This window comes from Arachis hypogaea, chromosome 16, assembly GCF_003086295.3.
Source record: "Arachis hypogaea cultivar Tifrunner chromosome 16, arahy.Tifrunner.gnm2.J5K5, whole genome shotgun sequence".
Lineage (NCBI taxonomy): Eukaryota > Viridiplantae > Streptophyta > Magnoliopsida > Fabales > Fabaceae > Arachis > Arachis hypogaea.
In genome coordinates, this window is record NC_092051.1 from 16,011,180 (window position 1) to 16,072,127 (window position 60,948).

Consider the following 60,948-nt stretch of genomic DNA (forward strand, 5'->3'; position numbering starts at 1 on the left):
ATTCAAAAGCATAACAAAATAAGAGCTTAACTAGTCTAAGCAATTTTCATCAGGCAGATAACTTAAGTTCTCAAAAAGCTTTTTTTTTTATTTTAATACAAAATACAAAATTTCTTCATACATATAATGCATTGTACAGCTTTGGCAAGTCTTGCCATGATTTGCATATCTTTTTAATCCGAATCTATAATTTTACCACGACCTCTTCTCATGTACCTTCTAGGTTATACATATAACAAATAAGCAAGTAAAAAAAAGTTTTTGGGGGGTGGGGGTTTAGAATTATCGTGCCCTGCATCATTGGTTGGAGCTTATAATCAAGCTTTCGAACTTTGTACTTCTATATTCAATTGTATATTTGCATGTATTCATTCATTACTGCAAATACCAATAGGCACCCAACAGTTATGTTTCCTCGTACCAGGAGGCCTCGACGAGGAATGATGGTGCTCGAGGATAACTGAATTTGCCTCGTACTAAAAATGCACCCAAAAATACACCCCCTTCAGCACCAAATATGAAATTAGCCACCCCATTAAAAATGAGATTTAAATTGGTTCAAGCATCACTGTCTTCTTTATCCAAAGTAGCTGATAGATAGCTCAAGATGAAGCCGTCTATATCTCCCTCAAGGACAGAGTCAGGGTCTGAAACCTCATAATTAGTTCTAAGATCTTTCACCATTCGATAAGGCTGCATCGTAAATTAATTAAAATAAAAAAGGTTATGCAATTGCTCATATCATCAAAACCTGACGGAAAAAAAAGAAGGGGAAGTATAGAATTTCAAACCATACATGGAGCACATAACTGCGTATCTGACTGCCCCAAGTTATGTCCGTGAGAGATTGTGTATGTTGTGAATTCAACTGAGCCTGGCGTGCCATCTCCAGTTGGTCTAATCTCGACTTGAGCACAGCCATCGCAGAAGCCTTATTCTGATGTTGGGATCTATTTCCAAATCACAAGCAAACACAAAATTAATGAATGCAGCACAATCTATGAATGACCTCCCCAAACCAACACAAAATGCCCAAATTTATTTCTTACCTTTCATTCTGACAAGTTGCAGTAATTCCTGTAGGAATATGAATTATTCTTATTGCACTTTCAGTTGTATTAGCATGCTGGCCACCGGGACCGCCAGAACGAAACCGTTCAATTCGAAGATCAGATTCATTAATTTGTACATGACTAGATCCATCACCAAGGATTGGAATCACAGCTACTGCAGCAAATGAAGTATGCCGGCGCTTATTACTGTCAAAAGGTGATATTCTCACAAGTCTGTGGACTCCTACTTCTGCTTTTGCATATCCAAATGCAAACTCACCATCTACTTTAATTGTAGCTCGCTGAAAATGAAAAAAAAGTAATCTGAATTCATAAACTAGCAATTCTTCCCTTCAAAGAAAAGTCTAGTCTCTGGAAAAGTCCATGAGTACTGCAGACCTAAAATATGTTAAACTAAATCCTCATGAAAATCTTGCTTGAAACTTAAATGCTCATTATACAAGTACTTGAAAATCAGAAACCATAGCTACACAAAACACGTTGGTCCTGAATCCAAGATTCCAAGCACACAAGAAATCTGTAGAAATGTAAAATAACTTAAAAAAGGACTCAGGAAGGATGGTGAGAAGGAGAACCTTGATTCCTGCAATCTCACCAGGCATTTCATCTATTACAGTTACATTATATCCACGTCGGTGGGCCCATGATTTATACATCTGCATAACCATTGCAGCCCAGTCCATGCTCTCAGTACCCCCGGCCCCAGCCTGAACCTACATTAAATAATAAAACAAGCAGTTTCAATAGTTAAGCACAGCTTAATTTTACTGTTCTACTGATGTTGGACAAGGGAAAGGATACACGTTGCAGCAGATTCTTGTGCAGCATGCTAACACCAAGAGCCATAGTGACAACTGGGAACTTAAAAAGAATGCTTTTAAAGATTTGAAAAATATAAAATAATCAACAATACTAGCAATTTATGTTAATCCATTGTAACAACCTCGATGAAGCAAGAACAAGAATCCTGCTCCCCAGCTAGCAGTGCCTCTAGCTCTTTTTCCTTTGCATTTTTTCTCATGTCACGCAAAGCTTTCAATGATTCCTGAAAAGGAAAAGAATTGTGAATGAAAATAAATTGACATCTAATATAAGAAAGGATTTAATTGACACTTCAAACATCAGAGAGTTTAGACTATCAATGCTTGTTTCAACTACAAATTTTATCTTAAAACATAAAGCTCACTGATCTATTTGAATTGTCTAGATAGATGCTCTTGCTCCTAACAACAAATAAACCCACCATGTCCAAATCAACTTGATTAATCAGTTGTATCGTTCTAAACTTGTTGACATACATTGTAAGCCTTATGAAACAGTGATACTCATAAAACCAATAACAAAAGAGTAACATGCCTAGGTGATGAGGAAGTGAGTGCCGCACGCACCGATTCCAATTCTGAGTCATTCTCATCACGAGCAAGCTTAATCATGTCAATATGCTCGAGTAACTCTTGCTCAAGCGCATTCACCTCTTTCACCTTTCCCATTAGGGTTCCATGCTCTCTGCTAATGTTACCAGCGTGCACAGGGTCATCCCAAAGATCTGCCTTATTCAGCTGCACAGATAACATATCCAACCTTACCTTCAATTTCTTCCACTGTCACAACACACCACACCACGGAATTATTAATCAGCAAGCAAGTAATTCTTGAAACAGAAGGACGTTGACGTAGGTACCTGTAAGCGGCGTTTGATGAGATGAATAGATTGCGCAACCGCAGAGGCATGGCTCTTCCAATCGCTTTCGTTATCGTCTAGAATGTTCCAATTGTTCGCGAGAATTCCCTCCACCGTGAGGCCATCGGAGGTTGAGCGTTGGGCGGCGGTGGCGGCGGCTTCAGAAGCGAAGAACCGACGGCATGTGGACTGGTGGTGTTGGCGATGCGAATAACCATAACCGTAGCAGTGATTTTCAGTTGAAAGGGAAGTTGAGCGAAAGCAAACGGTTTGAAAGAGGTTATCTGAGAAGTGGCGGCGATGGTTAATGGTTTGGGAAGAATCAAAGGAGTTAGGGAGAAACAAGTTAAAATTGTTGGAGCTCAATAAACGAGTCCTCAGTGATCTTCGTAGAAAAATGGACATGCTCAACGCTATTCTTATTCTATTCTCCTTCCTTTGAACTTCAACAACCAATGTACTCGATCCTATTCAAGAACACTGCTCCAACTTCAACTCACCAAAGAAGAATATGCTGCTGCTTCGAGTTTTTTTTTTTTGTTATGTCTTGGTAAATGGGCTTGACCCTGATTATAAATATGGGCTTTTCAAGCCCAATTTGAAGAAAAAGAAATAATTCGGGTCCACGTAGGATTTTAGCCAGCTTAATTTAATAATCTCTAATCTCTAATTCGCCGTTCTCGCAGGATGAGCTTTAAAAAGCATAGCAATGTGACACTCTAGGATGTTCTAAACATAGCGTCTTGACTAAAAATCCCACCATTTCTCCCCTTTCTAATTGCCTTTTGCAATGTAGGATTATCTTTATATCCAAGCAAATTTTGTTGAAGGCTTTACATCAATTGAAGTGGTGATTATCTAACTCATTAGTTTGCCGGTGGACTTCCTTTTGTAACTTGCAGAATGTTCAAAAAATCAAATTCAGGGAAATTTTTTTTATGAAGTTAGTTTAGGCCCTAACGGGTCAAAACAATACATGTTAGTATTCAAATTGAAGTCTATAAAATTGAACGAGAGTAAAGTACCATTTCTATCCATGGAAGTTGAAAACGCCGACAAATCTACCCACGAAAGAAATAAACTACTAAATGTAACGATCATTCGTGACTTCCGTGGGATGAAACTAACCAAGCCTTATTCCGGCGTTGACTCCGTTAGTAACGCTACCTACGTGGCACTTCACGGTGTGACATGGTTTGGGGGGCTTCACACGTAGATTGCTGAGCTGTGTGACCGTTATAATGTGTCCTAAACCCCAAAATTTCCCAAATTCAAACCTTCTTCCATCCCAAACACGAACCATAACCCTAGATTCAGAAAAATCTTGAAAATTATACCAATGTCGAGGCAAAGACTCTGTACTCCACCTTCGAATGGCAGTGGGAGTGTGTCTGGAAGCTCAATTTCAAAGCGGGTGCATGATAGGAAGTTCAATGGCAAATGTTTCTGTGGGTTGGGGGTGACGCTGTGATGAATCCTGGGAGGTGGTTCGTCCGTTGTCCCAATTGGAAGGTAACTCGTTGCACACCCTGTTCTGTGTGAGTTGAATGTGGTTCTGATTTTAGTTTTTTTGTCATGGAAAGAACTCGGACTGCAACTTTTTTGCATGGGTAGACAAAATCGAAGGGCAGTGGGAGGGTTTGAGGAGAGCACTGACAGAAAGAAAGATACAGGAAAACGTAAATGAGGCTGAGGCTGAAATGATGATGCTCATGAGGTTAGGGAGGTTTGAAGCTGAAGTTAGTAAACTTAGGGTTTGGCTTGTGATTATGTCAATGGTGGTGGTATGTAATGTTGTGTGCACTGTGTATCTGATTCTCGGGAGGTTTTGAGCCTAAGTAGTTGTTACTCTTAGATAAGGACAACAATATCCATGCTCGATTCTGAATCTGTCATTTGTAGACATCTGTAATCCAGAAAATGTCAAATAGAGTCTTATAAGATATGTAACTTGCAGAAATTATGTTTTACTAATTGCAATTCTTGTTTACTTTCTGCTCCAAAATAACATGAAATACAGGCAAAATAACCTCATAAGCACACAGTAATTGAGTTACTGAATTGTTCAAGTTATAGGTATGAGTTATCAACTACGAGTATGCACCCATACCGAAAATCAAAACATAAGCAATTGAAGGTATAGTATGTAACATATCCAACAATTGTAAGATAAACTGCCATGGAGAGTACAAAAAACACATAATATAAAGACTCTTGCTTCATGGATTTAGAGTGGAGTTGCTGCTTCCGCTTGACCCTTCTTTCAAGTGTGCAGTTATTGACCCTTTTTTGTTGGTGGACGGAAGGCAGGCTGCGGCCACCTACTTGAGCTTGATCCTCTCACTGCGGGAGTTGGCATGAATTCCATGAATCTGGAAGTAGTGCCCTGGGAGGCAGCTTGCATGGTTTGAGGTGTCACAGTGGGGGGGCACATCAGAGGCCGGGGGTGATGGACTAGTAGTAGTTGGTGTTGTTGGCCTGACAATAGCTGGAGCAGATTGTGGTTGCTGAGTAGTTGGTGGTGGTCTTCGCAGATTCTTCTTCTTCTTTGGTGGTTTTTTTGCAGTTGGTGACCTAGTTGAAGAAGACCTGACTGTATTAGGAACGGGTTGAGAAACTGGGGTGGTCTCCTACAATAGTAGACACATATGAATGATTAGCTTAGACAGAACTTGTAAAATGAAGTTCTAAAATACATCACTAGACTTACAGGTGGTGGCTGAGATACTGCTGCTTCAACAGCTTCCAGAGTTTCCTCCCAGAACATCTCCTCTAGTCTTGCCGCCTCCTCTTCATCATCCTCAGCAGTTGGGTGTTGACTTGAACTTTGTCCCCCAGCACTCCCAGCCATTGCCTCCTTCTTCTTGGAACAACTACGACTGTTGTGTCCAGTCTGCAAAATGTATACCATGAAATAAACATGGAGATTTAAAGCACAATGAATGTAAGCATATGAATTATGGTTTACCTTTAGGCAGTACCTGCATGTGATGGGGCCATACTTTCTGGGGGCCCTATGAGGATCTGGGGTGGGTTCTTTTGGGGCATCATTCTTCTTGTCTCTTTTCAACTTTGGTCTCCCAATCTGCTTCTTGTATACTGGGGGTAATATAGGAGGCAGATCACAATGCTGCCAGTATTCTTAACTAGGAACAGGCTGGATCACGAACTGGTATGTGCTATTATATGCCCCCATAGAGAGCCAGTTGTGTGCATGTTCTTCTGGCCTCCTGTTCTGGTATGCAAGGGCAGCACATGCATGCCTGCACGGCAAGCCAGTCAGTTGCCAAAACCTGCAGGAACAAGTCCTCTTTCTTATATCCACCATAACCTTATGTGGGAGGCATTGTACTTCATACACATTTCCAGGGTCATCTCCAGTGGGAAACGGCCGCCACTTGTTGCTCTCCCTTTTCTCCTTTTCCAGCCTACTCTGCTGCACAGGAGTGATTACTCCAGTATATTCCACCAACGCCTTCTTGTTTCTTGCAATGATGTTCATCATATAACACCTCACCTCTTCCAGCATAGTTATTATAGGCTTCCCTCTCATTTTCTTGATCCTAGAGTTGAATGATTCGCAGTTGTTGTTCGTGTAATGGTCAGGCTTTGGGTATTCGCTAAACCCACTCCTACTCCATTGACTTGGAGGGATCCTGTTTAGATACTCTCAAACATGGGGATTAACCCGTCTGATCCTATCCAGTACAGAATTGAACTCTTGAGAGGTTGTGGCCTTGGCACATCTCCACATTGCCATTTTCAATTCAGTATCCCCCCCACTGTTTTCTAAAGTTCTGCCATATGTGCATAGCACAAAATCTATGATGTGCTCCTGGATTCACCTCACGCATAGCAGGGATGAGGCCCTGGTTGAGAAAAGTAAAGCAACTATATGATTATACCATATTAAAAAAATAACTATGAAGGCAGTAGGTATGCACACCACATTGTAAAAAACTAGAAATGAAAACATACACAGAGAATAAGAATTCAGTAATTACCTTTTACATGTCTGATATGAAGTTGATTCCATTGATTGCAGCATCACCTAAGTCTTCTTGGAGGAGTTCGAGAAACCACTTTCCAGCTATCCTTGCATTCGCACTCCACAACAGCATACGATATAAGGTATATGTGGTTATTGGCATCGTGGCCGATTGCGGTCAACAACTGGCCAGGGTAGTATCCCTTTAGAAAAGTTTCATCTAACCCTATAAAAGGCCTGCAACCAACCGAAAAATCATTTTTACACCCTTCCAAGCATATATATATCCTTTTGAATTTATGCCCAGTCCCTTCAACATAATCAGTACTAATCCTCACAGTGGAGCCAGGGTTGGTCCTCATAATTTCATTAGCATAGTCCCTAAGAACTGCATACTGAGCTATTTCTGACCCTTCTATTAGTTCTTTCGCCTTCACCATAGCCCTGTATATCTTCCTCTCGTTCACAATCACGTCATACTCCTTCTTGAAAAAATCTTGTGCCTGCCTTTGAGTCATCTCTGGATGATCACGGATCTTGTCCTCAAGCTCCTCTACAACCCATTTACCATCTGCTGATTTATTCTTATTAACTTTGCTGTAGGTATGTTCATTCACAAACGTCTTCACCTGAAAGCTTAATGGATACGACCGTTTTGCACAGTATATCTGCCACGGACAACTCTCGTCATAACATATGGTCTTGCACCTAGTTGAATCCACTATTGGAAAGAATATGTTTCGCCCTATGTTGATGTTGAACTTCTTAACTGCCTTCTTGAAATGGTCCAGATTTTCAAACTCCATGCCAAGCTCCAACCTTATTTTCCTTACTGGAGCATCTGGATTCGCTTGAGGAAATGCTGCCTGCTGACTGTCTTCATCATCACTTGCAACAGAATCTAGCTCTTCCGACTCGTAACAATGCATCCCTGCAATTGCCTCCGACATATCTTCACCCTTCACAGGTATAAAAATGAAGGATGCTTGTTTGGATCCTGGTTAGGTATGAAGGTTTGCCCTGAAGATGGAGGCCTGACTGTTGATCGTCTCTTCCTCTTCTTTTGACTACCACCACTAACATCTGGATTTATATCTGGTTCGGGCTGTGAACTGCTGGGTTGACTACCACTACCGGGTGTTTCCATTTCATTTTGTATGCTCTGCTCCTGAGACTCTGGTTCTTGGCAAGGCTGTGGGATGTACTGTGTGAAAACCTCAATAGATTCTGCAGGCCCTTTATCAACAGTGGGAGCCACGAACTCTGCAGAAATTGGAATTTGGTGTCCAGTTTCTTCAATTGCAGCTGACACATTTGGTTGTTCAGGGTGTGGAGGAGTATTTTCAAGCGGTTGATATGGAGGTAAATTGGGTTCGGTGAGTGTATTTGGGAGCTGAATGATCCTTGGTGCCTCTTCGAATGTTACCTTTGGTGAATGGGTGGGTATATTTGGTTGATCGTTGCTTATATCTGGTTGTTGTGTGTTTCTTGTGGTAGGGTGGACGTCTTTGTCTAGTACATCATCCTCTGTTTGAGCATCCACTCCACGCGTACCTCCTACAGTCTCACTCGATTTCACCAGTCTCTTTCCCTTCTTCTTTAGGGTTGGGGATCTCCTAACACACAATTTGGTTCTGTGCTTGACTGGGGTCCTATTAACAGTTAATATCTCAACCTCTGGTTCAGGTTCGTTTTTTTCTTCTACGAATTCAGGAAGGTTAACTGGATGCTCAGTGAACACCTCAACTCTCCTCCCATTAGCAATGGCTGCTTCGTACATAGTCACCACATCCATGTCTAGTCTAAGCAACTTCAACCCACCATCCAACTCCTTCCCAGGTTCAAGCCAGTAAAGCTCGCTCATATCAGTGTACCCTATATCATTTACTAAGTCATTCATGAAGAACCTATTTAGGGTATCCACATTCACCCGTTCAATCTCTGTTTTCTCACCCCCAATATATGCCAGTTTGCCATCATCACCCTTTTCAAATTTTTCTCTGTGACTAATGACTAACGTAATGTGGATAGTTGCCATCTGCAAACACACATATACAGAAAACAATTCAGAATTCGCAACCACATCATATCCACTACAAAGACACCCTAAGAAAAAGCTCATATCCACAACCATGCACCGAAAATCCAGAAAACCATGAGGTAGAGAGATCAAAGGTTACTACTTACCTATGGATGGCACCACGCAACTCCAACAGCTGACACGATCAACACCGACAAGTACCCTCTCGTCAACACGGAGATTATCGTCGGCACCAGAGGTTTTCTGTGAGTGGAGAAAATGAACAGTTTCTTCTTAGTGTACCTTTCATAACTGTTCAATTCTAATTTTTCTTTTTTTAAAAAATTAAAATTTTGAAATCCAATTATATTTTTAGATAATTGTAATTACAATTTCCACCTGTGAAGCCCCCCAAGCCATGTCACGCTGTGAAGTGTCACGTAGGTTGCGTTACTAACGGAGTCAACACCGGAATAAGGCTTAGTTAGTTTCGTCCCACGGAAGTCACGAATGATGGTTACATTTGGTAGTTTCTTTCTTTTGTGGGTAAATTTGTCAGCGTTTTCAACTTCCATGGGTAGAAATGGTACTTTACTCATTGAACGAAATACAAGAAACGAAGAAAACTTACTTATTCATAAAGAAATCACCTGAATTATTAACAGCTACTTTCATAAATAAAATCAGCCACGCGGACATAATACCAATTGTTATTCTCCTCAGTGTGGGAAGCCATGCCCCCAAATATTTTATAAAAAAGATTAGTTACTACGTACATTGTTTAAGGAGTAAATTCACTAAATTGGTTTTTTTACTATTCACTAAATTGGTTTAGATGATTACGTCTTGCACTAAAAATTTAGTTGTTTAAGGTTTATGTACTGTTGTTTCTAATTTTACCGTAATTTTTAATACATGTTCAAAATTCGTCGTCATCTTTTCCGATCCTCACTTCGCGCTGCTGCACATCCTGTCGGCCATACCGATGTCGCCGCAGCCTTCTGCCGACACTGCCTCTACCTCCGCCGGTCAGCTCGACGCGTCTCGCCCTCCGGCGCTTAGCCCAACGTTGCTGCCGCTTTTTCACGCCATTCTCCCTGGCCGCGTTGTTGCATGTTGCGCAACTCTCTCGTGGAGTTGCTGCTGCATCGTGTCAGTTTGTTGTTCTGAGATGCCGTAATTTCCAGTAAAAGTTGTTAGAGAGTGAACTATCGATAGAGCCATTAATCCGTTCATCCCGTTGTCCAGATAATCTTTCTTATTCGTTTCTCATTCTTCTAACTCTTCCATAAATTTCATGTTTTCATTTAGCTGGTGATTGAAAAAATATGGTAACATACATGTACATGACATGACATACAGAAAGTTGGGAAATAAGACAACATTTGAAGGCATAAAGAATGCGGGTCACTTGGTTCACATGGAGACACTCTGTGCATTCAATACCTCTCAACCATTTAATATTAATTCAATTTCCAGTTTAGAATGGTCATTTTAGTAGGAGTACTACTATACATATAAGTCTTTTTGTCATACAAGTTAACCCTAACCCAACAAAATTCACTTACATAACGCGCGCGTGAAAATCATGTTGTTCCTCTTTGTATCCTGCGTTCCTCCTCCTCTTCTTTCTTCTTCTTCTCCTTCTTCTTTGCGTTTCTCCTCCTTTTTCTTTGTGTGTTTCATCTTACTATTGTTGTTGCTGCATTTTTTTCCTCCTCTTCTTTCTATTGATTTTGCAACATTATATCTTTTTTTTCTTCTTTGTTTGATTTTTTGTTCTCTCAAGAAGAATTATGAGAATATGAAATAAGAAGATGAAGAAAAAGAAGCAGCAAAAGATGAAGAGGAGGAAGATGAAGAGTTTTAAATTATACAGAATTATTAGCACACACACTAAAAATTTTTAAACAATACACTCAAATATCTTCGTGTTACACCAAAATATCTTTGTGTTACATCCAAATTTGCTGCAAATATAGAAAAATATCTCCTCTAATGCTGCATTTTTTTCTTCTTCTTCTTTTTTCTTATTTCTTTCTTTCTTTCTTTTAGTTGAATGAATGTAAGTTATCATTTTTTAAGTAATTTTACAACATTATGTGTTTCTTCTTCTTCTTTGTTTGATTTTTGTATTTTTATTCTTGTTAAAAAAGTAAAACAAGAAGAACTTGAGAAGGTAAAACAAAAAGGAAAATATGAATAAGAAAAAAAGAAGAAGATGGTGATGATGATGAAAAAAGAAGAAGCAGCAACAGAAGATGAGGAGGAGGAAGAGGAAGAGTTTTGAATTATGCAGAACTTATCACCACACATACACCAAAAATTCTTAAACAATATACTCAAATATCTTCGTGTTACACCCAAATTTGCTGCAAATACAGAAAAATATTTTCTTTAATGCTGCATTTTTTCTTCTTCTTTTTTTTATTTCTTTCTTTTTTTAGTTGAATGAATGTAAGTTCATCCCCTTCTAAGTAATTTTATACCATTATGTATTTTTTCTTCTTCTTTGTTTGATTTTTTTAATTTTTATTTTTGTTCAGAAAGTAAAACAAGAAGAAATTTGAGAAGATAAAACAAGCAAAAAAGATGAATAAGAAAAACAAAGAAGATGATAATGATGATGATGAAAAAGAAGAAGAAGAAGAAGTAGTAGAAGATGAAGAGAGGGAGAAGAAGAGTTTTGAATTATGCAAAATTTATCAGCACACATACACCGAAAATTTTTAAACAATACACTCAAATATCTTCGTGCTACACCTAAATTTGCTGTAAATACAGAAAAATATTTTCTTTAATGTAGAACTTTTACATTACATTCAATTCAAACCATCAACGATGAACAATAATTTTCACAAACCAAAATATTATTCGCCTGCAAAATCATAAACTACTAACGACATTAACTAGAATCGAAGCACACCTCAACCACTTGATTGGATTCAAAACAATAATCAATTCCGTTCTAATTTAATTGACAATGTGAACTTAAATTATTTATTATCTTCAACAACAAGATAACTGATGATGGAGGAGAAGGAGGAAAAGGAAAGAGGAGAAAAAATTTCAATGAAAAAAGAATAAGGAAGATGAGGAAGAGGTGGTGGTGTTGGTGACGACGATAACGAAAGAAAAAAATAACGAAAAAGAACGTGTAGCAAGAAAAAGAAGAAGGACGTGCAGTAACGGCACGAAGAAAAAATATGTGCGCGTGAATATAAATGATTTGTATAGACTTGTATCAAAAAATGACTTGTATGTGGAGAATAATACTTTTAGCAGGTATGCGAATAGTTATTTTAATTGTTATGTAGATGATTATTTTGATGAATTGGATTTAATTATATATAATTAAAATATGTTGGATGTTCAGTTTATTAAGTATGCGGATAATTATTATATCCTTAAGTGGATGGTTATTTTCACTATGGGTGAGCGACGCTGATGGCGATATGTATCAAAACAAGCAGCAACGGTAAAGTAGGATGATTATCGATGAAGGTGGGGTGACAGCCAATTGAAAAAGAAGAGGGTATTGAAATAAAATGCTTTGATAGATTAGGATTTAAGATTGTCATTTTTTAGAATAACTGAGTGAATTTTTTTATTTGGATTATTTGTAGAGTATTTTTTTTTTTATGTATTTGACCTAAGTCTGCAACCTATTATTCACATTGTTTTTTAGAATACTGAGTGAATTTTTTTATTTGGATTATTTGTAGAGTATTTTTTTTTATATATGTATTTGACCTAAGTCTGCAACCTATTATTCACATTGTTTAAACGGAATTGAATTCAAATATAACATCTTGAATGGAACAAACCACCACCACCACCACCACCACCACCCCCCTCCCCTCCAAATTTGATTTTCAAGGTCCGCTTCTGATTCACCGTATAATCAGTTTAAGATAAGCAACACAAATCCAAGGGTAGTAAGCAAATCTAAACATAGTGTTTTTAACCTTCAATACTCTGTCTCTTCACGTGAAAACAAGAAAATAACTAGCCATTTTTAAGTGAATTTACGTGAGTTTATCCCATAGAAAAAAGAGAACCTATGTATTTGTCCTGGAAATACCAATGATTAATCCCCGAGGCATCACAACATGAGATTCCCCGAAGAAGCAGGTACGGTCAAGGAGCAACAAGTACACATACCTAAGAAATACATAAGCGACAAAATCGATGTATATATAACAGAAATGATGAAAATAACGACCACTTATTCCGATTGATATGTTTCGTCTCCAGCATCAGCAATTGATTTTGGCTTCTTGACTATGAGAACTGGGCACTTAACGTTCTGTGCGCAGTGACTGCTCACACTTCCAAGAAAAGTCCTATAATTCAGCTCCAAACCCAAAACACAACTCACTATTACACAAATTACAATATATATTTAAAAAAAAAATTAACTAACTTGTATCCTAAGATATATTTTAAAAATATAAAAGAATTAATTTTTACAATAATTTTATAAAATATTTTTTTATGATGTGTTTTAACTTATATCTTTAAGACACAAGTTAGCAAAATAAATAAAAAGCATATTTTATCATGTGTATGTTACTGTGTTTAATTTAAAAAATATTGTTAAAATTAAATTTTTTTATTATTAAATTTTTTTAAAAAATATTATTAAAATATAAAAAAATATATATAATTTTAATTTTAACAACACTTACATAATCAAATAAGAATCCTGCTAGGGAGCCATGGATCAAACTTTTGATTTTTCGGATCTAGAGTTCTAATACCATGTCATAATACCACTCATCCCAGAAGCTTACGTTAATAGAAAAAGATAATGCCAATGAGTAATAGCTCAAATGGCATAATCTCCCCCTGCTCAATTAAGAGGTTGCGGGTTCGAATCTCCTATCTTTGAAAAAAAATTTTAGAAAAAAATAACACTAATGGTTATATCTTTAATCCTCCATAAACCTCCATTTCAATAGCTTCCCATACTTTCCCATCAAATAATTATAGACATACTAAAATCTATTTTTTTAAAATAATTATTTAAATCAATTCTTGACATTTTTAAAATTGGAAACTTCAAAATACATAAAACAGTTTCAAACTTTTATTTTTGTACTTTTCCAATTTAATCCAAAGAATAAAGTACAAAAATATCTTTGAAAAAAAAAAAACGTGTGATAGAAGGGGAGTGAGTACCTCTTGATAAGACCATAACCGTGGCTTCCCATAACAAGAACATGAGCACCCAACTTTTCAGCCATCTCACAAATCACGTCCCTTGGATCGCCATCCTCTACTCTCGTCTCCACCTTAACCTATTATTCACCCTTCCAACATTAATTATTAATTATTTATACTTACATACATAGATAAGCTTCACCTTCACATGGAAAGAAAGTGACGTGTAACAAAACACTGATTAATTAATTAAACAAACAGTGAACAAAGTAATATATGACAAATGTACGGACACCATTATTATCAGGAGAACAAATCCAACAAAATACGACAATTATTGAAGGGAACGAGACATACGTGTTGGAGATCTTTACACAATTTCTTGGCTTTCGCTAACACGCAATCTGCCACTTCTTGGCTATATCTTTCCATGGCTGCCGTTATTTCCGGCGAATACAGATTTGCTGATGAAAAGTGAAAACCAATCCCAAAACAACATAGTAATTTCGATTAGCAAGTTTAGTTTTAATTATTGAAGGTAGTAAAGAAAAACAAATAAGATACCTGGATGAGTTTCAGGATCATCTAGTGCGGCTGCGGTTTCAAAGGGCATATAACCGCCACGTGGTGGGTTTACATAGAGAAGGATAAGGGTATTTTTGGAATTTTGGAAGACGAGGTTGTTGAGGCACCATGAGAGGGCATACATGCTCTCATCGCCTTCGTCCACTGCTACCAGAACCCTCCGTTCGTTCTCTGCCTCTTCTGCCATTACTGCTTCGTGCTTGATTTAGGAAAGCAAAAACTTGAAAGATTGGGAGTGACACCGTTACTTTCACTTCTCTTGTGTTTTGACTAATTATGTTGAAGCTACTGCTATCAGCTGACTCTAGTGAAATTATTATTTTCTAATTAAGTGTATATACGCTTTTTTATTATTGGACGATGAACCATGGAGAGGTGTGTGTTATCCAAACTCCAAAGTGTACGCACTAGAATGAATTTGACCAAAATATATGAGAGATTCAGTAGAATCTGTTGGCGGTTTGGCTTCCTGGTTTTCATATTTGACGGTATTACCAATTTACCATGTCCAATAGGACAATATATTTAGGGTAAATCACATAAAAAAATAAGGAAAAGTATAGGTAACCAACAAAATTTTTGAATAATGTGTAAACAATGTGAATTAATAGAGTTAAAAAAGTAAATTTAATTAGTAGCATTAAATTAGGATGTAGTATATTTTCATTTGATTGGTGGTTGTTCATATTGTTCAAAATTTTCATTGTTCCCCTGCCATTCTCCAAAAAACAATTGTGTTGTCTGGATGTGAATAGAAATGTCATGACACCAATTTGAGCTTAATTTTTTTACACTGATTAAATATATATGTAATATGTTGTTATTAGAAGATAGGGTATTTTTTTTATATGGTGTTATTTTTTTTAATTGATATTAATTAAATCGGATGATCTAATTTATTTGAACAGGACATATAAATCATAAATTGAAGGGTTTGATTTGTAATTTTTATTTTTTTTTATTTCTAAAAATGAATAGCAGAAGGTTCGATTTTAATGTAATTTTTTTATTTTAAAAAAATACAGATTGAACGGTCCGATTTCAATGTTAAATTTTTTTAATTTTTAAAAACATAATTCAAATGGTCCAATTTGTGATCGTTTGTATAAAACATTAAACAATATAAAAAAATTAGAGATACCGATTTATGTAATCCACACCAGGGTAAATCACTACTCTTCTCACATCATTTTGTGATGCATACCCCTCTCTAACACAGGAAAAACAATAAGCGCCAATTTGATTATATATTTGTTTTTTTCATGTCGATATTTACAATTTTTATTATATCAATTTTGTTCCAACCGTTACTTGAAACGGTGATTTAGACCTGAACGTGAGGTCCAGATCTCTTAATATGGCAGCATCCGACTTCTTTGGTGTCGAGGTATCGCCTGCCCAAGTTCCTCGTAAAGAGGTACCTACAAGAGACTCCGATGCTTAAGTTAACAAGGGTTTTAGGCAGGTTTTTAGTAGATTAGAATGTGAGTTATACTTGGAAGTGCCAATCTATTTATAGTAGAATTGATAACCACCTTTGTTAGAGTAGTTCCATCTTTTCTGATGGATAAGCATTCCCTTTATCTTGCGAGTTTGTTGATATCTACCTTCTAGGTGAGGTAGAGATAGTAGGAGAGATTTCAGGAGGCAGTTACCTGCTCCGGGCAGGTAAGGCTTTAGCCCCCTTTTTCATCGGTGCCCGACCTCTTTAAAGAGGTCGGGGTTACTTGTGAGGGCCACCTTTATTAGTGGGCCTTTTGTCTTATTGGGTCTGACTTTTATTTGCTTGACCCAGGGTATAAACAGTGCCCCTACTTGAGTTCGGGTCCTTTGTGGGTCGGACTCAAGCATTTTATGGTCTCTGTTGTGGACGTCGGGTTTTAGCACTTCGGTCTACCAGACGTGTTTGAAATTTTGAACGTTGATGGTGCTTTAATCATGGACGAACATTGCACGGCAGTTGCTCTTTGGGATCCACACACGTTCAAAGAGGAGTAAAGGAACCGTTTTTGGTTCATTGTCTCTTATAAAGGGGACTTTTTTGGCTCTTCTTCACTTTTTTGTTGTTTTTGAAAAGACTACTTTACTCTCTTATTTATAAAAGAACTCCTCTGTGCCTATTTCGATCGCTTCTGTTGCCTCAAGATTTCTCTATCTTGGTTTTTGATGATTTCTTTGCTTTCACCGGTGTGAAGGGGATCGTTTGTGTTTTGTCGGTTTTAGACGTGCCCTCCCCCTTTTTCACAATCTTTTCAAGGTTGGTTTTGTTTTTCCCTTTTCCTTAAACTCTTATTTCTGTTTGCCTGTGTTTGCTTTTCTTCTTTTATTTGAGTTTTTACCTCTTCTGTCATTGCATTCTTTTTCTTTTCTGTTGAAAAAAGTTTTTCTTTTTTGTACTATTTGTGTAAAAATATCTCTGAAAAGATTTAGAAAGACTCTCTTTTCTGAAAGGATTTTCTTTTGTATATAACTGTGGCTGTTACTCTGTTGATTGTGTGTTGTGTTGCCCCAAATGGTGTTGCTTCAATGCGACGGGGTTGAATAGGAGAGACGCCATTTGACTGCTTTGTAAAAAATTCTTTGAAGGAAGTGGCTCCTTTTATTTCAATGTTTTACCCGACCTGTTTTGGACAAGTTCCAACCCCTTTTGGTAATGGGTTGCTTTACTTTTGCGTTTGTAGGTATAGCATTTATGTCACGCCATGTTATCTTGAATATGTCGACTAAAGTCCCTCCTGCTCTTCGGATTTGGGTAGATAGTAATGTCTTTAGCTGTGTGCCAGTGACCGGTAAAGAGTACTGTGATGAGTTCCGTAGGCACTATAGTATATGTGAAAATAGGGAGGATGAGAGAGGTTATATTTTAGAATCGTCTGACCTAGAAGAGAGAGTGTGTTTTTCCTCTTTAGAGGAATATGAGCAGCCTTTTTTTTATGCCTATGATTGTTTCTTTACTAGGTTAGGTGTCCAACATCCCTTTACAGTTTTTGAAATGGAAGTGTTGTGGTCTTCTAACCTTGTCCCTTCTCAATTACACCCGAACTCCTAGGCTTTTATGAAAATGTACCAGCTCCTATGTCGAGAGTTGGATGTCCGACCTACTTTAAACGTCTTTTTCTATCTCTTTGTTACAACAAAGCCTTATAGTTCCACAAAGAAGTCGGGGTGGATATCCTTCCGAGTTGTACAAGGTTGGAAAGTTTTTTCTATCTTCGACGATTCTTTCCATGATTTCAAATATCACTTTTTTAGGGTCCGGTGTGCTGTGGGTGTCCGACCTCTCTTCTTGCCCGAGAACCAATAACCTCCTTTTCCCCTATACTGGCAAGATACCCTTAATATCGTTAAATGTGATCTAGGCGAGTTAGATGACCTAGATATGGGTGTTGTAGATTTTGTGTTGGGCACATGGGGCGAAGTTTCCCATTTGGATACAAAAATATATTTGGAAGTGATGAGCGGATAATTTATACGCTTTTTGGCATTGTTTTTAGTATGTTTTTAGTATATTTTAATTAGTTTTTATTATATTTTTATTAGTTTTTATTAAAAGATCACATTTCTGGACTTTACTATGAGTTTGTGTATTTTTCTGTGATTTCAGGTATTTTCTAGCTGAAATTGAGGGACCTGAGCAAAAATCTGATTCAGAGGCTGAAAAAGGACTGCAGATGCTGTTGGATTCTGACCTCTCTGCACTCGAAGTGGATTTTCTGGAGCTACAGAGGCCCAATTGGTGTGCTCTCAATTGTGTTGAAAAGTAGACATCCTGGGCTTTCCAGCAATATATAATAGTCCATACTTTGTCCAAGATTTGATGGCCCAAACCAGCGTTCCAAGTCAGCTTAAGAATTCTGGCCTCAAAACGCCAGAACTGGCACAAAAGCTGGAGTTAAACGCCCAAACTGGCACAAAAGATGGCGTTTAACTCCAAGAAAAGTCTCTACACATGGAAGCTTCAATGCTCAGCCCAAGCACACACCAAGTGGGCCCGGAAGAAGATTTCTACATTAATTACTTATTTCTGTAAACCCTAGGCTACTAGTTCTCTATAAATAGGACCTTTTGCTATTGTATTTTCATCTTTGGACATTTAGTCCCTAGACCTTGGAGGCTGGCCATTCGGCCATGCTTACACCATTATCACTTTTGTATTTTCAACGGTGGAGTTTCTACACACCATAGATTAAGGTGTGGAGCTCTGCTGTTCTTCATGAATTAATACAAGTACTATTGTTTTTCTATTCAACTCAAGTCTATTTCTTCTCCAAGATATTCATTCGCACCCAAGAACATGATGAATGTGATGATTATGTGACACTCATCACCATTCTCACCTATGAACGCGTGACTGACAACCACTTCCGTTCTATATGCAAACAAGCTTGAATGTGTATCTCTTGGGTTTCTAATCTAAGATTAGAACCTTCGTGGTATAGGCTAGAATTATTGGCGGCCATTCCTGAGATCCAGAATGTCTAAACCTTGTCTGTGGTATTCTGAGTAGGATCTAGGAAGGGATGACTGTGACGAGCTTCAAACTCGCGAGTGTTGGGCGTGTGACAGACGCAAAAAGATCAATGGATCCTATTCCAACATGATCGAGAACCGACAGATGATTAGCCGTGCGGTGACAGCGTGTGTTGAACATTTTCACTGAGAGGACGGGAAGTAGCCATTGACAACGGTGATGCCCAACATAAAGCTTGCCATGGAAAGGAGTATGAATGATTGGAAGAAGGAAATAGGAAAGCAGAGGTTCAAGAGGAACAAAGCATCTTCATACGCTTATCTGAATTCCTACCAATGAATTACATAAGTATCTCTATCTTTATCTTATTTTATGTTTTATTCATCTTTTAATTATCAATCCTCCATAACCATTTGAATCCGCCTGACTGAGATTTACAAGATGACCATAGCTTGCTTCAAGCCGACAGTCTCCGTGGGATCGACCCTTACTCACATAAGGTATTACTTGGACGACCCAGTGCACTTGCTGGTTAGTTGTGCGGAATTGTGACAAAGTGTAATTCACATTTGAGAGCTCCAAGTCTTTGGCGCCATTGTTGATGATCACAATTTCGTGCACCAAGTTTTTGGAGCCGTTGCCGGGGATTGTTCGAGTTTGGACAACTGACGGTTTATCTTGATGCTTAGATTAGGTAATTTTATTTTATTTTTATTTTCGAAAAATTCAAAAAAAAATTTCCTATTTTGTTCTTCAGAGTTTTTAAGAATGAATTCTAGAGTTTCATGATGATTTGTTGAAGTCTGGCTGGCGTGAAGCCATGTCTAATCTTATTGGACCGAGGTTTCAACCTATCATCACAAGAGCTTGTTGATTTCTATCAATTTTGCTGTTGTTAGCAATGATATGCTAAAGCTTGGCTGGCCATTGGCCATGTCTAGTATTTTGGACCGGAGCTTTCATTGAAAGCTTGGCTGGCTAGTAAGCCATGTCTAATTCCTGGACCGGAGTCTTAGACTAGCATTGCAATGATTCCTGGAACTCTTATTAAAAATTTTGAACCCCTTTATTTTCTTTTCCACTCAATTTTCGAAAAATCACAAAAAAATTTATAAAATCATAAAAATAAAAAATATTTTATGTTTCTTGTTTGAGTCTAGTATCTAATTTTAAGTTTGGTGTAAATTGCATACCTATAATTTTCAAAAATTACATGCATTATGTTCTTCATTAATCTTCAAGTTGTTCTTGATGATTTCATTGCTCTGATCTTTAAATTCTCTTGTTTTGTGTGTTTTGTTGTTTCTCATATGCATTCTCAATTTGTTAGTGTCTCTTATATAAAAATTTTTTTTTTGGTGTCCTGCATGCATTGTTTGTTTGATTTGAGTTTCCTAAGATTAGTTGTATTTTGATTGTTTCTCATCATTGAAAAAATTCAAAAACAAAATTTTTTTCAAAACTATGTCTTTTCAAGTCAATAATATAGAGAATTGAAGATTCAGAACACTCAGCAGAGGAATTAAACAGAAAAAGCTGGGCGTTCAAAACGCCCAATGAAAAAGGAAGACTGGCGTTTAAACGCCAGCTAGGGTACCTGGCTGGGCATTTAACGCCCAAAAAGGTAGCATTTTGGGCGTTTAACGCCAGAAGGACACAAGAGGGAAGATTTTGTTTTTAATTCAAATCTTTCTCAAATTTTCATAATTTTTCAAAATCAAATCTTTTTCAAATCATATCTTTTCAATCATATCTCTTCAAAATCAATTTCTTTTCATTTTTTATTATTTTCGAAAATCCTTGCTACTATTAATGATTTACTTCAAAATTTTCAAGTTGTTACTTGCCTATTAAGAAAGGATCAAATTTTAATTTTTAAGAATCATATCTTTTAATTTGTTGTTAGTCAAGTAATCAACTTTAATTTTAAAACTTTCTTTTTTTTAAAATTGATTTTCAATCATATCTTCTTAATCATATCTTTTCAATCACATCTTTTTCAAAATTAACTCTCAATCATATCTTTTTGATTTCTAATTTCAAAATCTTTTTCAAAAATCACTTAATTTCTTTCCCGATCTTAATTTTCGAAAATCCTTTACCAAATTTTCAAAATTTCTTTTAATTATTTCAAAATCTTTTACTTTAATTTCGAAAATTCTTCCCCTCTTCTCACAACCTTCTATTTAAGGGACTAACACTCCTCCTCAAGGTGCAATTCGAACTCTATCCCTCTTGATAAGTTCGAATTCTCTTCTATCTACCTCCTCCTTCTATTCTTCTTTTCCTCTGACACCTCAAGGAATCTCTATACTGTGACATAGAGGATTCCCTACTTTCTTGTTCTCTTCTCTTTCATATGAGCAGGAGCAAAGATAAAGGCATACTTGTTCAAGCTGATCTTGAACCTGAAAGGACCTTGAAGAGAAAGCTAAGAGAAGCTAAAGCACAATTCTCTCTAGAGGGCCTAACAGAGCTTTTCAAGGAAGAAGAAGCCATGGCAGCCGAAAACAACAATGCCAACAATGCAAGGAAGGTGCTTGGTGACTTTACTGCACCTACTCCCGACTTCTATGGGAGAAGCATCTCAATCCCTGCCATTGGAGCAAAAAACTTTGAGCTTAAGCCTCAATTAGTTTCTCTAATGCAACAGAATTGCAAGTTTCATGGACTTCTATTGGAAGATCCTCATCAGTTCTTAGCTGAATTCTTGTAAATCTGTGACATTGTCAAGACCAATGGAGTTGATCCCGAGGTCTACAAGCTTATGCTTTTTCCTTTTGCTGTAAGAGACAGAGCTAGGACATGGTTGGACTCACAACCTAAAGAAATCCTGAACTCTTGGGAAAAGCTAGTCAATGCCTTCTTGGCAAAGTTCTTTCCACCTCAAAAATTGAGTAAGCTTAGAGTGGAAGTCCAAACCTTCAGACAGAAGGAAGGTGAATCCCTCTATGAAGCTTGGGAAAGATACAAGCAATTGATCAGAAGGTGCCCTTCTGACATGCTTTCAGAATGGAGTATCATAGGTATATTCTATGATGGTCTGTCTGAACTATCCAAGATGTCATAGGATAGCTCTGCTGGAGGATCTCTTCATATGAAGAAGACGCCTGCAGAAGCTCAGGAACTCATTGAAATGGTTGCAAATAACCAATTCATGTACACCTCTGAAAGGAATCCTGTGAATAATGGTACAAATCAGAAGAAAGGAGTTCTTGAGATTGATACTTTGAACGCCATACTGGCTCAGAATAAAATATTGACTCAGAAAGTCAATATGATTTCTCAAAGTCTGTCTGGAATGCAAGCTGTACCAGGCAGTACTAAAGAAGCTTCCTCTGAAGAAGAAGCTTATGACCCTGAGAACCCTGCAATGGAAGAGGTGAATTACATTTGAGAATCCTATGGAAACACCTATAATCCTTCATGGAGAAATCATCCAAATCTCTCATGGAAGGATCAACAGAGACCTCAACAAGGTTTCAACAACAGTAATGGTGGAAGAAATAGGTTTAGCAATAGCAAACCTTTTCCATCATCTTCTCAGCAACAGACAGAGAATTCTAAGCAGAGCCCCTCTGACTTAGCAACCATAGTCTCTGATCTAATCAAAACCACTCAAAGTTTCATGACTGAAACAAGGTCCTCCATTAAAAATTTGGAGGCACAAGTGGGTCAGCTGAGTAAGAAAATTACTGAACTCCCTCCTAGCACTCTCCCAAGAAATACATAAGAGAATCCAAAAAGAGAGTGCAAGGCCATAACCACAACCCACATGGCCGAACCTGGAGAGGAGGAAGAGGCAGTGATCTCCACTGAGAAAGACCTCAATGCACGTCCACTGGCCTCCATGGAGTGCCCTGATGAGGAACCATGGGAATCTAAGGCTCACACAGAGACCATAGAGATTCCATTGAATTTACTTCTGTCATTCATGAGCTCTGATGAGTATTCTTCCTCTGAAGAGGATGAAGATGTTACTGAAGAGCAAGTTGCTAAGTATCTTGGAGCAATCATGAAGCTAAATGCCAATTTATTTGGTAATGAAACTTGGGAGGATGAACCCCCCTTACTCATCAAAGAACTGGATGACTTGACTAGGTAGAGGTTACCTCTGAAGAGACAAGATCCTGGAAAGTTCTCAATACCTTGTGCCATAGGCACCATGACCTTTGAGAAGGCTCTGTGTTACCTAGGGTCAAGTATAAACCTTATGCCTCTCTCTGTAATGGAGAATCTAGGGATCATTGAGGTACAAGCTGCTAGAATCTCACTAGAGATGGCAGACAATTCAAAAAAACAAGCTTATGGACTTGTAGAGGATGTCTTGGTAAAGGTTGAAGGCCACTACATCCCTGCTGACTTCATAATCCTAGAGACTGGGAAGTGTATGGATGAATCCATCATCCTTGGCAGACCCTTCCTAGCCACAGCAAAAGTTGTGATTGATGTTGACAGAGGAGAATTGATCATTCAAGTGAATAAAGACTCCCTTGTGTTTAAAGCTCAAGGATATCCCTCTGTAACCATGAAGAGGAAGCATGAAGAGCTTCTCTCAAGACAGAGTCAAACAGAGCCCCCACAGTCAAATTTTAAGTTTGGTGTTGGGAGGCCACAACCAAACTTTAAGTTTGGTGTTGAACCCCCACATTCAAACTCTAAGTTTGGTGTTGGGAGGTTCCAACATCGCTCTGAACATCTGTGAGGCTCCATGAGAGCCCACTGTCAAGCTATTGACATTAAAGAAGCGCTTGTTGGGAGGCAACCCAATCTTTAATTATCTATGTTAAATTTATATTTTCTTTTGTTATTTTATGTTTTCTGTAGGTTGATGATCATGTGAAGTCACAAAAACAATTGAAAAGTAAAAACAGAAGGAAAAATAGAATGAAAAATAGAACACCCTGGAGGAGAAACTTACTGGCGTTTAACGCCAGAAATGGGCACCAGACTGGCGTTTAATGCCAGGAATGGGCAAGAAACTGGTGTTAAATGCCAGAAATGGGCAGCAGCCTGGCGTTTAACGCCAGAATTGACAGAAAGGGGCATTTTTGCACGCCACTTGGTGCAGGGATGAGATATCCTTGACACCTCAGGATCTGTGGACCCACAGGATCTCCACCTACCCCACCTCTCTCTCTTCTTCACCCATTCACCAATCACCTCAATACCTCTTCCCCCAAAACCCCTCACCTATCAAATCCCACCATTCTCTTCACCACTCACACCCATCCTTCATAAAATCCCATCTACCTTACCATTCAAATTCAAACCACTTTCCCACCCAAACCCACCCATAATAGCCGAACCATACCCCCTCTCCACTCCTATATAAACCCATTTTCACTCCTTCATTTTCACACAACCTAAACACTACTTCTCCCCCTTGGCCGAAATACAATGCCCCCTCCATCTCCTCTATTTCTTCTTCTTCTACTCTCTTCTTCCTTCTTTTGCTCGAGGACGAGCAAACCTTCTAAGTTTGGTGTGGTAAAAGCTAAAGCTTTTTGTTTTTCCATAACCATTTATGTCACCAAAGGCTGGAGAAACCTCTAGAAAGAGGAAAGGGAAGGCAAAAGCTTCCACCTCCGAGTCATGGGAGATGGAGAGATTCCTCTCAAGGGTGAATCAAGACCACTTCTATGAAGTTGTGGCCAAGAAGAAGGTGATCCCTGAGGTCCCTTTTAAGATAAAAAAGAATGAGTATCCGGAGATCTGAAGAAGAGGTTGGGAAGTTCTTACCAACCCCATTCAACAAGTCGGAATCTTAATGGTTCAAGAGTTCTATGCCAATGCATGGATCACTAAGAACCATGATCAAAGTGTGAACCCGGACCCCAAGAATTGGCTTACAATGGTTCGGGAGAAATACTTAGATTTTAGTCCGGAGAATGTAAGGTTGGCATTCAACTTGCCCATGATGCAAGGAGATGCACACCTATATACTAGAAGGGTCAACTTTGATCAAAGGTTGGACCAAGTTCTCATGGACATCTGTGAAGAGGGCGCCCAATGGAAGAGAGATTCAAGAGGGAAACCGGTTCAACTAAGAAGGCATGACCTCAAGCCCGTAGCTAGGGGATGGTTGGAGTTTATCCAACGCTCAATCATTCCCACTAGCAACCGGTCTGAAGTTACTATAGACCGAGCCATCATGATTCATAGCATCATGATTAGAGAGGAAGTAGAAGTTCATGAGGTTATATCCCAAAAACTCTACAAGGTGGCGGACAAGTCCTCTACTGTGGCAAGGTTAGCCTTCCCTCACCTCATTTGTCACCTCTGCAATTCAGTTGAAATTGACATAGAGGGAGACATTCTCATTGATGAGGACAAGCCCATCACTAAGAAAAGGATGAAGCAAATGAGAGAACCTCACCAAGAGCATGAGGAATTTTCTCATCATGAAATCCCTGAGATGCCTCAAGGGATGCAATTTCCTCCACAAAACTATTGGGAGCAAATCAACACCTCCCTAGGAGAATTAAGTTCCAACATGGGACAACTAAGGGTGGAGCACCAAGAGCATTCCATCCTCCTCCATGAAATTAGAGAAGACCAAAGAACCATGAGAGAGGAGCAACAAAGGCAAGGAAGAGACATAGAGGAGCTCAAGCACTCCATAAGATCTTCAAGAGGAAGAACAAGTCGCCATCACTAAGGTGGACCCGTTCTTTAATTTTCTTGTTCTTTATTTCTCTGTTTTTGAAAATTATGCTTTATGTTTATCTATGTTTGTGTCTTTATTACATGATCATTAGTGTCTTAGTGTCTATGCCTTGAAGCAATGAAAATGAATCCATCACCTTTCTTAAATGAAAAATGTTTTTAATTGAAAAAGAAAAAGAAGTGCATGAATTTCGAATTTTAAAACAGTTTAATTATTTTGATGTGGTGGCAATACTTTTGTCTTTCTGAATGAATGCTTGAACAGTGCATATTTTTTATATTGTTTATTCATGAATGTTAAAATTGTTGGCTCTTGAAAGAATGATGGAAAAGGAGAAATGTTATTTGATAATCTGAAAAATAAAAAAATTGATTCTTGAAGCAAGAAAAAGCAGTGAAAAGCTTGTAGAAAAAAGGATATATGCGAAAAAAAAAGAGAGAAAAAAAAAGAAAGAAAAAAAAGCAAGCAGAAAAAGACAATACCCCTTTAAACCAAAAGGCAAGGGTGATAAAAAGGATCCAAAGCTTTGAGCATTGGTGGATAGGAGGGCCCACATGAATAAAATCCTGGCCTAAGCGGCTAAACCAAGCTGTCCCTAACCATGTGCTTGTGGCGTGAAAGTGTCAAGTAAAAACTTGAGACTGAGCAGTTAAAGTCGTGGTCCAAAGCAAAAAGAGTGTGCTTAAGAGCTCTGGACACCTCTAATTGGGGACTCTAGCAAAACTGAGTCACAATCTGAAAAGGTTCACCCAGTCATGTGTCTGTGGCATTTATGTATCCAGTAGTAATACTGGAAAACAAAATGCTTAGGGTCACGGCCAAGACTCATAAAGTAGCTGTGTTCAAGAATCAACATACTTAACTAGGAGAATCAATAACACTATCTGGATTCTGAGTTCCTATAGATGCTAATCATTCTGAACTTCAAGTGATAAAGTGAGATGCCAAAACTGTTCAGAAGCAAAAAGCTAAAAGCCCCGCTCATCTAATTAATACTGATCTTCATAGATGTTTTTGGAATTCATTGTATATTCTATTCTTTTTATCCTATATGATTTTCAGTTTCTTGGGGACGAGCAACAATTTAAGTTTGGTGTTGTGATGAGCGGATAATTTATACGTTTTTTGGCATTTATTTTTAATATGTTTTTAGTATATTTTAATTAGTTTTTATTATATTTTTATTAGTTTTTATTTAAAGATCACATTTCTGGACTTTACTATGAGTTTGTGTTTTTTTCTATGATTTCAGGTATTTTCTGGCTGAAGTTGAGGAACCTGAGCAAAAATCTGATTCAGAGGCTGAAAAAGGACTGCAGATGTTGTTGGATTCTGACCTCTCTGCACTCGAAGTGGATTTTCTGGAGCTACAGAAGCTCAATTGGCGTGCTCTCAATTGATTTGGAAAGTAGACATCTTGGGCTTTCCAGCAATATATAATAGTCCATACTTTGCTCAAGATTTGATGGCCCAAACCAGCGTTCCAAGTCAGCTTAAGAATTCTGGCGTCAAAACGTTAGAACTGGCACAAAAGCTGGCGTTTAACTCCAAGAAAAGACTCTACACATGGAAGCTTCAATGCTCAGCCCAAACACACACCAAGTGGGCCCAGAAGAAGATTTCTGCATTAATTACTTATTTCTGTAAACCCTAGGCTACTAGTTCTCTATAAATAGGACCTTTTGCTATTGTATTTTCATCTTTGGACGTTTAGTCCCTAGACCTTGGAGGCTGGCCATTCGGCCATGCTTACACCATTATCACTTTTGTATTTTCAACGGTGGAGTTTCTACACACCATAGATTAAGGTGTGGAGCTCTGCTGTTCTTCATGAATTAATACAAGTACTATTGTTTTTCTATTCAACTCAAGTCTATTTCTTCTCCAAGATATTCATTCGCACCCAAGAACATGATGAATGTGATGATTATGTGACACTCATCACCATTCTCACCTATGAATGCGTGACTGACAACCACTTCCGTTCTATATGCAAACAAGCTTGAATGTGTATCTCTTGGGTTTCTAATCTAAGATTAGAACCTTCGTGGTATAGGCTAGAATTATTGGCGGCCATTCCTGAGATCCGGAACGTCTAAACCTTGTCTATGGTATTTTGAGTAGGATCTGGGAAGGGATGACTGTGACGAGCTTCAAACTCGCGAGTGTTGGGCGTGTGACAGACGCAAAAGGATCAATGGATCCTATTCCAACATGATCGAGAACCGACAGATGATTAGCCGTGCGGTGACAGCGTGCGTTGAACATTTTTACTGAGAGGACGGGAAGTAGCCATTGACAACGGTGATGCCCAACATAAAGCTTGCCATGGAAAGGAGTATGCATGATTGGAAGAAGGCAATAGGAAAGTAGAGGTTCAAGAGGAACAAAGCATCTTCATACGCTTATCTGAAATTCCTACCAATGAATTACATAAGTATCTCTATCTTTATCTTATTTTATGTTTTATTCATCTTTTAATTATCAATCCTCCATAACCATTTGAATCCGCCTGACTGAGATTTACAAGATGACTATAGCTTGCTTCAAGCCGACAGTCTCTATGGGATCGACCCTTACTCACGTAAGGTATTACTTGGACGACCCAGTGCACTTGCTGGTTAGTTGTGCGAAATTGTGACAAAGTGTGATTCACGTTTGAGAGCTCCAAGTCTTTGGCGCCATTGTTGATGATCACAATTTCGTGCACCAGGAAGATTCCAACCTTCTGAAGTTCGATCTTGGTAGTTCTCTCTTCCTTTACTTGTTGAATTCTATTATTTGTAAGCGTTGTTTCTGAGTATGTTTATTTTGTTTTGCAGAAAGTATGGCTCCGAAATCAGCTATAAAATTTCTTCGAAACACCAAAAAGACAATTGTTGCCAAGAATCTCCAGCAACAAAAAGAGGTCGGGGCCGAATCTTCTGTCTGATCTTCTCCTAGGAAGTCGGGATCGGGTCAATCTGAGTAGAAGGTCGTCATTCCCACTCCCCTCTCCAAGGTTATCCCTTTTGAGCCTTCTCCGTCTTCCACTGAACCTCCCTTCAAGAAGCAGAAGGTGGATGACGATAAGAGAATTTACTCGAAGAGCTTCGAAGCCTTGACTTGGGGGGAGAAGAATATCCTTCCTTACCACCACCTAAGCACGCATGACGTGGCTTTTCAAAACCACCTCCAACGCTTGGCCCGTAGAGGGCTTCATAAGGTTGGAGTATGTGCTACTCTAGCCAGGGAGTTGAGGAACTCTCCCATTCAAACAATGGCCAGTGCTTTAGTGTCGGCTCGTGCTGATGTAAAAAGGATGAATGAGCTGAAGAAGGACTTGGAGCAGGAACGAGAGGCCTTGAGGTCTGACCTTGAGAGAGCTCGGAAAAGAGCCACCAAGTCGGAGGCTGCTGCTGCTTTGGCCGAAGAGAAGGCCAAAAAATTTTAGGAGAGCTATACTCGTGTATTTGGGGAGAGATTGACACTGGAGGAGGAGTTAGGGAAACTAAAAGAGCAGTTTGCTAAGTCCCAGGAGTTGGCCGCTTTGGGGATGAACGAGATGTTTGATAACTTGGAAGCTCAGGTTAAGGTCTTGGCTCCCGACCTTGACCTTTCCCTCTCTAGTCTTGACAACATAGTAGATGGAAAGATAGTTTCAGAACCCGAGGACGATGATGAGGAGGAGCCTTTAGTAGATCCAAAGACCTCGGGGCCTCAGGTCGGGCAGACCTCCATTTCGGGTACTAAACCTGAAGCTGCTACTGTGGAGACCTCTCCCTCGGCCTCATTTGTCGTGTCGACCAAGCATGTTTTTGTGCTCTCTCCTTCTCTGAGAAAAGATGATGTTACTGGCAAGAACCTTACTCCTCTTTAGGCTTTTTATATTCTATTTCATCTAACTCATATGGCCTGACTTGTGGGCTTATAACACTTTTAATTTTTTTTGTAATAGTTTATAGTTTTTTTAACATTTTACCTTCTCTCTAGTTGTTTGTTCACAACTTTTATGAAGTAATGTTCAAAACTTTATTAAAGTTGTAAAGTACCCTTTGGACTCTTGTAGTAAAGTTCAGTTTGTTTTGACCCATGAGTCTTAACAAATTCAAAAGTTTATTAATTTTCTTACATAGGTTCGACTTCGAGTAATCGGCCGTTGCTAAGTTATTTTTACGACTCCATTTTTTATCCGACTTGTTTGAGCTCGCTTTGTACGAGTTGTTTGTATAACTTCTTATATTAACTTGTAACTCGTCGCTTCATCTATAGTTGTAAAAACCGGACCGAACTGACCGATTCAACTGGAAAATCGATAAATCAGATCCTATACCGATCCGGTCCGATAGTTAGACCGTATAAAGAAGGAAACCGGTATGAACCGATTAGACCTGAAATGAACCGTTGAAAACTGGTCAAACTCGATCAAGACCAGTCTGACCGAACCGATTGAAAATGCAAATTTGTTCAAAATGTTAGAAAGAGGGTTCGAACCCCTGTCCTCAGAGAACTAAAATATTATTAAAGCCGCTAGGCTGTTACATTTTTTATTCATTTATATGCAAATTATAATATATATATATATATATATATATATATATATATATATATTTATCAAATAATTTACTTTTATTTAATTTATTTTAATTTTAGTTATAAATTCGATCTTTTTAATTATATTTTTATTTAACAATAATTATAAACTCACTATTCTTTCTTTTCATAATTATATAATATATATTAATATTATTTTTTTAATAAATACTTGTAGTATATAATAATATAATAGATATAAATTAATTAATAAATTATTAAAATTTAAAAATAATAGTTATTTTAATACAAAAACAAAATAAAAATATTTATGATAGAATAAAAATAACAAAATACTTATTATTCCTGTTCCATATTATTTTAAAATAGTTTAATATTCTTAAAATGTTAGTGAAAATATGTATTTTAAATTTTTAGTTATTTTTTATTTATATAGAACCGGGTTAAACGGTTCAACCAGTGACTCACCGGTTGAACCAGTAACCCAGTGACCCAGTAACCTTACTGGTTCGATAACTGGTTCGGTTCTGACAATTATGGCTTCATCTTGCTGACAACTTTAGGTCGGGCAATGATTTTCGCGGTTTATCGAGCTTAAATTAATGCGTTTGAGACAGGAAACTTCTGAAGAAAGAAATAGACTAGAAATTTTTATTAATGTTTAAGAAATTTCTTTACAAAGCTATTTACTGAAGGCTTGAGTGCCCCTAGCCCTTGTGCTGGTGCCTCATTAAAGAACTCTCATTATTGGGAAAAAGAGTACACCCAGGTACAAGGCTTTTAGCTATAGTATTTTTTTTTAGGTTACAAGCGTGTTAGGACCTTGGTAGCTCCCGCTCTTGGAGGTCGGACACCTTATAGGAACCATTCCCTAGGAACAGTATTATCTTGTAAGGTCATTTCCAATTTGTAGCTAGTTTTCCTTCTCCTGACTTTTGTATTCCGATGTTGTTTCGGATTAGGACGAGGTCATTGGTGGTGAAGTTTCTCTTTATCACCTTTTGATTGTATTTCGGAGCCATCCTTTGCTTTAGAGCTTTCTCCTTGATCCGAGCTCTTTCTGGACTTCATAGAAGAGGTCAAGCTCTTCCTTTTGAGTCTGGGTGTTAGCTCTTTCATTGTAGAATAAGACTGTAGGTGATTCTTCAGCTACTTCTATGGGGATCATTGCTTCCATTCCGTACGCAAGTCGGAAGGGAGATTCTCCCGTTGTGGAATGTGGAGTGATCTGATATGCCCACAAGACTTGGAAAAGCTCGTCTGTCCAAGCTCCTTTTGCATCTTGCAATCGGCGTTTTAACCCGGCCAATATGACTTTATTGGCAGCTTCAGCCTGTCCATTGGTCTGGGGGTGCTCCACAGATGTGAACTAATGTTTTATTTTTAGGTCGGCCACCAAGTTCCTAAAGGTTGAGTCGGTGAATTGAGTTCCATTGTCCGTGGTGATGGAGTGTGGAACTCCAAACCTTGTGACAATGTTCTTATACAGAAATTTCCGACTTCTTTGAGCGGTAATAGTTGTTAGGGGCTCTGCCTCGATCCATTTAGTGAAATAGTCAATCCCTACTATAAGGTATTTGACTTGGCCTAGCACTTGTGGAAAGGTACTTAAAAAGGATAAGCAAATCCGACAAATACAACAACAACATACTTAAGTGGTGTCAACTATAGAGAAAAATAAAAATAACTTAACTTGCAAGTTGGATGGTTTAACAAACTTGACTAAAACGTTGTTGCAACAAGTCAATCCTGGTATGAGTGTAGAACAAGTACAAGTAATGATAAAAGCTGCCCAACAATCTCTGTCTAATGACAATAGTGCACCAAATGATGCGCGGCAAAGCATTCCTCTTTTATTTAGATCAAGTTATATGTCAAAAAATTTGGAAGTAAATACTGTACAAATTAGCAATTAAATTAATAGTGGCTAACTGTTATTGATATTAATTTTACTGTTAATTTATTGGCCTTAAACTAATCTACTATAGAATCTAGTTTGTTAAAAAAAGATTGCTTGTTCTTTTTGTACTTAGTATGTACTAGACTACTATAGTAGTTAACTATGGAAGCTAATTTTGATGTTGGCATGTCTTTTTTAAATAAAAAACTCATTAAGGATGGCAAAGCTGCATTAATTCTTAGGGATTTGGATCCTCTAAATTTTGAATTTCACTTTAAAGAGTAAAGTTTGATCTCTTACTATTTATTTCATAGGTGGGACTAAGAGAAAATATGAGAGAAAAACTATTTAAGGGTGAAAGATCAAATTTTACTCTCTAAAGTAAAATTCAAAATTTAGAAGATGCAAATTCAATTCTTAGAGCATTGGTGCCAGATTTCAAATAGAGTAAGACAGAACATCATTAGTTGACTTATTAAATTTTTTTTCCTTTCATTATCATTGAAATTTTTTTATAGGTACCTTTTTTATTTTGATTGACTTGTTAATATAGTTCTTTCTAATGTTGATTGACTTATTAAACATGTGTCACATATCCATTATTTAACTGTATTGCATCACTGAAAGTTTTTTTTTCGTTCTAAAATATTTATTTCTTTTGCTAGTAGGAGAACATGATGTGAAAAAAATATTATTTTTCATAAAAATATGAAATGAGATTAATTTCATATATATTTTAGTTATCTAAATGTAATATTTTTATGTATTATGTACTTTTTTTAAAGAGATTTTATTCGGTATTACATGTAATAATGGATAAATTACACCCTATTTTGATTTGTGTTGTTTGGACTAACAACATATCTAGCTTATAATGTAAATTTTATAATTTAGATTTCTTAAATTTTTTTCTTTTTAGACTTATTTTGTGATTATCATAATTTTGGAATGTGATTATGCTTTTTAAAAAAAAAAACTCAAAAAATAGAGTAAGCTATGGTCACGGTTTTATAATAGGGTGATCATATATAGATAATTTATGGTCACGCTAAAACCGTGACTATAGATAAGATATAGATAATTTATGGTCACGCTAAAACCGTGACTATAGATAAGACTATGGTCACAGTTTTTTTAAAAGGTGATCATAGAATAAGCTATGGTCACGGTTTTAAAATATAATGACCATAGATAAGTTATAGTTACGCTAAAAATCGTGACCATAGATAAATATATGATAATGATTTTTCAAAAGGGTGACCATAAAGTGAGTTATAATCACGATTTTATGTATATAATATATGTTATTTAATTTATTTTTAATGTGTATTTTATATTTTAATATATATATTTTATATAAATAATTAATTTTTAATATACACATAATATGATTAAATGGTTATTGACCTATATAATTCTATTAAACTTTTCAAAATATTAAATTATAACTATTTATTTATTATATTAACTTATATAATTTATTTTGATATATATATATATATATATATATATACCCACCCGAAATTAATTTTCATATTTTTTTGGTACACCAAAGGAGGGCTAATGCCCCAAAAGAGAAAAAACAAGGGATTACAACTCAGAAATTTAACAGGACTACTTATGGGCTAATATTTGGAAAGTGATTTTTTTTTTTTTACAGTATTTTTTAATTTTTGACAGGTTAAGGTTAAGGATTAATTTGTTGCGAATTTAAACTCTATTGAAAGGTCTGTCATTACTGATTAATAAATTGTTACATGTATAAGACGAAATTCAAATCTCCTATATTTGTTTAAATAAAGAATAAGAATGATCTGACTACTTAACCTACCCAAATTGATTTATAAAGTGACTTTTCCACCATAAGTTGTTAGTCACAAGCCATGAACGTTATTTTTGAGTTGGTCTTTTTGTAGCAAATCAATTCTATAAGTAGAGTTATTTTTGTCATTTCTACACTCACTACAAGACCAATAGCTATTTGGCAAACTTTTGGTACATCGTATTCTAGTTTTCTCAGCGAAATATGTAATAATTTTCCATATATATATTTGGACAACCCTCATTTGCGGCGGGTAAGACAGACATATCTTTTATGCTGGTTGGCAACATGGAATGTTGAAATAAATTGATTAAGGAATGAAATAATTAACATCCCCAAAAGATGTCAAGAAGGGTGTTTGGTCTAGTGGTATGATTCTCGCTTCGGGTGCGAGAGGTCCCGAGTTCGATTCTCGGAACACCCCAGTTTGTTATATAAATTTTCAATTTCAATTAAGAGAGAAACGTAATCTTAATTGATTCATACAGTTTATAGTTTTATAACTCATGCAAAAAACTCTTCCACTAATACCATGTATACACTCTCTTACTTGAATGGTAGATTTGAAATAATGAGTGCCAAGATGAGCATTGATTTTGTATCTAGCGACAACAACATCAATCTATTAATAATAAGAATAATAATCACTCATCAAAGCGATGGTGTTAATTATTGTTAAATGATGAATGTAACGCGACAATAATTTTACAATAACGAAAAGGAAGACTAAATCCGGAGAGTCTATCAGCTTTTGGATCCTGGAGTGCACAGCACATTCATGATGGCCCTCGTAGCGATAATAATGGGTCTCTTATTGTTTCAGTCGTCTTTTGCGGAAGAAGACGACGCCTTTGTGCTCACACAGGACACCTTCGAAAACGAGGTTGGCCATGATCGCGGCGTTCTCATCAAGTTCTACGCTCCCTGGTACGCTCTTCTACGTTACGTTCTTCCCTTAATTAATATTAAATCAAGATTCGCTTTATCATTCTTCACTCGACAATTATTTTTCCAATGCATGTTGTTAGGTGTGGCCACTGTAAAAAGCTTGTACCGGAGTATGAAAAGCTCGCAGCAACTTTCAAGAAAACCAAGTCCGTTTTGATCGCCAAAGTTAGTAGTTTCAAATATACTATGTACACTAGTTCATTTTATACTTTAATACGTATTTTATATAATTAATTTTGGCAGTTGATTTTAGTATACACCTAACATGGTTACGTTATTGACATGTGTGTCCGCGCACAGGTAGATTGTGATGCAGATAAAAGCATTTGCTCTAAATATGGGGTTTCTGTTTACCCTACAATTAAGTGGTTTCCTCAGGGTTCTTTAGAACCTATGTTGTAAGCTCGCACTTGAACCGTACCCTTTCCTTAATTCACTTCTAGATTATCAGTCACATAATTGCTTGAATGTGGTGTAACTAGATATGAAGGTGCAAAAACCGCAGAAGCCCTTGTTGGATTTGTGAACATGAAAGGAGGTATTATTAATCTAAATTTTCTTCTGCATTTGCATTGTCACTGTCATGAAACAAATATGTGTTGTTAATATAGGTACCAATGTAAAGATAGCAACAACTCCATCTGATGTGGTGCCTCTCACCTTATTTAACTTTGATAAGATTGTCTTGGATAAAACAAAACATGTTCTTGTTGAGTTCTATGCACCCTGGTAAGTACAGATTTTTACCATCTTAAATTCTTCATTTTGAATTTTTCTGATTAAAAAAAACATTTCTTGCAGGTGCAAACATTGCAAGGCCTTTGCCCCTGTAAGGATGTTATTATCTGTCCTAATTATAGCTTATAGTCAAGCTTAATGACTTAATCCTTATGTTGTTTCTATAGACTTATGAAAAGGTTGCTACAGCATTTAAACCAGAAGAAGATGTAGTTATAGCTAGTATTGATGGTGACATGTACAAGGATGTAACTACAAAGTAAGTTCATACCATGTGTGTTATATTGAATGTTAAATTATATATAATTTTAATTAAGATCCACACATGTGTATTAATTGAATGCTAAATTCTGCCAGTACAGATATGAAATTACTAGTTATCCCAAACTGAAATTGTTCAGAAAGAGCAATAAAGCTGGTGAAGTTTATGAAGGTGCTCGTAATTTGGATGATATTGTATCTTACATCAATGAGAAATGTGGCACAAATCGCGATGGACAAGGAAGACTTACTTCTAAAGTTGGTACCTCTTTTGATACCATCTTTTTTTTCAATCTGTACTTCATTCTCGTGTTTTTAATCTCTAAGAGGCTTAATTAATTGTTCTTGGAACAGGCTGGTATAGTAGCATCCCTGGATAAGTTGGTGAAGAAATTTGTGAATGCAGGTGACAATGACAAAAAGGCCATCTATTCACAACTTGAAGAGGAAGTTGAGGATCTTGAAGGATCTGATGCAAGGTTTGAACAATTTCGTGGTTATATTATTATTGTATATATAGTCCTAAGTATTTGGTTACAACTCTGTCTTTTATGGTTTGTTTGATTCAATTTCTCGTAACTGTTATGTTTTTCTCTCTAAAAGATTTTGATATGTAGTTTTGATTTAATTTTTCCCAGATATGGCAAATTGTACTTAAAACTTGCTAAGAACTGTATGGAAAAGGGTAAAGAGTATGCAAAGAACGAGGTTCAACGTCTTGAGAGAATGCTTGAAAAGGTAATTTTGTTAAGTTTGGATCTTAAAGAACTATTATTAAACAAGTGCAGTTAAATTCATATGAAGTTAGATGATAATTTAGTCAAATCTATTAAATTATTTAATGATTCTCAGTTATCAACTTTAAATGAAGTTAACTACAACTGAGTTTCTACCACTATTAAAAGACCATAAATATGGATGCAAGACAACATGTTAATTGGTTTTTCTATGTTTTGGTGCAGTCAATAAACCCAACCAAGACAGATGAATTCACTCTCAAGAAGAACATCTTATCTTTATTTGCTTAATCCTTAACATGGTGAAATAAAGGGTAATTAATGGCATTCAGATGCTGCATGTAATTCCTTAGTTCCAACGTGTCATTGCCTTGGTTTTCTTTATGTCACCTAAATATGTACTAGTCTATTAGGCTTATTTTTGCAATGTTAGCCTATAAAAATTAAAACAAAAGATACTTCAATCAGGTAGTATAATTGTTCATTTGCTCTGTATTTTAATAGTTCCAAACATGTGTGTATTTATAAATACTGATCTCAGTCCAAAGAAGAGTGAAAACCTTTATACCCTTTAATTTATCATGTAATGTATTAATTATTACTACATCAAACTTTTTTTTATTATGAGATACGGACTAGGAATAACAATGAAAATCCATAAACATCGGTATTCGAATTCATAGAGATACTCCAAGATAGGAATAAGAATAAGAATGACTGAATGAGGGAAAAAATTATCTTGTGGAGAATTTTAAAATGGGGATGGGAACTTTATCCCCCAACCTGTGGGGACTTCTCTGTCGAAAAAATCATATATATTAAACTAAAGTAATAAAAAAAGATAAAATATTATTTTGTTTTCTAAAATTAAGACCAAATTCTAATTTGATTTTTAATATTTTAAACGCTCTATTTCAATCTAAAAAAACATAAATAATTGACATATTTAAAAGCTAATATAACGTTCGATTTCAGGTATAATTGACCCATCAATTATTACTAATGTAAAATTTTTTTGGTTAATTATTCAAGTCGAATTTAATGGTAGAACAATATTAAATCTCTTTTAAAATTTTTTTGAGTTAAAATATCACATTTAAAATATTAAGAATCAAATTAAAATTAAAATTAAAGACTAAAATAATAGTTTACCCTAAAAATTTTATTACACTATAAAAATACTACGATAAAAATACTAATGTTTGAAGATTGGAAAACACTTCAAATATGAATTATTTAAAATCTATAATTTTTTTCTTTTAAAAATTATATTGTATGTTTTATTTAAGATTTAAATATTTGATATTAATTATTTTTATTAATGATATAATTATAAAATATTAAATATATTTTATCTTAAATTATAGTAGAATTAACATTTTTTATTAAAATAAATAATCTCCACAAGAATCCCATAGGACTATATTTTTCTGCAAAGAATGAGGATGGGCAGAAATATTATCCTGTCATGGAAAATAAGAATGGGGTGAAATTTCAAGATGTGGGATGAAGGTAGAAGATCGGTCCCTGTTCCTCTATATTGTCATTCCTAATTTCACCACTTTTAAATTGTAGTCATAAACAACAATCAAAAGGTCAATAATTGCTGAAAACTTAAGCTCCAATATCATTACTAAATATTTCAAAAAATTGCATTAAAAAACTAACTATTTTTTTTCTAAAATTAGGAGTGAGATTCGAATTCGAGATTTTTAAGTGAGTATGAAAAGATTATGTTATTTGAATTATAACTCGTTAACTTAAAAAGCTAACTATTTTTTTTTTTTACCAAAGATAGGAGACTCGAACCTGCAACCTCTTAATTGAGTATGGGGAGACTATGCCATTTGAGCTATTACTTAAAAGAAAAAAAACACTCTTTTTAAATATAATATTAAGCGTCTCATGCTATTCCATACTCTATATTAGACATTATAAAATACTTATCTAACTTTAACATATTATATTAAAAATATAGAAATATAAAAGATAAATGATCTACAATACTTTTTTCTTTTAAAAAATTGTATTGTATATTTTATTTAAGATTTAAGTATTTAATATTTGTTATTTTTATTAATAATATAATAAAAAATATTCAATATATTTTATCTTAATTATAGTAAAATTAATATATTTTATTGAAATAAATAATTTCTACAAGAATTTCGTAAGACTATTTTTTTAGTGAATTCTCAAATAAAAATTTTATAATTCTCTTTTTGTGAGAATATATATTTTTAGCCATTAAATAATGAATTTGCAGAATTTGATTTTAAAATTTTATAAAAATAAAGTGTAACAAAATAAATAAGTCATATTTTAAATAAATATATTTATAAAATATATTTTTTATATCTTCTTTAAAATAGGTGTCATATTTTTTATGCGAAAAACGAAGATGAGAGAACTATTTTTCTGCCATGAAAAATGAGGATGAAATGAAATTTCAAGATGTGGAGTGGGGAGTAAAGAGACCATTCCCACTCTATATTGTCATTTCTAACTTCACTCTTTTTAAATTTGTAGTCGTAAACAGCAACCGAAAGGTCAGTGAATAATGCCGATAACTTAAGCTTTGATACGGTTGCTAAATACTTAAGAAACATAACATTAAAAGCTAACTATTAAATGAAAGAATCACCTCTTCTTAAATATATATAATATTAAGCATACATGCTATTCCATCTAGAACACTCAACTCTATAAGATTGTGTTTGAAAGAAAAATTGAAACTTAAAATAGAGATGGTGAGATAGAAATTAAAAAATAAAAATTAAATTAAATTTTTATATTGTGTTTAGTGTAAAATATATACAATTGATTATATTTTAATATCATATTTAATTTAAGATAAATATAAATATTAAAAAGTATATTTAAAATTTAAAAAGTTAAATAAAAATATTTTAAAAAAATTATTATTCAAATTTCAATTTTTATCTTTAAAAAATTTCATTATTGCTTATGTTTCTACTTTTTGAATTATCCAATAAATTAAATTTTATATTTTGAAATTGAAATTTTAGTTTCAATCTCTAATTACTAAACACAATACTTAGTTTCAATTCTCAATACTTGGATTGTTATATATGATTTATAAAGTTGGCCTGGAGAGTTGGAATAAGAAAATTGCTTGGTTAACGTTAACAATAATGTTGTGACTATTATGATTTCAATTAGTTAGCTCTTAATTACGCCTCTAATATGGTTCTTGTTTTTTCTTCATTTCTACAACCTCAACCTTAAAATAAGCAAGGTTTAAAAACCTCAAGTTCTATCCATTTCTTTTTTTTTTTTCAGAAATTATTGTTATCTTAACTTTAAATAATGAAAGGAATTGAATAACACAATCAACTAGAAATGCATTTGGCATTTCAACATCAACAAATTAACATGTTGCAATCTATTTCACGTTGATAAATTTCTGGTTTAATAAAAGAGTCCTTGAAAGCAGGAACTAATAATAAGAGGATCAAATTACACAAAATGGAGGAACTAATTAATTAATTAAAAAGAAAAATCAAACCCCCATAAAAACATTACCAAAAAAGAAGGTTGCTACAAAAATACAAACATTTATGCAAGCAGTTACGATCATTATTTATAACACAATACACAAGATATTACAATGAATTCCAATTTTCCAACTCATATATGCATACGTGTTGTGTATGAATCTAATTAATTAATAATCTTTTACCATCTTGATCCATTTGATCTTGAGCCAACGAAAACCTTTCTTGATACTATGCTTGAACTTTCCTTCAGTTGCATAAAGCTTGTATTTGGCGACCCTGCGTTTTCTCTTCCTCTCAGCATCATTCCACCACCACGTGCTCTTTGTCTCCTTCGCCGCCGCCGCCTTCGTCCTCGTCGAATAAGACGGCTCTTGATATAAATCCCATGATGATGTTGGTTGCCTAACGGTTGATGATAACCACATTTTGTTGTCATTATTTACACCGCGCGCATTGTTCATATTATTGTGTTCATATTGATAGCGTCCATAAGACTCCTCCATACGAGTTTAATTGTCCTCTCTTTCTTTCTCTCTTCTTATTTTTAGTGGAAGAATTTATTAAGCGCGAAATGAGAAGAGAGAAAGAAAGAGAGGAAACTCGAGAGAAGAATTATGAATTTTTATTTTATATATGTTTGAAGGGAAGAAAGACGACTTCTAAATCTGGAACATGAGGCGGGGAAGGCAGAGACAGCTTATCATGTTTTGTTTAACAAAGCCTCCAGTTAATGTTGCCTCTTAATTTAACTTTCTCTAATTATAGACCATACATTACCTTAAAATATGATTAAATTATATCTTAAGGGAAATTATTATTATTATGAAATACAACAAAAATGTCAAGTATACTCAGTTTAATCATTAAATTTTCAAAATTTTTAGCAACTTAATTAATGATGTGGATGTTAGTGTAACAAGTAACTAAACGTGCTGTTTTGATTTGTTTCCTCATCTCCGTACAACTTGCTGAATAATAATGTATGACAATTTTGTCAGTATCCAACTAGGGGTAGGTGAAGCCAACTAGAAAAAAAATCTACTAATTAAGGAAATTTAAAATCATTTTAAAAAAATTTAAAATTTAACAAGACAAACACATCTAAAAATATTGAAAAAATAACTTCTGAAAATTAAAAAAAATATATCTAAAACTATTTAAAAAATCATCTAAATTTTATAAAAAAGAATCATTTAAAAACATAAGAAAAAGAAACATCTAAAATTATTAAAAAAATACATTTAAAATTAAAAAAAAAAACATCCAAAATTAGTTAAAAAGAACCATCAGCAACGAACATGCGCAGCACAAATACTAGTGGGCACTTTTTTAAAATTTAAAATTTAAAAAATCGGCTCAAATTTACTACACTCATAGTCGGTTATCTATACTTCTTCAACGTATAAATGTGTCCAAATTTAGGTTAAACTAACGTAACATAAATAACAAGTAGCACCCAACAAATTAAACATCAATGAACAAAAAACTAAAGCAATATTAAATTCCTTTTAACTATAAAAAAAGATAGTAAATTATTCTTCCGGGTGAATAGCCTATGCCTACTAAAAGTGTCAAAGAAGGAAATGCTTAAGATGTCAAAATTGTTAGTAATACTAATACCATAAGTAAAAACTACACTAATAAAGAACTGCGTATAACAGTTTTGTTGAGGAAACAAGACTACTAGACGATTTGGACTATGAACATTTTTAACATTTTATTTATAATCCTAGACCACGTGTCCATGCATGTTATAATATATTGGGAAGTTACGCTGAAATCTTCTAGCAAAGTATTTTCCAGGAAATTAGTTTTGGGAGAAAATCTAGAGCTAGCTGGGGATACGGTACTCGGCAATTGAAATTGCACATATATAATCATATATTCATATATTTCTGGATGATCTTCAATATTACATTTTATAATTTTATGCTCTATTCTAGAATATAGAGTCGAAAACGCTGACATTATCAACCAAATTTTGCATCGTAGATTTATTCAAGTTCAATTTCTTTGACTTTTTCATTGATACCACCAAGTTGGCAAATTCCACGAGATGCAAACCCTCCAAGTACAATATTTGTATCTTCTACCGTTCGTGTTACTTTATTAAATATATTTGTAGATTTTTAATTAGTAAAATTTATTAGTATTTTTATCAGTATCTTTTTAAAATTACGTATATACAGTTTATTTTATTCTGACAGTATAAATTATGTATGACACAAAAGATTTATAGAATCAAACTATTTTTACAAAAATAAAATTGTAGATTGACAAATCAAAATCTCCATCTAAAAAGACCAATGTCTCTGTAGATAAAAAATCAAATAATAAGATTTTTAGTTATTATTTTTATATGAAAAAATCTAATTTTTTATTAATAATTAATTTTAGCATTTATTATCCAAAAAATTTAAATTAATTTAACGTGTATACTTTTTATTTAATTAGGTGTTAGGTGTGTTGCATAAATAGAAATAATTAAGTTTTATACTTGCTATTTAAAAATAATATTTTTTCTCTCGTATATAAAAATATAATTAGATATTAGTATAAAAAAATATATTAATAGTTATAAAATTAATTCAAAATTAATTTTTTTTAAACAATTGAATTTTAATTCTAAATTTTAGTTATAATATTAGTATTCTCTCCAAATTATATATAATAAATATTTGAAAGAAGAGAAATAAAAATATAAATTAAAAAGATAAGCAGTGAAAATTTAAAATTAAATAAAAAATTAAAAAAATATGTATATAATAATAATATTTTTTATTTGAATTATATTATTTTATTTATTTTGTTTTCTGAAGAGCAGAAAAGTAGAAAAAATAAAGAATGAGAGAAAAGAAAGAGAAAGATAAAGATGAAGAATGAAAGTGAGAGTTTGTTAATTTTGGAAGAAAAAATTCTATTTTAATTGTAATAAAAAATATCGGATGATATATTTTGATTTGTCAAATTATTAATATAAAGTATAAATTATATATAGAATGAAAATGGTAGAGAGAAATAGAAAAATGAAGAGAGGTAGATGAGAGAATTTAGAAAGGGAGATTATTAATTTTGGAGAAAAATATTTTCTCTCAATTTTAATAAGAGAGTGTCATGTGACACATTTGGTTATTAAATTAGACAATAATATATGATACATAATATAGGTATATTTCAATTTCAATTTTAACTTTAATGCAATTAAAAAATATTATGTTGTACATTTTGATTGTCAAATTCGTAATTAGTCATTGATAATGATATATAAAAGAAATAGAGTGGTCGAAGAAATGAGAGAGAAAGAGAAAGGAAGAGGGAAGATATTTTGGAAGAAAAGATTTGATTTCAATTGTAATGGGCGAGTGACATGTAACATATTTTGGTTGTAAAATTAGTAGCGATGAGGAAAAAATTCTTTAATTTTGAAGAAAAATATTTGATTTTTCAATTACAATGAGAGAATGATATGTGACAAATTTTAGTTATAAAATTAGTAGAGAAGAGAATTTCTTAATTTTAAAAGAAAATATTTAATTTTAATTACAATAAGAGAATGACACGTAACATATTTTAGTTATAAAATTAGTAGGAAGATAGAGAGAATTTCTAAATTAAAAAAAATATATTTAATTTCAATCGTAATAAAAAAGTGATATGTGTCAAATTTTTATTGTAAAATTAATAATATGTAATAAAAAAGTGATATGTGTCAAATTTTTATTGTAAAATTAATAATATATAATAGAATTTATAGGAAAATCAATTACTAAAGCCATAATGCATTTTGGAAAATCAGAATGTTATTTGATCAATTTATGTTTCATAGAAGATGGTGAGAAATTTTCTGAGGAAGCCAAACCGTGGATAATAAAATGTTAGAAACAAAAACGTTTACTTTATTTTGTGTGATAAGAGGTGAATGTTGAGAATTCTAACGCGTTATTTTTCGTAGTTCGCCACGAACTTGAAAACGCGTGTCCGCTTCCATACGTGGAAAAGACAGAAAAAGAAACAAAAAAAGTGCATACATGTTTTCTTGAATATCCGTATCAAATGGTATCGCCCACAACAATCATTGTCCTTGTCTTGTTATTCTAACTCTACTTCTTAACTCGACAAATCACAATCAAATGGTATCGCCACTTCTCTTTTTTCATTTTTATATCTTTTTCTCCCATTAAAGACGCGTTTAGTTAGTTAGTTAGTTAGTTATAGTTACTAGGAGTGGTAAGTGGTAACAACTTCTCTTGATGAGGTTTATTTATTTAATTAATTGGGATTCCTTGTATGACTAACTAGTACTATTTATTAATCAAGTGATAATTTCACTTGTTAAGGTGGTATTTTCTGTGAATTTTGAGCGCAAAAATGCACTTGACTTTTCAGGATTAACGTGTTGTACCGGTGAACTGCACATGACGTGAAAATGTGGCTTCCTCGTATCTTCCCTACCTCCTAGATTGATGTTGGTCAATGTCCCCTTTTGTTTCTTATTCTTATATATACCCAGTTAGCCCTGTTTTTTTAGCTCTTACACTTTGGCTGAATCATTCTGATTTCTGTTGTTTATTTACAATTTTAATTTGGATGGTATCAAATAGGAAATTTCCCCAGGAGCAGGAAGAAGGTAATGGTGCTAAAATTCCAATTCAGAAATCAAAATGGGGAACCGCTGATCATACAAAACAACCATCCATTAGGTATTCAACATCAACTATTTATTTCTGGTAATTAAGGGTGTGACACTGTGACTAAGCTCTAAATTTGGTTTGTGCAGTGGCCTTAGAAATGTGATCAATGGCCATAATTCCTACGTGGAAACCTTCCTCCGAAGAGTGGTATTAAGAAATCAATGAATCCATTATTTTCTCTATGTCATTTCTTTGCTTTCAATTTTCTTACAGCTTGTTTTAATTTCCTCAAATAGGTGCGAGAGGAGGTGGAACGTATAATTCAGGAACATCACCTATCTCCAAGGTTTGTTTGGACTATAAAACATGAATAGGTTGTGTTAAAATTTATTAACATATAGTTTAATATTCTGTTTTGGTGCAGAGGAACCGTTAATCATAATCTGGCAGGCACATCTGGAGCCAAACCCTTTCAGCTGTGTTTTATCAACAAGTTGCCTGATACAATTTTCACACTCTCTAATATAATAGCAGAGGATGAATCACCCCTTCAAATTGCTCTATTTGATGTTACATCTCAGTCTATAGTCAGTGAAGGTCCCTTATCCTCCATCAAGATAGAGATTTGTGTCCTCGATGGCGAGTTTGGTTCGAATGGCAGTGAGGATTGGACTCAAGGGGAGTTCAATGGCAGTATCTTACGCCAAAGAGATGGTAAAGGTCCATTGTTGACTGGAGATAGGTTTATTACTCTCAAGAATGGGATTGGTTCTGTCTCTAAACTTACCTTAACTGATAATTCAAGATGGTTGAGAAGCAGAAAGTTCAGATTAGGAGCCAAAGTTGTTGAATCAACTTCCTCTGGAGCAAGCATAAAGGAAGGTTCAAGTGAACCTTTCGTCGTCAAAGATAATCGCGGAGAATGTGAGTCTTAAAACCGAACAATTATTTCATCTGTGATCATTGTGCACAAACTGACATGTGATATTGTGATGTCTTTTGTTGTAGCTTACAAGAAACACTACCCTCCATACTTGAATGATGATATATGGCGTTTGGAGAAAATTGCAAAGGATGGAAAAATCCACAAGCGGCTCTCTTCCCAGGGAATTCACACTGTTAAGGATCTCCTGCAGCTATACACAACCGACCCATCTTCATTATATGTGGTAATAAATCTTGTTTCTTTTTATTTTCATATGATTATGGAATGTCATAAAATACTAATGAATTTTTCATTGAGGTGCAGAAGTGTGGCAGCATTCCAATTAAGTCATGGACAGCAATTATGAACCATGCCAAGACTTGTGTGATAAATGATCACAAGCTCTATAGCTATCGCGCGACACAACAACCTATAGTCCTGCTATTCAATTCCATCTACATCCTTGTAGGAGTACTCAACGGGCAAAATTATTGTTTACCTGATGCACTCACTCCAAAGGAGAAGGTATGCATTTAGATTCTATTCTGAATTGTCTGCTACATATAATTTTAAAGAACATGTTTCTGGGGCAGAAATGATTAAGTCAATCCTTCATTTGCAGAATTTGGTGGAAACCATAAAGCAGCAAGCATACAAGAATATGAATAATTTGAAATCAGTTGATGACACTTCTCCATGGAGCTGCTTCACACCAGTGGCATGTCCAAGAACAGGTCAATCTGATGTTCCAGATCAAGTCATGGCAGGTCAAGAAGAAACATGGCTAGGTTCTACACAACCCTGCACCTCTTCTTCATTTATTGATGAGGAAGTGCCAAGTTACCAAGTTTATGAAGATCCACTGCCAGAAACATGCGAAATGCTGCAGAACGGTTATACAGGAGGTGAATTCTTCTCTGGAATGTTCACTGAAGGGAATAGCTGGCAACTTAATGGATTGTCACATATTCCAGTTGTGCAAGGTGGTTGTTCAGCTGATAATTGCAGTTCAGAGATTCAATTCACAAATGATTGTTCTTGTTCACCTTACACAGCACAATGGGGGGACCAAAATGGCTATTTATTTGGTTCTTCTGATGGAGCAGAATTTACAAGTCATCCTACTTTTCTGAATTCCAATGGGGATGTATCAAACAGTGGGAAAACTAAAGCAGTGTGGTTTAAAATTGGGAATGCTATCAAATGGGTCATATCAGTTAAAAAATATGCAGCTGCCAGAAAGAATGCAGAGCTGTATTACTGTGACTTTAAGTATTAGATTCCTAGTTTGGTTTCTAGGTAGAATATGTGTAAAAATGTCTAGGATATAAGTTCCCTAGATATGCTTAGTCTTAGTCTTAGTCTTGAATCTTTAATTTCTTCACCTTTAACTGCAATGAATATATAAATCCAAAAAAAAAAAAAAAAAAAAAGAGGCAGAGAAGTGACCTGGAAGATGTGGTCCTCCTGTACATTAAAGTGTCAAGTTATCAATGTAATATTTTTCTTCTAGTCTGTAAAATCAATTATATATTATATATGCATGATTGTCCATGGTCAATTTAATAATCATTCTGTTGCTACTCCTGTAAATATTGAACACATTAATTTTAGATTTGCTTTTTACTTATTCAAAATAAGCCTTATTTGCTCTACTTCTATTGCCATTCAAGTCAAATGATTATAGAACTTAATTAATTGCTAGAAGTTTCTAACTACCTTCCACAAATAGAAGTTTCCATGTTAGTAACTAACATTACTCTTCAATTTAAGAAGTGGAGCTGGCAGTGTAGGGTTAGTATATGCTGTAAAAAATCCTGCAGCTTAAGACTCTTGAACCTTGACTTTAAGAACTCTCAGCCATTGATTCCTTTAAACTTTGAAGCATGCATTTTCCTTCCATCTTCCTACTCTTCCTTCCCATGGAAAGAGTATGAGTAGTGAACCAAATGGTAGAAAGAAGGCATGCCACAGGAAAGTGCAAACATTTGGATACTCTAGTTTACCAGAGTCCAATTTGATTAAAAGATAATTACTACACTAAAGTAATTGCACATATTTAGTTGTGTGACTCCAATGACTTGTACATAATACAAGCTTAACTCAGTTGTATTAGTTAATCTCCCACCATCTTATTTTACTACTATCCTCTCTTTACTGAATTCAAATCCGTAAAAAGCATGTGTTAAGATTTCCTTGACATAGATCCTGGTTTAACTTCAAATCTTTGTTTGGGATGAACTGAATCATACAAAAAAAGGGGATACTTAATAATAATAATAATCTAATATCTAGTTTTAATCTTGTAAAGATTATATTTTTGTTCCATATATATTAAAAGAATAGGATTGTCGTAAAATAACTAAATAAATAAATAAGGAAGAGGTAACAAATATAAAGTATGGAAATATAATTAGATGGTTCTAGTAGTAATGTTCACTAGAATTACTATATTAATAGATATATTTAATAATATAGTAGTAAAGAATATAAGAGAGAGAATAGTATAAGAGAGAGAGAGAGTGAATATTCTTATTGTTGTGTAACTGTGTGTTACGTACTGAGGTTTAACCTCTATTTATACATGCAATGAGGCTACCTTTTTTCACTATTATTAAATGCAAGAACTTTGGTAACATAGAACTTCAGTATAGAAAAGGTGAGCCGCCCATGGTCATCCATTTCATTCTTATCGTAACACTCCCCCTTGGATAACCATTTAGGATTATGCCTCGTTAAAACTTTACTAAAGAAAAACCCAAATGGAAAAAAAAAACTTTAGTGAAGGAAAAAGAGTACAATATCCTTTGTGATGGGACTGCCTCATTAAAAACCTTGTCAAGAAAAACCCAATGGAAAAAACTTGACTAAAGAAAAAAGAGTACAGTCTCTCCCTCTTATCGACATCATTTAATGTCTCGAAATCGGTGCATCCCAATCTCATGTACCAATCTTTCAAAGGAGGATTTCGGGAGTGACTTTGTGAATAAATCTGCTAGATTGTCACTTGAGTGGATCTGTTGAACATCAATTGTCCCTTGATTTTGAAGATCATGAGTGAAGAAGAATTTGGGAGAAATATGCTTTGTTCTATCACCTTTGATGTATCCGCTTTTAAGTTGAGCAATGCATGCTGTATTATCTTCAAACAAGACAGTTGGAGCTATCTTATGATCAATCAGTTCACATGATGACAGAATATGTTGGATCAAACTCCTAAGCCAAAAATACTTGCGATTAGCTTCATGTATCGCGAGTATTTCAGCATGATTAGAGGAGGTTGCTGCTATCGCCTGTTTTGTAGACCTCCATGATATAGCTGTACCACCATATATGAACAGATATCCTATTTGAGATCTCCCTTTATGTGGATCAGACAAGTATCCAGCATCTGCATAACCAACTAATTGTGACTTGGATCCATAGGGATAAAACATCCCAAATCAACCGTTCCATGAAGATATCGAAAGATTTGTTTGACTCCACTCTAATGTCTTCTGGTTGGAGATGAACTATATCTTGCTAGTAAATTCACAGCAAATGATATATCAGGTCCTGTGTTATTAGCAAGATACATTAGCGCTCCAATAGCACTAAGATATGGTACTTTAGGACCAAGGATATCTTCATTTTCTTCTTTAGGACAGAATTGATCATTTTCCACATCTAAAGATCTTACGATCATTGGGGTACTCAAGGGATGTGACTTATCCATATAAAACCTTTTCAAGATCTTCTCTATGTATGTTGTTTGATGAATAAAGATCCCATTTTTTATATGCTCGATCTGCAGGTCGAGACAAAATTTAGTCCTTCCAAGATCTTTCATCTCAAACTCTTCTTTTAGAGTTTTTATAATTGTTGGAATCTTTTCAGGAGTTCAATGATATTTAAATCATCAGCGTACACAGCAATTATAATGAATCCAGATGCAATTTTCTTTATGAAAACACACGGACATATATCATCATTCTTGAATCTGTTTTTGGCCAAATACTCAATAAGACAATTATACCACATTCGTCCAGATTGCTTTAGATCGTATAAAGATCTTTGCAAATTGACTGAGTAGAACCCCTGTGAATATTCATTGGATGGTTTAGATATCTTTAGTCCTTCAGGGACTTTCATATAGATATCCCAATCTAATGAGCTGTATAAATAGGCTGTTTCCACATCCATTAAGTGCATATGCATTTTATGATATGCAGATAAACTGACCAAATAACACAATGTTATCGCATCCACTACAGGGGAATACGTTTCTTCATAATCTATACCGGGCCTTTGTGAAAAACCTTGTGCCATAAGTCGGGCTTTGTAGTGCACAACTTCATTTTTCTCATTTCGTTTTCTCACAAATACCCACCTGTATCCAACAGGTTTTACATCTTCTGGTGTACGGACTACAGGTCCAAATACTTCACGTTTTGCAAGTGAGTCTAATTCAGCCTTTATGGCTTCTTCCCATTTTGGCCAATCATTTCTTTGTCGACATTTTTCGATTGATCTTGGCTTAAGATCCTTACTTTCATGCATGATATTTAATGCCACATTATATACAAATATTTCATTGACAATTGTCTTATTTCGGTACCATTCTCTCCTGTAAAGACATAATTTATCGAGATCTCGTCATTTTCATAATTTTCAGGTACCTGAACGTCTTCTGGCGTTAAAACTATATCAGAATTTTGGACAACTGTAGGTGTCTTTACTATGTCTTTTTCAACAGGAATCGTATTTACCTCTTTTCTTTTTCGAGGATTTTTGTCTTTGGAACCGACAGGCCTGCCACGCTTCTGGCGTGAATTTGCTTCAGTGGCTACTTGTCCTACTGGGACATCAATTCGAATTGGGAAATTTTCCGATGGTATATAAGATTTGGTTATCCTCTTTGTATCAGAAAATGCATCAGGCAATTCATTTGCTATTCTTTGCAAATGTATAATCTTTTGAACTTCTAGTTTACATTGCCCTAATCGAGGGTCTAAATGCATCATGCATTCCAATTAAGTTCTTTTCAGGAAGCTTATTCTCTCCCCCTAATGTTGGAAATTTTGATTAATCAAAATGACAATCCGCAAATCAGGATTTAAATGCATCTCCAGTTTGTATCTCAAGATACCTCACTATAGAGGGAGAATCATATCCAACATATATCTCCAATTTTCTTTGGGGTCCTATTTTGGTGCGATTAGGTGGTGCAATGGGAACATATATCGCACATCCAAATATTTTTAAATGGGAAATATTTGGCTGCTGGCCAAAAGCTAATTCCATAGAAGAGAACTGATGGTAATTCGTTGGCCTCAAACGAATAAGTGTTGCGGCATGTAAAATAGCATGCCCCCAAACCGAGGTTGGCATATTTGTTCTCATAAGTAAGGGTCTAGCAATTAATTGGAGGCGCTTAATAAGTGATTCTGCTAACCCATTTTGTGTGTGAACATAAGCTACTGGATGTTCAACACTTATTCCATTAGCTAGACAATAAACATCAAAAGCTTGGGAAGTAAATTCATCAGCATTATCAAGACGAATTGTTTTGATTGGATTTTCTAGAAATTATACTTTTAATCAAATAATTTGAGCCAGTAATCTCGCAAACGCCAGGTTGCGAGAAGACAATAAGCACACATGTGACCATCTCGAAGATGCGTCTATCAGGACCATAAAATATCTAAAAGATCCACATGGTGGATGAATAGGTCCACATATATCACCTTGAATCCTTTCTAGGAATTCAGGGGACTCAAATCCAATCTTTACTGGTAATGACCTTAAAATTAACTTCCCTTGAAAACATGCAGCACAACAAAATTCACTAGATTTAAGAATCTTTTAGTTCTTTAGTAAATGTCCATGGGAGTTTTCAACAATTCTCCGCATCATGGTTGTTCCCGGATGACCCAATCGGTCGTGCCAAGTTATGAATTCATTTGGACTAGTAAACTTCTGGTTTACAGTGGCATGTGATTCAATTGCACTAATCTTGGTATAATATAACCCAGATGAAAGTGAGGGTAACTTTTCTAATATAACCTTTTTATTTAAATCATGAGTTGTGATACATAAATACTCATGATTTCCTTCATTCATTGTCTCAACATGATATCCATTTCGGCGAATATCTTTGAAACTCAATAAGTTCCTCAGAGACTTAGTAGATAATAGTGCATTATTTATTATGAGTTTTATTCCTCTGGGAAACAAAATTATAGCTCTTCCGGAGCCTTCAATCACATTGCCTAAGCCAATAATAGTATTAACATATTCTTCTTTTGGCACCAGATGGGTAAAATATATATCACTTTTGAGAATGGTGTGCGAACTTGCACTATCCGCAAGGCATACATCTTATCCTTGCCATTTTCTTCAAAGATAAATAATAAAATGAGTAGCAATACATGCACAGTTAAATTGAATACTTGATCGAAATTATTTTTCTAAGAAACACTACACATAATGTCATATACTAAAATTTTATTTTAAAACTTGACACATTTAATGATTTCAAAATTCATAAACATTAATATTTCGTCACATTTGAAACTTAAATACATAAAAAATAAAACTTAACAATAAGTTCTTTACATTATTTATTTACATAGATACATAACAATCTCACATTTTAAACTATTCCATCATTGATCAAATGACCAATATTTCCTTCAGGGTCTTCAAAGAAATTAGATACATCATAATGAGTGGTGGAGTTTTCAGCATCATCATTTGAAACGAAATTCGTCTCCTTTCCTTTGTCGTCTTTTTTCAAAGATGCTTGATAAAGATCGACTAGGTGCCTTGGTGTACGACAAGTACGCGACCAATAGCCCTTTCCACCACAACGGAAACACTTATCCTCTGTTGATTTATTTTGCCCAATATTTCTTTCTTTATCCCACTTCTGGTGAGATCATCTCTTTTGAACATAATTCATTTTCCTTCCATAATTTTTCTTATTACCAAAACCTTGCCATTTACCTCTTCTGGGGTAATAATTTGCCGCATTTACTTCAGGAAATGGGGCGTCGCCAGCTGGACACGCTTCATGATTTTTTAAGAGCAACTTATTGTTGCGTTCAGCAACAAGAAGGCAAGAAATTAACTCAGAATATTTTTTAAAGCCTTTTTCTCGATACTGCTGCTGCAGGAACACATTCGAGGCATGGAAGGTCGAGAAAGTTTTTTCTAACATATTATTATCAGATATCTTTTCCCCGCATAATTTCATTCGTGAAGTGATTTAAAACATTGCAGAATTATATTCATTTATGGATTTAAAATCTTGTAGACGCAAGTGCGTCCATTCATATCGGGCTTGAGGAAGTATCACCGTCTTTTGATGATTAAACATGTTCATACCCTGGCCCAACGCTATGGCCCAGGTACAAACGAAAGGCCCAACCCAAAGGATTGAGCCTCACCCTACACCGACCTTCCCCCGTAGAAGTCGGTTCTTGACACGACCTGCTCTAAAGAAGTCGGAGACGAAGATGGGCTGGCAGATAAACACTCATTCAAATGAGTAACTGCCCCTAGAATCTCTCAACCCACTTCCAGGAGCCATATCCCAACTTCCCTAAGATAAAGGGCGGTTATCCACCTTAAAAGGTGGAACTACTTCAACGGTGGTTATTGGTTCACCACTATAAATACCCTGACATCCCTCAGGCATCTTTAAGTCCCAATACTCTCTAGACCTGCTTATTCCCTTGCTGACTTAAGCATCAGAGTGTCTTTGTAGGTACCACCCCTCATTCACTCATATCCACAAGTCAGACAGAGGCCCAGGAACGTGATTCCCTACGAAGGCTTCCCTCTTTAGACGATTGGGCCAGCCTAATGCGTCCAGCCCATTAATCTCTGGTTACCCATCGTAACATTGGCGCCGTTGCTGGGGACCCTAGAGATCAACCAGTGATGGCGGACAATTCACCCGAAGATGGTCATACAGCGTCTGATTCCGAACAAGAAAACCTAGATACCAGAAACAACGACGCGGACCTAACTCTTCACCAGGGAGCCAACGACCAACAAAGAGAAGGCACCTCCGGGTTAAAAAATCTGAAGGTAAACTCCTCAGAGGGACGCGAATCAGGGAAGAAAGGGCCACCCTATGCAGCCGAGCTAATGGGGTTGGTCCATGGCCACCAAGGTCGTTTGGAACAGCTGGAACAGGAGTTAGAGCGACAACGAGAGGATGACCGAAATCTCAGAGAAGAGATAGAGCGACGAAAAGAGTTAGAAGAAAAACTCTTAAAGCTAGAATCTTCTCTTAGAAGTCGGAACTCCCGTGGCGACCGTGAAGAGTCGCCCTCGGGAGGAAAGGATCCATTCAGTGAGGACATAATGAGGGCAAAAGTTCCAAGAAACTTCAAAAGCCCTGATATGAACCTCTATGATGGAACCACGGACCCAAAGCATCATTTGAGCAACTTCAAAAATCGGATGTATCTGGCTGACGCCTCTGATGCAACTCGCTGCAAAGCTTTCCCGACCACCCTGTCAAAAGCAGCGATGAAGTGGTTCGACAGCCTCCCTCCAAGGTTAGTTACCAGCTTTGAGGACCTCTCGAGAAAGTTCTTGATGAGGTTCTCCATCCAAAAGGATAAAGTAAAACACGCACCGAGCCTCCTGGGAGTAAAACAGGAGGTCGGAGAACCTCTACGAGACTACATGGAAAGGTTCAACAAAGCATGCTTGGAAATTCAAGACCTGCCCACTGAGGCAGTCATCATGGGACTAGTAAATGTACTTAGAGAAGGTCCATTCTCAAAATCCATATCAAAAAGGCACCCCGCCTCCTTGAGTGATGTACAAGAAAGAGCAAAAAAAGTACATCAACATGGAGGAGAATGCCAAACTACGAGAGCCGAGTTGGCAACTTGGGCATCCTCACGCGGTAAAGGAGAGAGAAAGGGAGCCCAAGAAAAGGGAAGAGGCCGGTCTCGACAGACCAAGAAAATATCACTCTTATACTCCTCTAAAAGTTTCCATAGTGGATGTATACAGAGAAATCTGCAATACTGAAAGACTGCCGCCTCCCAGGCCCATCAAAAATAAAAAGGGAGGAAGCCGCAGCGATTACTGTGAGTACCATAAACTGTATGGTCACTCAACAAATTATTGCTACGACCTCAAAAATGTGATAGAAAAGCTGGCCAGAGAAGGCCGACTTGATAGATATCTCATGGAAAGGTCGGACTATCATGAAAAAAAGAAGCGAGATGATGGAGACAAAAGAGACCCACCACCGCAAACCCCCGAGAGACACATACACATGATCTCGGGAGGCTTTGCGGGAGGGGGACTCACCAAGTCATCCCGCAAAAGACACCTCAAGCGAGTCTATCAGGTCGGGAGCGAATCACCCGACCTTCCTACTATCTCATTTACAAAGGAGGATGGGCAAGGAGTAATCCCTGGACATGATGATCCAGTGGTGATAACCATGATCCTAGCCAATGCCCATCTCCACAGAACTCTAATAGACCAAGGAAGTTCAGCGGACATCCTTTTCAAGCCCGCGTTCGACAAACTAGGACTGGACGAAAAGGAGCTAAGAGCCTACTCTGATACCTTGTATGGACTAGGCGACACGCCAATAAAACCACTGGAATTTCTACCCCTCCACACGACTTTTGGAAAAGAGAAAAAATCCAAAACTCTGAGCATAGACTTTATAGTCATCGACGTGGGGTCAGCATATAATGCCTTAATTGGCAGAGCTACCCTAAATCGACTCGGAGCAGTGGTGTCTACCCCTCATCTTTACATGAAATTCCCGACATATGCGGGGATAGCAACGGTACGAGGAGACCAGAAATTGGCAAGAAAATGCTACAATGAAAGCCAAAACCTAAGAGGAAAAGGCAAAGAAGTCCATACCATTGAGCTCGGTGGCACGAGAGCCAGAGAAGATCTACGGCCACAACCAGGAGGAAAAACTGAAGAAATACAGGTCGGCGAAGAGGAAGGAAAAAATACCAACATAGAAGCCAACCTAGAAGAAAACCTAAAGCAAAGGTTGACAGAGCTCTTAAGAGATAATTCTGACATCTTCGCCTGGAAAGCTTCCGACATGCCAGGGATAGATCCCCGAGCTCATGTCTCACAGACTCTCAGTATATCCAGGATCCCGACCTGTACAACAGCGAAAGCGTAAGCTCGGCCCGAAACGAGCCCAAGCGGTGGAAGAGCAGGTACAAGCACTCCTAGAAGCTGGCTTCATCAGAGAAGTTAAATATCCAACATGGCTAGCGAATGTAGTGCTAGTCAAGAAGCAAAACGGCAAGTGGAGGATGTGCGTCGACTACACCGACCTGAATAAGGCATGTCCCAAGGACCCATATCCGCTCACAAGCATTGATACTCTAGTGGACTCCAGCTCGGGGTACCAATACTTGTCGTTTATGGATGCCTACTCGGGATACAACCAGATCCCGATGTACAGGTCAGATCAAGAAAAAACATCATTCATCACGCTCAGAGTAAACTACTGCTACGTGGTCATGCCATTTGGATTAAAAAACGCAGGGGCCATATACCAAAGGCTGATGAACAAGGTGTTCGCTCCTCACCTCGGGAACTCAATGGAGGTCTACATAGACGACATGCTGGTGAAAACCCGGGAGGAAGCCGACCTCTTAACAGACCTCTCGCGAGTCTTCAGCACCATAAGGTTACATGGGATAAGGCTAAATCCCGCAAAATGTACCTTCGTGGTGGAGGCTGGAAAATTTCTAGGATTCATGCTAACCCAAAGAGGGATCGAAGCAAATCCCGACAAGTGCAAAGCCATCCTAGAAATGAAAGGCCCGACCTGCTTAAGAGAGGTTCAACAATTGAATAGCCGACTTGCAGCCCTCTCCAGGTTCTTGGCAGGATCAGCATTAAGATCCCTTCCATTGTTCTCTCTACTGAAAAAGGGATGTCAGTTTGAATGGACTCCCGAGTGCGAAGAAGCATTTCAGGAATTCAAAAGGTTCTTGAGCCAACCTCCAATCCTGACCCGACCTCTAGTCGGGGAAGACCTCGTCCTATATTTGTCTGTAGCAGACAAAGCTGTCGCGTCAGCCCTGATATGAGAGGACGAGGTCGGACAGCACCTAGTGTACTTCACTAGCAAAGTTCTACAGGGCCCTGAACTAAGGTACCACAAACTAGAGAAGTTTGTGTACTCCTTAGTAATAGCCTCACGAAGGTTACGGCCTTACTTCCAAGCCCACACAATAAGAGTCCGAACAAACCAGCCTATGAAGCAAATCCTCCAACAGACGGATATTACAGGGAGAATGGTTCAGTGGACGATAGAGCTTTCCGAGTTTGACTTGAAGTACGAAACTCGGACGGCAATTAAAACCCAATGCCTCACCGACTTTATAACGGAATATGCGGGAGACTAAAAGGAAAATCCAACTACGTGGGAACTTTACGTAGATGGATCCTCAAACAAGACAGGAAGCGGTGCAGGCATAATACTGGTTAATGAAAGGGGAACTCAAATAGAGGTTTCCCTCAAATTTGAATTCCCAGCTTCAAATAATCAGGCAGAATATGAAGCCCTGATTGCAGGATTGAAGCTGACAGAAGAAGTCGGTGCAACAAAAGTGATGATATTTAGTGACTCTCAAGTGGGGACCTCCCAGATAAATGGAGAGTATCAGGCCAAAGACCCAAATATGAAGAGATACTTGGAAAAAACTCTGGAACACCTGGGGAGCTTTGCAAAAACCGAGATCAGGCACATAACTCGGGATCTTAATAGCAGAGCAGACGCCCTCTCCAAGTTAGCAAGTACTAAACCAGGGGGAATAACAGAAGCTTGATCCAGGAAACTCTCCAAGAACCCTCTGTGGTGAAAGCAGAGGACAAACAGGATGTTCTTGAAATAACCGGGCTAAATCTCGGATGGATGAATCCCTTGGTCGAATATCTAAAGTTCGACATCTTCCCCAAAGAGGAAAAAGAGGCCAAGAAAATCCGGAGGGAAGCACAATACTACACTCTGGTAAAAAATGTCCTCTATAAAAGAGGAATATCAACGCCATTGCTGAAGTGCGTACCGACCTCAAAGACCACTGAAGTACTAGAAGAGGTCCATAAGGGATTTGTGGAAACCATCTCGGAGCCAGGTCGCTAGCCAGAAAAGTAATCCGAGCTGGACTCTATTGGCCGACCTTGCAGAAAGATGCCACAGAATTTGTGAAAAAGTGCTAATCATACCAGATGCATGCAAATTTCCACGTGGCTCCCCCCGAGGAGCTCATCAGTATAACTTCTCCATGGCCCTTTGCAAAATGGGGAATGGATCTGTTAGGTCCTTTTCCCCAGGCCCCAGGACAAGTCAAATACTTAATCGTGGGAATAGACTACTTCACAAAGTGGATAGAAGCAGAACCATTAGCCACCATCACAGCCCAGAGAAGTCGGAGATTCCTCTACAAAAATATCATCACAAGGTACGGGATACCCTATTCCATTACTACAGATAATGGAACCCAGTTCACCGACTCTACCTTCAGAAGCCTAGTAGCCAGTATGAAGATTAAGCACCAATTCACCTCAGTGGAACATCCACAAGCAAATGGACAAGCCGAGGTAGCTAATAAAATCATACAGGCAGGACTAAAGAAAAGACTACAAGATGCAAAAGGAGCTTGGGCTGAGGAGCTCCCACAAGTGTTATGGGCTTACCGGACGACGCCACAATCTGCCACAGGAGAAACACCCTTCCGACTTGTCTATGGCGTAGAAGCCATGATACCAGTAGAAATCAGCTAACAAAGTTCAAGGGTGATCCTCCATGATGAAGTCGAAAACATACAGGGGCACAAAGAGGAGCTTGAATTGCTCTCCGAAGTCCGAGAGCAAGCCCAGATAAGAGAAGCAGCGTTGAAACAAAGGATGACTACCAGGTACAACAAAAAAGTCATTCGAAGGAGTTTCACCCCAGACAACTTGGTCTTGATCAGAAACGACATTGGAGTCAACAAATCTGGGGAAGGAAAGCTCGCTGCTAATTGGAAGGGACCATACAAAATTAGTGAGGTCTTAGGAAAAGGTTATTACAAGGTGACCGACTTAAACGGCACTGAGTTACCAAGGTCGTGGCATGCTTGTAACATAAAAAGGTACTATAGTTAAAAGCAACCTCTACTCCCTGATGTACTCTTTTCCCAACTTTGTGATTTTTCCCAAAAAGGATTTTTTCTAAAGGGGGTTTTTAACGAGGCATCATAGTAGAGACTAAGGGATCACAAATAGTAAAAAAACCCTTAGTAGCAGTAAAAGTACCTTTGCAAATAAATAAAGATCTTTTATCTCTTATAAATTCCTTCCCGTTTTTCTTTCTACGAAATACGCCGACTTAAGCTTGACAAAGCATGAAAATCCCATGAACCGACCTAGATGGTCGTCAGGATGAAACGACGAGGTACAAGTCGGTGTAAAGAGGTTATAAAAGTTGATCGTGATAAACTCGGGAAATCCGACTCATAAGTCGAAAAAACCGAGAAGCAAAGAAAAATGCATCACAAAAATAACCTAAGTCATAAAAACTCAATAAATCAAAAAATTGAGTATAAGGAATACCGAAAAAGAGATCAAGAAACCTAGTAAAAGCATTAAGGCAAAAGGTTGTCCCAAGTTACTAAGGAAAACTTGAAGAAAGGGACAGTCAGCCAAGAAAAATGTTTTTTCAAAGCAAAGATCCAAAAAGATTTCTCTTCGAAATCCAAAACAGAAAAGCATGCGCACAACAAACAGAAAGGTAACTTAAACCCTTATCCAAAAAAGGGTATTTTTTTGTTAACGGCCATAAAAGGCCAAAAGAGAATGTCAGAAAAGTACCACCATAAATATAAAAATAAATAGTTTAAAAAGGAGGGCCCACAAGCCGGGTCCCCATATAGCCACAAGAAATTTTTTAGCTGGGAAGGACGTCACCACCAGAGTCAGGGAGAGTAGTCAGAGCATCACCAGAGTTAGGAAGGGCGCCATCAGGACCAGGAAGAGAAGTGTCCATAGGAGATGGGGTAGAAGTTCCAAGAGCCTTCGAAGAACTCGGGGCATCTTTTGGTCGGGGAGGAGACTCCATTATCCTCTGCCCCCGAGTCTTTAACTCGGACTCGGTGACATAATGGGGAGAGGGAGGAGAAACAATAGCCCCATCGACCATAATTTTGTCAGGATCCAAAGGAGAGAGATCCAGGTCGGGAGCAAGAACCCCGACCTGTTCCTTAGAGATCCTCCATGCTTCTTCAGCCCCGTCAGCAATGGAGTCCTCCAACTCGGTATAAGCCTCCCGAACCTTCATCAAATCCTTCTTCACCTCCACGAGATCCTCGAACAAACTCGAATAGCTCTCCTGCGCCTTCTCCCTCAGGCCCTCCGCCATGGAACATTGGGCCTGCAACTTCCTTTCCCTCTCCTGGAGGCCATCCCTCTCTTCCTTCAACTTGGCGACCTCCTCCCTCAGCACCTTCTCCTGCTCCTGATATAAGAGAAGCCTCCCCTCTAGCTCTTCAACCCTCGAGGTTGAACCCAAAGAACTGAGGGGAGCCTTCTCAAAAATATCCAGGAACTTTGTACACACCCCAGCTGCCCTGATACTCTCCTGAGCCAGAATAGTGAGGTGGTTTCAAGCAGAAGCATCATCCATACTTATACGAGTATGAGGATAGATATGCTTCTGAACAAACTGAGGCGCATCCACTTTAGCCTCACCTTCAAAAGAAGAGCCAGACTCTAAAGTCTTGCGCTTCTTCTTTTTTGGCTCAGGGGAAGATCGGGAAGGAGGGGACGGCTGAGAAGAAGCTGAGGAAGAAATAACAATAGGTCGGGCAGGGGTCCCCAAATTGTGGGAAGGAGGGGGAGGAGAAGGAAGAGAAGAGCTAGTTACCCTGGCACCACCAACTCTGGCGTGGGATCTTGCCTTGGCCTCTTGAACTCTCTGGTAAGACTCCCTGAAATTCTTCTTCGCCATCTCTGTAAAAAATAATTGGTAGTCAAAGTCAGCAAAACAAGTCGGAAGAAACAAAGTCGGAAAATATAAACAAACCAAAAGCTACCTAATTGTGTCTGGACAAAGGTCGGAGCCCCCTGGAGAAACTTTTTGGTATCCAGATAGGGGGCCCTCCCCTACACTTCTCGGAGGAACCCCACAATGGCTGCTTCCACTTCATCCAAGTCATCCAAACTATATTTCTCACAGGGGGAGGCCTCTAACCAGTACAGAGGATAGCGAGGAGAAGAACTCTCATCCAAGAAAA

The 60,948-nt window shown here is 36.6% G+C and overlaps 7 protein-coding genes and 2 non-coding genes across 9 annotated transcripts; 3 read left to right on the plus strand and 6 right to left on the minus strand.

Annotated features, from left to right (window-relative positions):
• Positions 1–62: 62 nt before the first annotated feature.
• LOC112758049 (peptide chain release factor PrfB2, chloroplastic) lies at positions 63–3,247 on the minus strand. The gene is made up of 7 exons (XM_025806614.3): positions 2,755–3,247; positions 2,462–2,674; positions 2,017–2,118; positions 1,649–1,786; positions 1,050–1,354; positions 797–950; positions 63–693 (listed from the first exon to the last, which is right to left on the minus strand). Exons 1-7 carry the CDS (start codon positions 3,157–3,159, stop codon positions 559–561), a joined length of 1,452 nt encoding a protein of 483 aa, XP_025662399.1. The 5' UTR covers positions 3,160–3,247; the 3' UTR covers positions 63–558.
• A 1,479-nt stretch (positions 3,248–4,726) lies between these two features.
• On the minus strand, positions 4,727–5,895 carry LOC112758050 (uncharacterized). Its single transcript, XM_029293561.2, has 2 exons — positions 5,465–5,895; positions 4,727–5,384 (listed from the first exon to the last, which is right to left on the minus strand). Exons 1-2 carry the CDS (start codon positions 5,663–5,665, stop codon positions 5,076–5,078), a joined length of 510 nt encoding a protein of 169 aa, XP_029149394.1. The 5' UTR covers positions 5,666–5,895; the 3' UTR covers positions 4,727–5,075.
• A 1-nt stretch (position 5,896) lies between these two features.
• On the minus strand, positions 5,897–6,307 carry LOC112756747 (uncharacterized). The gene has a single exon (XM_025805368.1). The coding sequence runs from the start codon at positions 6,305–6,307 to the stop codon at positions 5,897–5,899; it is 411 nt and encodes a 136-aa protein (XP_025661153.1).
• A 494-nt stretch (positions 6,308–6,801) lies between these two features.
• On the minus strand, positions 6,802–7,692 carry LOC114925479 (uncharacterized). Its single transcript, XM_029293807.1, has one exon. The coding sequence runs from the start codon at positions 7,690–7,692 to the stop codon at positions 6,802–6,804; it is 891 nt and encodes a 296-aa protein (XP_029149640.1).
• Positions 7,693–12,777: 5,085 nt separating this feature from the next.
• Positions 12,778–15,010, minus strand: LOC112758051 (universal stress protein PHOS32). Its single transcript, XM_025806616.2, has 4 exons — positions 14,493–15,010; positions 14,286–14,392; positions 13,947–14,065; positions 12,778–13,108 (listed from the first exon to the last, which is right to left on the minus strand). Exons 1-4 carry the CDS (start codon positions 14,698–14,700, stop codon positions 12,991–12,993), a joined length of 552 nt encoding a protein of 183 aa, XP_025662401.1. The 5' UTR covers positions 14,701–15,010; the 3' UTR covers positions 12,778–12,990.
• A 6,873-nt stretch (positions 15,011–21,883) lies between these two features.
• Positions 21,884–21,991, minus strand: LOC112761144 (small nucleolar RNA R71). Its single transcript, XR_003181553.1, has one exon. It is a non-coding gene; the product is annotated as a small nucleolar RNA R71 (small nucleolar RNA).
• A 12,270-nt stretch (positions 21,992–34,261) lies between these two features.
• Positions 34,262–34,333, plus strand: TRNAP-CGG (transfer RNA proline (anticodon CGG)). The gene has a single exon. It is a non-coding gene; the product is annotated as a tRNA-Pro (tRNA).
• Positions 34,334–34,641: 308 nt separating this feature from the next.
• On the plus strand, positions 34,642–36,884 carry LOC112756748 (probable protein disulfide-isomerase A6). Its single transcript, XM_025805369.2, has 11 exons — positions 34,642–34,836; positions 34,938–35,022; positions 35,158–35,255; positions 35,340–35,395; positions 35,469–35,586; positions 35,659–35,686; positions 35,763–35,854; positions 35,958–36,114; positions 36,211–36,335; positions 36,495–36,594; positions 36,819–36,884. The coding sequence occupies exons 1-11, from the start codon at positions 34,688–34,690 to the stop codon at positions 36,882–36,884; spliced, it is 1,074 nt and encodes a 357-aa protein (XP_025661154.2). The 5' UTR covers positions 34,642–34,687.
• A 7,713-nt stretch (positions 36,885–44,597) lies between these two features.
• Positions 44,598–47,239, plus strand: LOC112758294 (calmodulin-binding protein 60 B). The gene is made up of 7 exons (XM_025806914.3): positions 44,598–44,814; positions 44,892–44,952; positions 45,042–45,091; positions 45,170–45,669; positions 45,754–45,914; positions 45,995–46,195; positions 46,293–47,239. Exons 1-7 carry the CDS (start codon positions 44,702–44,704, stop codon positions 46,947–46,949), a joined length of 1,743 nt encoding a protein of 580 aa, XP_025662699.1. The 5' UTR covers positions 44,598–44,701; the 3' UTR covers positions 46,950–47,239.
• Positions 47,240–60,948: the final 13,709 nt, after the last annotated feature.

Excerpts from the sequence above, each read along its gene's own strand:
- LOC112758049 (XM_025806614.3), bottom strand. The coding sequence starts at position 3,159 with ATGTCCATTTTTCTACGAAGATCACTGAGGACTCGTTTATTGAGCTCC. Across the intron at positions 2,675-2,754 it reads TCATCAAACGCCGCTTACAG|TGGAAGAAATTGAAGGTAAG; the intron begins GTACCTACGTCA and ends GTGTTGTGACAG. Across the intron at positions 1,787-2,016 it reads CTTGTTCTTGCTTCATCGAG|GTTCAGGCTGGGGCCGGGGG; the intron begins GTTGTTACAATG and ends TATTTAATGTAG.
- LOC112758050 (XM_029293561.2), bottom strand. The coding sequence starts at position 5,665 with ATGGTATACATTTTGCAGACTGGACACAACAGTCGTAGTTGTTCCAAG. Across the intron at positions 5,385-5,464 it reads CAGTATCTCAGCCACCACCT|GAGACCACCCCAGTTTCTCA; the intron begins GTAAGTCTAGTG and ends CTACTATTGTAG.
- LOC112756747 (XM_025805368.1), bottom strand. The coding sequence starts at position 6,307 with ATGAGAGGGAAGCCTATAATAACTATGCTGGAAGAGGTGAGGTGTTAT.
- LOC114925479 (XM_029293807.1), bottom strand. The coding sequence starts at position 7,692 with ATGTCGGAGGCAATTGCAGGGATGCATTGTTACGAGTCGGAAGAGCTA.
- LOC112758051 (XM_025806616.2), bottom strand. The coding sequence starts at position 14,700 with ATGGCAGAAGAGGCAGAGAACGAACGGAGGGTTCTGGTAGCAGTGGAC. Across the intron at positions 14,393-14,492 it reads TGATCCTGAAACTCATCCAG|CAAATCTGTATTCGCCGGAA; the intron begins GTATCTTATTTG and ends ACTTTTCATCAG. Across the intron at positions 13,109-13,946 it reads GGTTATGGTCTTATCAAGAG|GACTTTTCTTGGAAGTGTGA; the intron begins GTACTCACTCCC and ends GCTGAATTATAG.
- LOC112756748 (XM_025805369.2), top strand. The coding sequence starts at position 34,688 with ATGATGGCCCTCGTAGCGATAATAATGGGTCTCTTATTGTTTCAGTCG. Across the intron at positions 35,396-35,468 it reads ATTTGTGAACATGAAAGGAG|GTACCAATGTAAAGATAGCA; the intron begins GTATTATTAATC and ends TTGTTAATATAG. Across the intron at positions 35,687-35,762 it reads ATTGCAAGGCCTTTGCCCCT|ACTTATGAAAAGGTTGCTAC; the intron begins GTAAGGATGTTA and ends TTGTTTCTATAG.
- LOC112758294 (XM_025806914.3), top strand. The coding sequence starts at position 44,702 with ATGGTATCAAATAGGAAATTTCCCCAGGAGCAGGAAGAAGGTAATGGT. Across the intron at positions 44,815-44,891 it reads ACAAAACAACCATCCATTAG|TGGCCTTAGAAATGTGATCA; the intron begins GTATTCAACATC and ends TGGTTTGTGCAG. Across the intron at positions 45,092-45,169 it reads GAACATCACCTATCTCCAAG|AGGAACCGTTAATCATAATC; the intron begins GTTTGTTTGGAC and ends GTTTTGGTGCAG.